This window comes from Malus sylvestris, chromosome 4 (assembly GCF_916048215.2).
Source record: "Malus sylvestris chromosome 4, drMalSylv7.2, whole genome shotgun sequence".
Classification (NCBI taxonomy): Eukaryota; Viridiplantae; Streptophyta; class Magnoliopsida; order Rosales; family Rosaceae; genus Malus; species Malus sylvestris.
The window spans coordinates 16,932,812-17,004,900 of record NC_062263.1 but is presented as its reverse complement, the minus strand read 5'-3'; the positions used below and the strand labels follow the sequence as shown (position 1 = coordinate 17,004,900).

At 36.5% G+C, this 72,089-nt stretch overlaps 3 protein-coding genes across 4 annotated transcripts; 1 reads left to right on the top strand and 2 right to left on the bottom strand.

Annotated features, from left to right (window-relative positions):
* Nucleotides 1–4,971: 4,971 nt before the first annotated feature.
* LOC126618017 (auxin response factor 18-like) lies at nt 4,972–9,040 on the bottom strand. Of its 2 annotated transcripts, none has more exons than XM_050286088.1 (4): nt 8,274–9,040; nt 6,966–8,147; nt 5,503–6,419; nt 4,972–5,387 (listed from the first exon to the last, which is right to left on the bottom strand). In XM_050286088.1, exons 2-4 carry the CDS (start codon nt 8,082–8,084, stop codon nt 5,312–5,314), a joined length of 2,112 nt encoding a protein of 703 aa, XP_050142045.1. In that variant the 5' UTR covers nt 8,085–8,147; nt 8,274–9,040; the 3' UTR covers nt 4,972–5,311. The 2 variants fall into 2 exon arrangements, with proteins under 2 accessions (XP_050142045.1, XP_050142046.1); XM_050286089.1 differs by having other exon boundaries at nt 4,972–5,381; nt 8,274–9,036.
* A 34,891-nt stretch (nt 9,041–43,931) lies between these two features.
* LOC126617871 (BTB/POZ domain-containing protein At5g03250-like) lies at nt 43,932–47,314 on the top strand. Its single transcript, XM_050285959.1, has 4 exons — nt 43,932–44,276; nt 44,720–44,789; nt 45,008–46,231; nt 46,559–47,314. Exons 1-4 carry the CDS (start codon nt 44,218–44,220, stop codon nt 47,078–47,080), a joined length of 1,875 nt encoding a protein of 624 aa, XP_050141916.1. The 5' UTR covers nt 43,932–44,217; the 3' UTR covers nt 47,081–47,314.
* Nucleotides 47,315–49,013: 1,699 nt separating this feature from the next.
* On the bottom strand, nt 49,014–52,669 carry LOC126617869 (cytokinin riboside 5'-monophosphate phosphoribohydrolase LOG3-like). Its single transcript, XM_050285957.1, has 7 exons — nt 52,393–52,669; nt 51,812–51,909; nt 51,662–51,692; nt 50,755–50,854; nt 49,808–49,878; nt 49,538–49,681; nt 49,014–49,403 (listed from the first exon to the last, which is right to left on the bottom strand). Exons 1-7 carry the CDS (start codon nt 52,513–52,515, stop codon nt 49,311–49,313), a joined length of 660 nt encoding a protein of 219 aa, XP_050141914.1. The 5' UTR covers nt 52,516–52,669; the 3' UTR covers nt 49,014–49,310.
* Between the last annotated feature and the right edge of the window lie 19,420 nt (nt 52,670–72,089).

The window sequence follows — 72,089 nt, the reverse complement described above, 5'->3', positions numbered from 1 at the left end:
AAGTCCATCAAATTTAGAATGCGAGGTAACTGGAGTGAATGCATGATATCTCGCTACAATGGTAGCTTCCAGAAGATTTAATCACCAACGGTAAAATTCGTTTAGCAGAGCATTTATTGGTTGATTGAAGCGTTAATGGTCAAAATTAAAATTAGATGTTCGAGCAAATTTCCTAAATGATTTGTCTACTTCAAAAGCAATACAAAGTCCAGTATGGTAGACATGTACTCAAGGTTGACTGGAATGCCTTCTAGCACAAAGAGGGTGAATATAAAATCATAATCAGAGTAGATGACGATCGAAACGTCAGAAAATCTGATAATTTCAAGAATGAGGAATTTTACCTAGTGGTCTAAACGTAGTCCCTCTGGACCAACGAAGGGTGAGTTGACTTGTCAAGTCGATCAGTAATCATCGAACATTATCATATTCTTCACATGTACGAGATGCCTTGTACCAGACGCTTATGGTGATATTTCCCCATCTCCATTTGGATACAAGAAGTGATCATAACCACTCAAACGATTCTTGATCATTTGTAAGTAACATCAAATCGATACTCGTGAATCCCAACTAGAATGGGATAGGACAAGCTAAAGATGTTCATGGGTAGATATGTCTTTTGCTGCTCTAACAGTAATTATGTCATCATAACCGGGGTAATACACAATAGTGAAAGCATAGACATTAATCTGGTTTTTCAATCATCACTGCCAGAAATTTGGCTTATTTCAAATGAAGATGTATTTGAGAAAGTTAAGATTGGTAAAGATTTTTGTACACGTTTCTCCACAGAGGAATGTCATTCGGTTTTTCAAATGAAGGTGACAACTATTGACTCTAGGTCATGAATAAGATGCTCCATTTTGAATGGTTCTAAACATTTGGAAATATAAGCGATACTCCGTCATGCTGCCTCTACATAGTCGAAACATCCAAAGAACACGACATCATGAATTTCAAAATGATCAATGTCATCGAAAGGTGTAAAACATAGGTGTGGTGAGACAATAGTTCAGTTGTCAGAAACTTTATTCATAATCAACATCACAACTAAATTAACTTTCCTTGATCAACAAGTGAGGAGAAACGCTATAGCTGAGAAATCGCTAGCAAACTATCGATAAAATCAACAAGACCAAAGATATCTCAAATTTCACAACACTTTGTCAGAATTCCAATTTTCTTCCGCTATAACCTTTTGAGAAAAAGAAAAGAACATTGTCTTCTGAGATCACGTCTCCCAAGAAGAGTACCAATCTAAACAAAGGTAATATTTGAAAATTTTGGTATAAAGCTGATTGGCGGTGTCTAGAAAATTTGCTCTCGTTGCTAGGGTAAGTGAGTAAATCATCGGTAAGACCACTACGAATTTGACAGGCTACGGAAGAAAACTTGAGTTACAAAAGTTGGTCAGGCAGACCATCAATTCGAAGTATGGGTTAACGGTTTTAATCGTCACTTGATTGAGTTATTAAAATCTAAGCACAATCCTAAGGTTTAGTCTTTTGCCTTCGCAAATAGGTTTGAGGTTCCCTAGATAAGGTGTTTGGTTGAATAAATTCCTAATCGGTAAGCTTTTGTAACTAAGTTCTCTCAATGATGTCGGAGTTGTTCGAAAAGACATAAGGAAAATTGGTGTAGCATGAGAAAGTGGATTGATAGTGTATTTCACTTCACCATTTGGTGATATCCCAAGTAAAATTTGAGAATTGACGCCAAAGGTATACGTCCTCAGAACATACAATACTACTTCCTTTCTCTACGATACGCACTAATAGGTCTTCTTGGCTTTCTCAATACTCAAATTGCTCTTACAACGGAAAATTAAATCGTGCTTCAATTCTAATGTTTGTCAGTGGAAGTGACCACAAGGATGAATGGTCAAGAATGTTCTGGTTACCTAGATGGTAAAATAATTAACACAACTGCGAGTTTATTGTCCTCCTAAAAGGCTTGCTCCTAAGTTTCCACGATTTAAACTTCTTCGACTCAGGTAGTCGCTGTTAATCAGTCTATCAGTCGCGTCACTAATTAATGCATTTATGATACTTTTGATATTTTGATGTTGTTCATTACCCTGAAACTGTGAACCGGCATTCTGGCATAAAGGTATCACTCCCAAATAGTAGTACTTGTGTCCGTTATCAGAAATTATACCGCCTGAATACTGGTTGACAACTTCTGGATATCTGACAATATCATCAATTAGTAGCGCCACCATAGGCTAATTACAGGTTAGAGCCCGCTCGGGTGGATGATTTCGGATGATTGGTAACAATTTGGTCCTACAAGTTGGTTTTGCTGATTCTAAGGAAAATTGGTTACTGCTTCTAGGAGTTTTGCTACCCGAAGGTATAACAACTCGTACTCACATGCCTATACTCATCGAAATGACGAGTACAACATCGAAAAGAATTTTGGGAACTAGTGTTGGTTGAAGTGTTCTAAGGTATGAATGGAAATTGCTAATAATTTACTTCAAAATGAAATTTAATGGAGTAGAATTTTCCTCCCGAAGATTTGGAATTATACTTGTGCTCAAAGGATTAATATAATCGAGAACCAAAGGTGATTGTTCCCCAAATGTTCTTCCATCGAGTGCTACCATTTTAACACCACATTATAACTTGAGACATTTCTGGAAATTTCGACGGAAGTAAAATTTCGTAGGAATTCTAATTGGTGATATACTAATGGGTACTACCAAGGAATCAAAACTAATTGTAGATTCCTATCTCGAAAGGTTTGGTAATGATATGGCGAAAGAATAGTGAAGGATTGATAGGTAAATCTCTGATGGCGCACAATTATCGGTACATTAGCCTTGTGTCAAAGCCAACAACTCATTCCAAATCGGAACTTTCCTTGTCAGGCAATTTCTTCATTCAATGTCTAAAGGCATCCGCCAAAATGATGTTCCAAAATGTCAATAAGTCACCTAAATTACTCAAAAGTTAGAAAAAGTTAACACATTTTTTATGCTTGACGAGGTAGCAAGGTTCGAAAATTAGGTTCAAAAGTACAATAATGATATGTAATTTAAGTAAATATAAAAATGCTGACGAGGCTATTGTTTAAGGCGGCTTAATCAAATTTTAAAATGGAACCAATGTTTGATGTAAAAAGTATTAAAAAGATGCAGGGGATTCTAATTTTCTCTTTGGATATTACAAAAACTCTAGGTAATACAAGTCAAGTGGTAATGGAATGAGGTGAAAATGGTGGATAGATCCCAAATTTGACACTTTCAACAATACTATCAAAAGACAGGTTTTATGTTGGGTTGGGTTTACCAAGGACTCATCTATATACCTGAAATTTTGCTGTGTTTGGTCCTCCTATTAATATATACCAAAACGATTTAGTTGCACGATTGTCTCCATAAATATCGTATATAAAACTAACTCTTCAATTTACACCATTGCCAAATTGAATTAATTTTACCAAAACATTTACTAATATATTTGTAGTGAGTCCAACTCGACAAGTCGGTGCACCGGACGATTACTGATTTGCTGTTAAGTTACTGATATCTCAAACCACTTAAAAATTTTAAATACGATGGTAACTCCATGATTTTATCAATGTTTTAACAACTTGACATGCAAATTGCCAAGATCCCTAATAACATTTGTGTATGTTATCTGATGTTTTAACAATACGTGTCACATGGTGTTACTAATCCGACTTAATAATAATGTATTCAAAGATCCTTGAAAATGTCAACAACAAAAAAAAACTTGTGATTTGTGAAAACAGAGGAAAAAAGCGCGGTCAACGAAACGGCGCAACACAAGCAAATGCATCCCTTTCGGAGCTGACGTTGCGTTATTTAACAGACGCCGTGTGGGCCACCGCCGAGTTGTCACGTGCGGCAGATTAAGTTAACCAGACAGAATGTGTTTTTTGTTTGTTCCTTCTGCTTTCCAGCACCTTTGCTGCTTGTTTTGTTTATCCCCACGTATCACTTATTGACTTTCTCTTTGACTATTATTTTGTTTTACAATCCCCATAAATTAAAAAAAATTGCTCGCCTAATTAGTTGGTAGATAAATACTAATAATAATTACTATGAATAAGTAATACCTCACTTTGATTAGTTAAGTTAAGATTGTCTCTGAACCCTGGCAGTACTGTGGTAAATGAGGCTTCTTCTTGTTTGGTTATTAATATAATTTCTGATAATTTGTTGTCGTGTAAAACATTTGATTTCAATTAACAAATGAGAGGATTATGAGCAGGATTAGGTCTAAATCCACTTGAAAATTGGTGATTAGACCTTTAACCAACTCCTTTCCTTAGTCATGCACGAAACTAATTAAACCCATCTTTTTCTCTTTGATGCCAAGCCGCCTCTTTCAAAATATACTAGTTTGAGACAAAAGTTCAGGATCATTTTCTCATTGGCGAAAATGTGGAATGTGGAATGTACAATCATGCACTCTTTGAAAATCTCGATTTAGTTTATCAAACATCTGTACATCGGTGTATTGTAGAAATTCTCTAGTCGGTAATGACATTTGAGTATTTGGATAGGGAGAGAATTCAATCCCCTCACATGTTTATACACTTTTAACTCTATCTCTCACATATGAGGAGACATATTGTATTTATGAGTATATAACGATGCAAATTCTCCCTTGTAGAGAAGGGGATTCAAAATCAATGCAAGAAAGTACAAAATGCCTAAAAAGTAATGTGACTGCAATTCTACATAACATTCAATACTACGAATGTTTTAGCTGTTAGATTTGATTTCCACAACTGTTTCAACTCAACCAATCATTTTTCATACCACTCAAAGCTCCGGAACATCGAAAATAATATTGTAATAAGTAAGCATCTTATAATCTTGATCCATCAAGTAGGAAGTAAATACTTGCAATTTGTGATGCTTACATTACATCTTCAATGGATTAGGTATTTAACATAAGAAGGGAAAAAAAAACAAAAAAAAACACTTCCAAGTAAGAAAGGCCAAGCAAATGAGCCAAAACAAGAGTTTGCCTTCTACACAAATTTGATGTACATTTTCCACTTAATTTAAAATGTCTTCTTAGAAGACTTCATTCATTTGTAAAGCCTTTTAAACACATATACCAAATCCTACAAACAGGATCTGGCTGCAAAGAAGCAACCTCAGAAAAAAAGAGACAACCAACAAACTGATGATCAAATGATGATACTGAAGGCTCAAAAATTGAATCAGAGCGGCTTCTCCGACAACTTCAAGAGCGGTAAAAGGTCAGCATGGAGAACAAAGGATTTATCACCGGCTGTACAATTGAATCGAGGCTTAATTCTTTCTTTACATTCCTACGTTGTTGCTGCCTGAATCTATTAGAATCGTCAATCTCCTTGCCGTTTTCACGAAGTCACTGCAACTTCAACAATAATTTGATCAATATATTACCTTACCAACCACTCATTTGATAATTAAAAGGACAAGGACCTCTGTCCTTCGGAGCCATTACACGATTCAATGGGAATTGTCCGTACCTGAAAGGTTCTTCTCCAATGTGTTTAACTGCACCAGTACCATCTCGATAGAGCACATGGTTCAGTGTCTCAGAGTTGTCTATGCCAAACATATCTGCCAGTTTTCTGTACAATTCATCATAAGACCCCAGAAGTGAAAGGTCAAGAGTGCGACCTACGTCTTCTGATTCCATGAAGACTTTACAGTGACCAGTTTCCAGACTTAGTTCGGTTTCATTTCGAGTATCCTTGTACCATTGGAAACCTTCACAAGATGAGCGCTCTTGTATGCTTTGTCGGTGAAGTGCAGATCCAGAATTATCAGAATGATTTACCATTCTATCTGCATTCCCATCGGACAAACTATTTCCGGTAAGAACTGGTGAGACTGTATCGCCAGAGCTGCTCAGAGAGATCTGCTGCTCAGTAAGTATTGGCTGACCAAAGAGTATGAGCTGCGGTGGCTTTACATCATCAGGTTTCTTTGACGTCGGGGTAAAATGTGACATAGTCAATAAGCATGAAACATTCTCGCTTATGGTAGGCTTATGAATCACCATGTTATTGGTGAATTTAGTGGGTGCAGCAGCATGATCAAGTGGCGGGAAACCAGCCGGAAATAGATCTGTGTGCAGTTTATTGAGGTGCATATCTGATAAGGATAGACCATAATGAGCATGCCTGGCTCCCTGCATGCCAGCAGGAGTTTTGTCGGGCAGACAACCAAAGGGGCTGCTGGGTCCAAGGAGGTTGCCGGAAAAAGTCGGCATTGGAAGTTGGCCTTCAAAAGGGAAATCTGGGTATTGAGGTAGTCTCATCTTCTTTCTTGGCAGTGAGAAAGGTGTCAGATGGATCGCGGGCATGTTGGATACCAACTCTACCAACCATGGGCTAACACGTTTCACATTTTGAAGTAAATCGGGTTCATCCCAGGTAACCTGCAACACAAGATTTCAGAGAACCATAGGAAATTAAAGAGAAAAACACTCCTACTGTGTGTTCAAAGTAACCAACAGTACCAACCATATTATGGAAATGAACTTCTCGAATGTTTAGCTGCCAAAAACCATGGCTCTTCCCAGATGTAATTGGCCAGGAAAGAGCACAATTGATCAAAATTAGCTAGTGGGTATAGAGTAGGAAAATGAAAACTGAACCTGGAACACCAAAGAAATTGCAACTACGAAAGTATAAACAGGAACCTAAAAACTACCAAGCTCGTATAAAAGCAGATTATACTATAACAGAGTAATCATATGGCGAAGTGAACTGAAAGGAGTTGAAAAAAGAAAGGCAAATGAAGATCAAAGAACCAATGTTTTATGGCACAGTATGCAGATTGCGTTTCGTAATTCTGATCAGAAAATTGTCGATGAAACATAATGTGCTCAGACTAAGAAAATCAGGCCTACTAGAGAAGATTGATAAAGTAAATTAAAAATTATAAATGAAACTAGAGAATGATAATTACAGAGTAGTAGTACCTGGAGAAGCCTCCAAGGTGACTCGGGCCAGCGCAAAGGCTCAGCAACCTGAACAGAGGATATAGTTCCCATGAACCAACTTATCCGGGAAGAATCCTCAGTTTCAAAGGCCATCTTGAATCTCATTCCGGGGCACCACCGGATCTGCAATGCTGCTTTCACCAATGAGGCCTTCACACAGAATTCTGGGGTACTTGCTCTAGGGTAGTAAACAACCTCAAAGGGCTGTCCATTTGCAGCAAGTGTTGCAGCTTCAGAAACAGATTCAGGCCCGACTTTCCCCTTACCCACTAGACTTCCATTCGAATTAGAGATATTACCATTGCCATTTCTCATTAGATTGTTCTCATCCTCCCTCAAAAACGCCGAGAATCCACCATATGGCACAGTACAATTCCCACCCATTGGATTCCACCCTGAAGATGACTCCGGTCCACTTCCACTTCCCCTCTTTGCTCGACGAATCCCGACACAGAGATCACCATTCTCTGCCCTCAAAAACACAATTGAGTCCCCAGAAACAAGCTTCTTGTGGTTCACAAAGGTACTCCACCCCGTGGTTAATAGATGCCGCCTAGGGGTCCCCCTGTAAATGTGCTTAAACTTCCAAGTTTCACCATGAACATCCTTAGCAAGAATTGTCTGAACTGGGGGATTGGCAGAGTAATCCAATCGCGGAAAGATGGTTTCTGCACAATATCTCGGAACAGAGAACCCACCGCCATTGTTTGCATCGGATTGCGTCAATGTTTTTGCAAATGAGGCGGGTTTATCCGGCGTTTCAGACCCATTAAGCCCTCCAATTCCATCATCCTCGTAGCCCGCCTCGCCCCCATTCAAAGGAACCAACCTAATCTTGGCATAAACCTCATCAGTCTCAGGATCAGCCATGAACCTAATGGCGGCAACCCGGCAAAGTATATAGGGAGAAACTCTTGGGCAATTCCTGAAATCAACAGGCCCACAGGCATGCTCAGCATGGCCCTGAGGGAAGTAGAAGACCTTGGCATTCACCGGTGGCATTTGAACCATGCCGCCGGCGCAGGCATGCCATAGCTGAGGATCTAAGCACCTATCCCCCTCCTTCAATTTCTCTTTTGAATCCATAAATGTAATCATATCAACTCTTCAAATAAATAAACAAAATTTGCAAAACCCTTTTCTTCCTGCTCTCAGTAAATGCTGCACAAACCACATTAACCACACAAATTAGGCATCCTACTCACAGAATTCAATCAAACCATACAAACAACAACAATACAGAAACAATCAATCTAATAAATGAACTGCATTTCATAAACTTCTTACCTTATAAAGAAGGCATGAATTCGAACCCGAAAAGCTTCTTTCTTGCCACGTTTTCTCTAAAAAATAGTCACAAAATCAAATTTTCCCAACAACCAAACTTGGACTTCAAAGTTCAAATCCTTTTTTTTTTTTTTGGTTTCTTAAATCAGAAAACTCAGAGGGGTTCAATTGCTCTGGCAAGCCATTAAACCCACCTACAAAACCCTAATCACAAGCATCTTCAATTCAACACTGAATTCCCAATCCCCAAACCCTAACCTCTCTCCTAACTGAATCAGTCTAAACCCACCAGTTTTTTTCAGCCACCAAAAAACAAAAACTCAGACTAAAAAACTGAAGAAACACTCTACTCTTCTGGAAATTCCAATCCCCCGAGCCCTCAGAAGCTCAGCCGTCGGAGAAAAATTGAAGATCTGCGGCGAAGGTCGAGGCACTACTTTCCAAGTCCGGCGAAAATCGAGAGCCCGCAGCTCCTCCCCAGCCGCCGGGAAGTTCACAGAAGAAAAAGCCTCCGACGGAAAAGAGGAAGGAGAATCGTCGGCGTCGAAAATCTTTCAGGAATCTTCGTCGTCTTTGTTGGTTCGAAAGATTTCAATCACCAACGACTGTTTGGCCAACACAGAAGAAGATAAAAAGCCATAGACAGAGAGAGAGAGACAGAAGGAGGAGAGAGAGGGAGAGAGAACAGAGCAACCTTTCGGATTATGCAACAGTCCAAAAGCTCACTCAGCAAATAAAACACCAAAAACAAATAAAATAAATAAATGAAAATATATAAACACAAAAGTTTCAACTGTTACTAAGTTGATGCAAATGTGAAGCAGTTGTTGTCAGTGTCACTGTTCTTGTCAAAAGCATTTACCACGATTGGTAAATTCAATAAAAATTATTTTTCCCTTTTAAACTAACCTACCGTTTTCCGGCTGTACGCCTCACGGATGGCGTGCTGTGTCGAATTTACTCGTAATGTATGAATGAACGTATACTTGGACTGGAATTTACCGCGTAAAATTTGACCTATAGGCATCGTTGTATTAGTGTACTCGGTTTGGTGTTAACTATTTAGAATTTGACATTTAGACATTGGGATTATCATGCGCTATATATGACGTGTTTTATGCATTGTATCATCATGCCACGTTGTATAACTCGCATGTAAGAGTCCACCGTTGGACCTTGCTCGGGGGACAGGCCAGAGGAAAGGGCCCGAGGGTCGGTGGGTTCGGCTCCAACGTTGGGCAGCACGAGTGAGGGTGGAAGCCCGAGGACCAGGCTCGTGGGGGATTGCCAGCCCTTCAGCCCGATGGGTGTGACATCAGGCTAACGCCATGCCTGGCGTCGGTCCTTTTTTTTTTATTTTTTTTTTGTGTCAGGCGTGTGCCCCTCACGCATGCGTGGGGGCACGTCAGCCGACACGTTTTCAAAGTAAATGACCTTTGTGCAATGACCGTTGGAAAACCACGTGACTTCCCAGGGTCCGTTCAATCCCAACGGCTCTTTAATATGAGCCGTCTGATTTCCAACAGTAATAAAAAAATTGATTTAATATCAACCGTTCGATCTGAAATCAAAGGTTGATGTTAATCTGCTTTATAAATTAAAAAAAAAAAGAAAAAATAGTTTTAAAATTAAGAAAAGTTACCGTGTGACACATGACACAATCTGGAGTGTTGGAATTCAATTTTTTTTTTTAAATCCAACGGCAGAGATTAATCATTTGAATAAAAAATTGTAAAATTGTAAAAAATCAGAAAATTAAATATCTGAAAATTAAAAAAACAAAATGTTTCTACTTTTCTATAAATACCTTCTCATTATCATCTACCTTACACCACAATTTCATATGTTCTCAACTACTTTCAATCACATTCCTATCTTTCTCTCAAAGTTTCAATCCAATTTTTTTCAACATAATGACTATTGATGCAGGTACGAATTGGACGTCTCTTGAAGATGTTGCATCGTCTCTTGAAGATGTTGCATTGTGTACTAGCTGGGTTGAAGTTACTCATAGTTCGCGTACGGGTAATGAGATGTAGTTGCGAGAAATGTGGAGTCTTATTCATACCAATTATCTTGAGAAAATGGGTGGGAGTAGAACCAAAGAATCGATGTCTAGTCGTTGGAAATTACTTAGCCAATCATTTACTATTTGGAGAGACGCCTTGGCACAAGCTAGTAATAATCTTCAAAGTAGGGAAAATTACATGGATCAGGTAATAATATATTATTTATTTGTTAGTACTATACCCAAATTTACATTGTAATTATTTGTTTGTATTATTTATTTGTTACCTACTTTAATTATAATTATTTGTTTGTATTATTTATTTGTTACCTACTTTGATTATAATTATTTCTTCTCCCCCATTGTGTAGCTAATTCAAGCACAAGCTTGGTATGGTGCCAAAACCAAAACCAAAAATAAATCATTCAACTGGTGGGAATGTTGGAATATTATCAAACATTGTCCTAAATTCAGAATTGTGCTTGTCGATCCAGAAGTTGTCATGAACAGCACCCCACTATACTCTACACCTGATAATGGCTGGCATGAAGATGACGCAGAAGAAGTGCCCGAAACGCCCATCCCTGAACAAGCGTCGGGTTCGACCCGTTATCCAAGTAGGCCTCAATGTAAGAAGGCTTCAAAGAGAAAAGGAAGTGCTTCCAAGCATGATTATGCAAAGTACATGGAAGAACTTACTCGCCATAGTGAATTGACTTTGGCGCAGGAAATGGCGAAATTTGAGGCTGATAAGGCTAGAGAGGAGGCAAAAGCTGCAACCGTTGAGAGAGAATTTCAAGTTAATCAAAGAGAAAGAGAGTTACTTAGGCAAGAAAGAGAACTGGTTAGAGAAGAAAGAATGGCTTAACGAGATCGTGAGATTATGAACACGCCTTTAGAAGGGAAATCTCCAAATTCTAAATATTTTTGGAAGTCAGAGAAAGAGGATGTGGTGCGTAGGAGGTGTGAGATATAAAAGGATGGATGGTGGATTATATGGAGGATTCTGAAATGATTAGGTTGTAGATAGTGTCACGTGGCATGCCGTCATTCGTTAAAAATCTGATCGAAATCTATCCTAAACGATTCTAAAAAGATAACGACATGTGGCACGACGGCATTGGATAAAAATCTTATCGAAATCCATCACCAATAATTATCTTTTCGGATAATGACATGTGGCGCAACGAGAACGATTTAAAATCCGATCGAAATATATCCTCAAAGATTCTGAAAAGATAACAACACGTGGCACAATGACATTGGATAAAAATCTTATCGAAATCTATGACCAATAATAGTCGTTTTGGGTAAATGACACGTGGCGCAACAAGAACGATTTAAAATATCTTATTCGAAATTACAAATAAATTTATTTAGTATTATTTTGTAAAAAAAAAAAATTAATAATATTTTATTGCCTATTGCAAGGGCTATTCAAGTGTAACGGTGGAGATGCAAAATGCAGTTATTGTTCACAGGGTAGATTGAATAGTGGATTGCCTGGGGGGGAGGGCTCCAAGGGTGGAGTTGCTCTAAGGTTTAACTAAAAAGTAACATATGTTTATGCGGTGGTATGTGAGACTTAATCAGTGACTTTTACTTGTATATCGTATACTTGGTATAATATCTCGCACTTGGAATTTGGCACTATAACATCAACGTTAACACGTGTCTATATATGATGGGTTTCATTCATCCGTACATAATCATGACACGTTATATCGCTCGCGTATTAAATTTATCTAAAAAGTGACATAATGATGTGGTGTGTTGTACGCACTTATTTGGTAACTTTTACACGTAAATTCAATCTAAAATTCACTATTTAAAATTTGAAATTTCAACCATCAGTTATGATATGCACGTGTGTAAGCAGCGTGTTTTACGTGTTGTATCAATACACCATGTTTAAATAAACTAAAATATTACAATATTTCTCGTATGCAAATTCAATCTCGTTTTTATTATTTCTTAAGAATATGTGTCGTTGGATTGATTAAATGGTTTTCGGTCTAAGACTCTACTTAGTTACATGTTTTTGGACAACATAAATTTCTTAAATTATTTAGTTCGACGATGTAGCATCTTTATACCAACAATAACAAGTTAATAGTAAATAATTACCTTATATATTTTTGTTAGAGCAAAGCTAGCAAAATTAAAATCAAAATTTTAATATAATTTAATATTTGTTACCTTTTTCTTCGGATCTGAAGAAACAGTGTGTATCTTGGGACGCCAGCAAACCAACAAAGATCTTTAAGGAAGCCATACTTTTATAATCCTTCCTCTTATTCTATTCCCACCAATTTATTACTATTTTTTTTAATTCCGCTCCGAGCAATCAAACAGTGTGTGATTATTTTAAGCGTTTTAATAATTTTTCGTGATTAGAAGAACATGGATTTCCGTGTCCCGCGAGAAATTCGAATCCAAAGTCTCGCGTGTGTGGGTTAAGTAAAGAAAATTTTCAGTGTGACTGTCATACGGGATGGTACATTACATGTCGTTATGTAAATGATGTGATATGTGTATTAAAAAGTTAATAACTTAAAAAATAAAATTTTCTACCACTTACATAAAAACACGTGATGTAACACACATGTTCCTGTCACAACTAAAAATTGTTCACTTTTCAGTTTGTTTTGCTTTAAAATCAAGGCAGGGCAGTTGTTCACACCTAACCATGGTTAGAATCTAAACTCCATCTATGGTCAAAGGTTGCAATATCAAAATTCGTTTAGTCAATGACACACGTTACTTGTTTATTTTTTAATGAATGAAAATGACCTTGCTTAGTCCCATAAAGGTAAAAAAAAGAAAGAGAGAGACTAGGATCCAACAATTGAGTATCGAACTAGTCATCCATTAGAATTGAGCTAGATTCATTTCACTTACAAATAAATAAAGGAATAATATTAAACTGTACTCAAGGGTGCAAGTTGGAATGGGTTAAAATTTTCAAACCTAAATGTGAAAATTATGGATCTGAATATTTTTTGAAAATTAGGAACAGAATCAAAATGCATTTAGCCATTTCAATAACTCGTTGAAACCTCATTCTCTTGAGATAGGCGTAATGGAACTTACCTCTCGGTATGGGTTGCCCTCTAGTTGAATATCCACGTTGAACGTCCCGAATTTTCCATCTGAATTTTTTAAAATTGTGTCCGAACTTATTCTGATTAAAAATATTCCTCAAAAATTACAATTTGTTATTGTTACGTACTCAAATTTTGTATTTTGTTATCAACTTTTGTATTTTAGTGTTAGTTTTAGATATATTTTGTTCAATGTTTTTTTATTAAACATACTGCTATATGTTAAAATCTATAATCATACTGGTTTAGTAATAAAAAAGGAAGAATATTAAAAAACTTGTAAAATACATGAAGTTTCTGAATTATGTTATAAAATTTCCAAGTCACTCCGATTCTGAAATTTTCAAAATTGAATATGAAATTGGTACCAGGTGGAATACCCTACAATAAAAACTTAGAAGCAACTATACTGACTAGTCAGATGAACTAGTCAACTAAGTACAGGTTGTTAGATAGCCACAAGCATATAAACCAAGTAAACTGATAATGCTAAAGCAAGACAAATGAACTCCAGTTATTATTTTAGCCTTTGTTCTTAAGTTAAGTTTACTTAGTTAACAAAGTGTCAATACTAGCACACCCTATAAAGTTTAACTCTAACAATGATTATTTGGACATAAAGGTAACTTGCAAAGTATTGAACACAAGGAAGTTTTTGGTCGGAAAAACCCACCTCTGGGTTAAAAAGCCGAGGACTCTCCAATGAGTCCAATCCACTAGTGTAAACAAAAGTTCATACAAAGATCCACACAAAACGCAATTGCTAAACCCTATTTAAGGAGCAGCTTTACCTTTGTGCAACCTTACCTTACACGAGACAGACTCCTTCGATCTTCACGAAATGGCAGCTCCTCTTGAGCTCGTCACCTTGTGACATCGAGATCAACATGAGCAATGACATGATGTTATGATGTGATCTTGAAATGAGGATTCAACAACTGGTCAAGTTCTCCTGTCAAACAGTTGAAGAAGTACCTTACATGAATCCAAATGCTTAGTTTAAGAAAGATATGAAACTTTGAAGATTAGACTAAGAACTTAATGCAAAACCATGAATACAATGCAACCCTAATATGCAGTAATTGGGTATTTGTGCATGAGATGGTTTTATGGCTAGAGTTTCGGTTTGGAAGCTTTAAGAGGTAGCTCTAGACTAAATGCACTATTTTCTTGAAAATTTGAAAATCCTAACCAAAACCAAATAAGACCTTGAAAACCCTTATATTGGAAGAGATGGATGTTTCAGACAAGGGAAACAAGGAGACATGTGTCATAAGCCAAAGAGACCTTTCCAGATCAAGGTTGAGAGATCAACGCATAGGAAAAAGGTGACAGATGACCCATGTGGGTTGGCTTATTTTGCATGCCTAGACAGCTGGAAAAACAGATGAAAATTCTGACTAGACAACTACACCAGACAAAAGGATTCTGGAAAAATAAGCTTGACATGCATATGCAAATGTATGATTCAAACCTTTTGTAGTGAAGATGGTTGTGCTTTGACGAATTAATTCCAGCAAAAATCCCATATCAGTATTGTACCATAATTCTAAATTATGAGCATGTGTGGTAACATTTATAATTTTTTGACAAGGGAAGCCAAACAATAAACCTAGTACTTAACAAAATATACAATATGATTTTGAAATTTTGGGTAAGAAATTTAACACGTAATTTTCAATCCAATTCTTCCGAAAAACACCCCTAACCGTACTAGATCGACATACAAACACTGTTGAATTTGGTTAAATCAATAACCAAGACTAGTGAACCTAAACATTGCTAAATTGCATATGTGAGCGTAATCAAGCTGTTAAAGTGCATCTCCACCAAATACTTAGGTTCAAATTATTCTTCTTATATTTAACTATTATTTTATATGCAAGCGATATTGATAAATTATATAGAAAACTTCATTTTAATCCTTGGTAAATTTGACTTTTTGATTAAAACCATGAGTAAGATCAAAATCTAATTTTAGTCCCTTGATACATTAATAACCTCATTTATTAATTATATTTTGATTTTTTAATTATTTATCTTTTTCTTTCTAATTTTTAATGTATTAATTTTATTTCGTTATAATTTTTATTTTCATTTCATTCATCGTAATATATTTTGTTGTGAACATTTAGATAAACTAATTTTTGTTATACAATATATTTTGATGTACTTTATCTTCTTCATTTAGGTATATTAAATTCATTATAATACATTTCGGTGCATACATTTAGGTACACACATTTCGGTACATACATTTCGATACAAACATTTAGGTACATTAATTTAATATAATACATTTTCGGTACTAACATTTCAGTGCATACATTTCGGTACATACATTTAGGTACATTAATTTAATATTAATACATTTCGGTGCATATATTTAGGTACATACATTTTGGTACTAACATTTAAATATATTAGTTCAATAATAATATATTTCGGTACTAACATTTAGGTATATTAATTGAGTCTTTCAAGTTTGAAGAATGTTAAATAAAATTAATAAATTAAAAAACTCTTTTTTGGTTAAAAAATAAATTAAAATTTATGTATTAATAAATTTAAATATTTAATGGGAGACATTAAATAAAATGCACATTAATTATTTTGAATTAAGGGCACATTAGGGACTAAAATCAATATTTAATCTAACACCAGGTTTTTTTTTTAAATTTTAATCTTCTTGAGGGATTAAAGTTCAAAAACCCCCTAAATTATAACACAAGGCCTCGTTTTAAAGTGTAATTTAGATGAAGTTACATTATCGCACGATTGAAAAGAACATTGTTAAATCGTCAAGACACCTATTATTGACACTCTAAAAATCTAATCGTGCACTACTCATAAGATTTTTTTTTTCCAATTATAAAAAAGTTGGGGGTGCACAATTTAATATTTGAAGTGCTAACGTTGCCAAGAGTCCTATTTTTGACACTCCAAAAATCTAATCGTGCACTACTCAAAAGAGAGCTACTAGATCAACCCAATGTCATATTTCTCCACCCACATTATAATCTCACTCACCATAAAAAGTTAAAAAATTAAAATGTTATTTCTTGACCAACTATTATTCCTAAAATAACCTCTAATATGTTGTTTTCCCACCCACTATTATTCCTAAAAAAATGAAAATTCTATTTTCCCAACAATGAAGCCTCCTCCGACGATAATCTACCATGAATGACCCTCTAAATGCTCTGATGTTGTTGTGTGATTATACACTCCAATAATTACCATTAATATTCAACCATCATCAATTGCTAGCTTCGCACCTTTTAATTGGAATAAGCATCCACACTTTTTCCTTTCAGAATTTCTTCTGTCGTCATCCTTCATGACCCAATGTAAGTTAGGGCTCCTGTACCTTTTTGCGCTCAACCTATTATTCTTATATATCTTTTAAGGTCCTTATCGGTAATTTTACAAATTTGTAACTAAAAATTTGATTAAAAGTGAGTGAGAAAATAAGACAATAGATGTGAGAAAACAACACTCAATCTATATACGACATACCACGTCTATATGACTAAATGTGCGTTACTTTTTAAAGCAACTTTAAATGAAAAAGGGTCCTTAATTAATCTTAAAAAGGGCTCTAAATGTGTCATTTATGTTAAGACTTTTTTTTTGGGGCGGTGGATTGAATGGACAAGACAATGCCAGTTCAATTAAACCCAAGAACATCAATACAAGTGCTCCTTAATTGTGATCTTACAACACTTTCCAATATCAAAAGTCTCTCAATTTTTCCAATTAAGTCCATTAATTGGCTTGTGCAAATCAAATTCATATGTCACTAATACAAAGTTAATGTTGAATTAATGAACCCTTTCAGTTGTATTTTCTATGAGGGTTTGAATGAATTGTGAAAACTTAGTGGCATCCTTGTTAATATATAATCTTTGTTTGAACAAAGAAGAAACATATGACTAATAGTTGGTTTGGCGTTGCTGAAATTATTTTAAAAGCAACTCTTTAAAAAAGTTGAGCTAAAATTATGTTTAGTAAATGAAAAAAAGAAATGCTTTTTGTCAAAATCATGGATCCAAAACAACATAAAACAAAAGCAGCTCTACCCCTGCTTTTGAAAACAACGCTTTTTTTTTTCACAGCACAACAACCCCCAACTACCCTAAGATGAATTGCAATCTTTGTCTCACACTAACACATACTTTTCAATTTACGTAGAGAAGATCATGGGTAATTACCTATCTCAAGATCTCGACTTACAAGTCACTTAGTACTACGATCTAGTAGTATTCATCTTTACTTGTAAGTGAGAGGTCTTAGGTTTGATTCTCACCAAAGGCAAATTTGAACTACATTATTACTCGCTCATTGTAAGGCTAAACCTATCTCTCCTCTTTAGTGTAGATAATATCATTTATTAAAAATAAAAATAAAAAAAATAAAAATCTCGACTTACAAACCCTAACCATCCATGTAGATACATGGGTAATTACCTATCTCAAGATCTTGAACTTAAAAACATATGATTAGTTCATTAGAGGCACTTTTGTCTCTACTTAGTTGGATGAGTTCTTAAATTTGATATATAGATTCGAAGATGCCGATATATATTTGTCGTTAGCAAGGATGGAACCGGAAATTTTATTATGAGTGGGGAGAACTTTTTGCTATATAATTCAACAAAACTAAGGCTTCCGAAGAATACATTATTAAAGTAAGTAATCATTTACCACAGTGGTAGAAAAATATTGAGCTCTTGCATGACGGTATGAGTTTAAATCTTGTCGGTGACTAATCTAACATCTAATTTAACAAAATCTTTTGTTTGACCAAAAAAAAAAAATACATTAATTAAATTTGTTAAACATCAAATATGCAATTAATATGCATATTAATTAGGAAAATATGACTATTCTTTAATAGGTAATAACTAGTTAGTTGTACACGTCTCAATGATTTCTTAAATTGCACACCTTTAAAACCCCAACGTATTATAACTGGGCGTAGGTACTTCACGTTATACATGTAATTTCACGTTTACTAAATGTGATTTCGCACAATTTTCAATAACACATATGAAATTTATGTATTTTACATGTATTTTTAACCAATTATTAAAAAATTATATAAATATTAAAATTTTGAATTATGGCCAAATCTTTCATAGTATTATTAGTAAAATTGTCAAATAATACATGTAAGTATTTTACATGTATAAGACCCATCTCGTTTCTTACTAATTTGAGTAATACTAAAAATAGAAGATTATACATGTCACATCCCGACCCAGGGCGGATCACCTCCTGGGCCCACTCTCCACCACCGTAGCATGATATTGTCCGTTTTGAGCTTACCATTCCTTCACGGTTTTGTTTTTGGGAACTCACGAGTAACTTCCCAGTGGGTCACCCATCCTGGGAGTGATATGGCTTCCTTCTCGCTTAACTTTAGAGTTCTTACGGAACTCGAAACCAATGAGCTCCCAAAAGGCCTCGTGCTAGGTAGGGATAGGAATATACATTTAAGGATCACTCTCCTGGACGATGTGAGATGTTACAATCCATCCCCTCTAGGGGTCCGACGTCCCCGTCGGCACACTTCTAGCCAGGGATTGGCTCTGATACCATTTGTCACATCCCGGCCCGGGGCGGATCACTTCCCAGGCCCACTCCACCACCGTAGCACGATATTGTCCACTTTGGGCTTACCATTCCCTCACGGTTTTGTTTTTGGGAACTCACGAGCAACTTCCTAGTGGGTCACCCATCCTGGGAGTGCTCTGGTCTCCTTCTCGCTTAACTTCAGAGTTCCTACGGAACCCGAAGCCAATAAGCTCCCAAAAGGCCTCGTGCTAGGTAGAGATGAGAATATACATTTAAGGATCACTCCCCTGGATGATGTGGGATGTTACAATACATATCTAAGACTAGTTGAACTAAGAAAAATATTAAAAACCTAACATTATATTATATAAAGGGAAATGATTACCGTGCACCCTTTTATCTTTCTGTACTCCCATATTTTTAAAAAAATTTATTATTATTAAGAGGAGGGTGGAATGTACAAAACTATTACGTAATTTGGGGGATGAGGGAGATCGAACCCAGAACACATTGGTAAAAACCAAACTCCCAACACTATGACATTTGACCATGTTTATTTATATCCATTAATTTTCTTTTGATTTGTTCAATCCAAAAACAAGTCACAAAAACAAAAATGTGCATGGAAAGAACAAAGATGCGAGGGATACATATATATATATATATATATGGAACACTTTATATCCGATCCTTAGTTGGTATAGATTTTTGACTAAAACCTTATTGTTTTTTAATTTTTGATCAAAGTCCCTATAATTTGTCCACATCAGCATTTACTGTTAATATATTTCCATGTCTGCTTTCTTTTTATTTTACTAAAATAGTTAATTATTGCATTTTTTATCCCACGCTGTGTTTTTATTTCAGGACTCTTATGCCTTCAACGCCTCTTATGCCTTCAACGCCTCTTATGCTTACCGAATTGAATTAACGCATCCGTTCCACCAAATAATCACACTCATTTGATTTCCTTCAGTTTTCTATTTTTGTAATTGCAAATTCCACAATAATCTCACTCAAATTTTCAAATTCATCATTATTATTTTTTATATGAATCCTCAATTTCAATTTTCGGCAAGATTTGGGTCAACATCATATTTTATTTGCGAGCGTTTGAAGGAGCGCAGTTTTTGGCAGGGGAACTTGTTGAATCAACGACCCTTACAAGCTAAAATTCCAAGTATTGGAACTTCAATGATTTCAGCATGACCCTTATTGTTTTGCAGTGTTTTTTTCTAGTGTATACCAAGTGTTTGTCGAAATGTTTGAATGATAATTTTGAGTACAATTCAATTCAATTGCATTGTATTCGTGTTTTACAGTGGTCCATGATATATGTGGTTTTGAGTGAATATTTGAACAGTAATAGAACTCTAGGAGGGGGTACAAACGAGTTGGCATGGGGTATAATGCAATATTTTGTTGTGTTGGGGTAATAACTAAGTGCGGATACATTCTTAACTGTTGGGAGTGTGAATTCATTTTACTAACATTGACAAGAATGGGTACGAACTAGGTGGCATGGGGTACAATCCAACAGTTGTAGAGTTATTATTTGCTGTTCGTACCCCCACTCCAAATACCGTATATGTCAAACAGAAAAATAGATGGCAAAAACTCTCTGCCTTAGCTAGTCCTCCCTTGATTTATCTGCTCAGTCTTATGTTGTACCCCTGTCTATACTTTTACAACTCTATTAATTTTCAACACAGCAACATATGAACCATTGGTAAAAAATGTACACAATGCGATTGAATTGTACCCATGCACACCATAATAGAGAAAAAGACTTATTCAATAATTTTTATAAACAGTTTCTATGCATACAAAAATTTCATATTCGAAATTCTCTTTCAACATTTTGACAAACACTTGGTATGCACCATAAAAACACTGCAAAAACTACTTGACACATGCTGAAATCATTGAAGTTCCCCAATACATGCCAAAAAAAATGTTAAAGAATCATTTTACATGCAAAACCAATTGTGAAAACAATACTGCACTACCTGTAAATATGGGTACAAAAATTATAAACCCAAGAATCCACCATTACGGCCAAATTGGTATAAACGAACTATGGTGCAAATTCAAAAAATGAAAAAAATACCTCGACTTTTAGCTTGGAATTGTCGTTGATTCTTCAAGTTACTCTGCAAAAAAAAAATGCGCTCATTCGAACGCTCGTGGATAAAGTATGACTTCGACTCAAATCTTGGCGAAACTTGAATTTGAAGAATCATATCAAATATAATAACATTGGATTTGAAAAATTGAGTGAGATTATTATGGAATTTGCAGTTACGAAAATAAAAAACTAAAGAAATCAATAGAGCATGATTATTTGGTGGAATGGATGCGTCAATTCAGTTTGGAAAGCATAGGAGGCGTTGCAGGCATAATAATTGTGGAATAAAAACATAGCCTGGGATAAAAAATTGCAATAATGAACTATTTTAGTAAAAATAAAAAAGCTAACATAGAAATATGCTGGTAATAAAATGCTGATGTGTACAAACTTCAAGGACTTTAATCAAAAAGTTAAAAGTAACAAGGTTTTAATTAGAGAGGATCAATAATTAAGAACCGGATCCTAATTTCTCATATATATATATATATATATGAAATTGTAGCTCCGCCCTTTGTTGTGGGTTAGTTAATGATTTATTGGAAAAATCATTTCGTTTGTATGAAACTATGACATCATATGGTTTATGTGAAACTATGAGCCATCAATCACTTGGTAGGAAGAACTAGTCTTGTTACCTTTGAGTGATCATATATCGAGTGGGAGAAGTCCCTTCGATTTATCACCTCCAAGACGACCCGATTATGACAAGACGTACAACCCCATTACACAATGTTTGTATTTCTTTTTTCTTAACTTTCGTTTTGGTAGTTATTATGTTGTAAACTAGGGCCACGATCACAAAGTTGTGATGGACCAATGTTTCAAACACCATAAGACAGAGACCTCCTAACCAAAAACATGACCTCCTCTATTGGGGACCTACCAACCCAAAGCCAATTAGATAATTGCAAGAAGAAAGTGGTTGGGGGCACCAAATTTACAAAACCAAAGCTTCACAGCTCATTCGATCCTCTCCACTTCCCTACATTTTTAATGTTTTGCATCAATAAAGTTGTAACCCTATAACACCATATATTATATGTCACATGTCCATTTTAGGTGGGTTTTTTTGTCCCTCAATTGCTTGATGATAACACATTTAAATCTAGAGTTTCGATTTCTTAAGCTCTAAGATTTAAGAAAATTGTAGTCATTCATCGTTTGATTTTAATTAAATGGTTAATGAAAAAGTGCAACAACAAAAATTATACGACTGCCTATTGTTGATTTAAGATCGAACGATGGATAACTACAATTTTCTTAAACTATGAGGTCTAAGTGAACGAGACTGTTCAAATTAACCCATATGCATCTAACACACCAACATAACAATTAAAATCATTGTAAAAATGCAAATGGGTTGTTTTTTTTATCTGAAGAACATTGCTCGACTCTTAAATTAAGAAGTCGTTCTTTTTATTTGTAAATTACAAGATGACACATTTATATAAGCGGACTTATCAAATTATAATAAAATGCACACATATCAAACCACGTTTTTATTTGTAAAAAGGAAATAATGCACGCATACTAAACATAGATAGCATTTTCCTTTTTCTTCTTTAGAGGTCGGTTGCCTTGAATTGTCTCATAATTGTTACATGTACCACCCTATAGGCAAGTCCTACACCACAATCCCAATACAACTCCAACAAATTATGCGACATTTAAGAGGGTTGTAACGTAAAGTTTCTGGACACCAGAATATTGTTGTTGCCTTGTCAGCCAAGTACAAAAAAACATGGATAAATTTAAGAATTGACATCAACTTCTTGAATATGTCAGAGAAAATAGTCCTACGTTCATCTCCCCATACCAAATTCTGGGTTAAATGCTAGTTTTTAGATTTAGCCCAACCCAACCTAACCCATACTAAATGTGTGGGCTAAAAGCTAAAAGCCAAACAAAAACCAAATTCCCCCCAGGATTTAGCCCAGAAAATGGTGTGGGCACCACCAGCAGGACCCCACCCACATGGGCATGTCTCGTATGATTTATTGAATCAAACGGCTAAGATCGAATATAATCAAATTTAACGGTAAAAAAAACAAGATCTAACAACCCAAATTTAAATCTAACGGCTAAAATAATTAAAAAAATTATTTAACTCAAAATTCACCCAAATTTAGTGATTTTTCAATATTTATCGGAATTTAAATATTTTTAGGTTAAAATGTTCATAAAATTAAATTATGATAGTGTACATAATTTTTTTTAAATTACTCTAAAAGAAAAAATTAGCCTAAATTTATTTTTTAATAATCTCGTGCTAAAAAATTTAGACCAGAAGAGTTGGAGCATATAAGCTGTTTTTGGGCTACAACCTAAATTTTCTAGGCTAAAAATTTTAGATTTTAGCCCAATGGTTAGAGATTGACTAAGTGTACAACTACAATTACAATTACAAAATTGAATCACCTATCGTTTCCATAAAAAAAGTGTACAACTACAATTTATTCATCAAGATTTCAAACTTTCTCCTAAGCACATGCATAGCAAATTGGTAGTATTTCTTAAATAATTAGATTTTGTAATGATTTAAAATGGATCACATTAGCTAACAATGTAAAATATATAATAGATTGACTATATTGAAAACACGAAAACTAAATTGATTAAAGGATAAATTACTTGCACCATTTGAAATCAGTTTCTTGTATCAATCGTGGAGAAATATTTCATTAATATTATTTCCACATATCTTCATGGGTAGTACTATTTACACAACTTACCTTCAACATAACTCTGAATTTTTTGCCAATAAATCAAATAAATTGAAAAATATTAAAGAATAAAAATTAACATAGAATGGATAAGAGACAAAAAAAAAAAAAAAAGTGTACAGATATAACCACTCTATCCCACTATCACTATGCAATTTTTAGGAAAACGATTATAGGAATTCTGTGATCGTGATCGTTAATCATACATCGTGCGGTCAATTTTTATTAGGTACTATTTATATTTAATTTTAAATTTCAAATTTTAAAATGATTTATGACCACACGATATACAATAAACGGTCACGATCACAGAATCCCTAAGATTTTCAGAAAAAGGATCCTCATCGGATCCTTTTCCCAATTTTTTAATGTCATATCACTGTTGGCTCCATTCTTAACCCAAATGTTGACGTGGCATACCCCAGAACGGGATTTACCGGAGGCTAAAAAGGGTATGAGGAGGGAGGAGGGAGGAGGGAGATTTGCAACTGGTGTACGCTAACTTGACAGCTACAAGACAACAAGAGCAGGCAATTGCCTCGGACGTTGACTATATTTTTTACCCGTCAATGTGACGTCGTTTTTGGCTCGGATGAGGAGGATAGTTAGATCGGCGACGTTGGTTTGGTCCCACCGGTTGTGTTTTTTTTTATGGTGTTGTGACCCCCACAGCCTTTGGGTATGGACCAACATTCGCGCAATGCCAAAAGCAAAAGGAAACAAATTTAAGGGGGGTTAGGGGAAAAGGTGAAAGAGGAGGGAAAAAGTGAGTCTATCCATGCACAGAAAGCCTATGTGAAGGTTGGTCCACGTCGAAACTAAATTAAAGGCTAGAAAACCATGCAGGTGATTTTGGGACCAAAATTTGTGGAGTGTTCCGGTGGCTAAAGTTTTCTTCTTCAATTCATGCATCTTGTTTTCAAACATTTTTTTCTTCTTTTTAGAGTAAATTAACGTAAAATATCACTTGTAATAAAAAAATCACGTAATGTATGACATACATTTAATGGTAAAAGACATTATATATTGTGTGTTTGTTTATATTTACAAAAGGTTTCTTTTCCAAATACTATTTTATGAATTAGTTTAAATTTCTTTAAAAATGATAGAAATATTTTTAATTTTTAATTTTTTAATTTTTTTTTGTCAAGGAGTAGAATATTATTAGATATGAATTGAAATGTTTACATCATAAACCAGAGCATTAAACAACCACTTCGGTTCAAAGCAATACCACATATGATATTCCACTACACGCGTGACATGACTTGCGATCGAGGGGTGAAAAGAAACTCAACTAAATTCAATTGTTGCTTAATATGATGAATGTCCCAAAGGACGCCTTCCATAGCAGCCTCCGGTTGTAGTGCACCCGTTATCATGTCCACCAAAACTTTAGAGTCAGTTTCAAGTTGAACTGTCCCAAATCCTTTCTCCACACAAGCCAACAAACCCACTCGCAGTGCTTCCGCTTCCGCCATCAAACTAGATTCACAAAATACATTCCCCACTCCTCTAGCTCCTTTAAAAATCCTCGCAAAATCTCGAGCAACCTACCCAAATCCACCCTTACTAGTTTGCTTTTGCCAAGCTCCATCACAATTAACTTTAATTATCTAAAAATGAGAATTCACCCATCTCTCATGAACCTCCTCTTCCCCTACCTGGTGTGGTCGGTAGGCAGGTTGTATGTACTCATGGCCACTTCCCTCAAGCTCACACCATTGGCACTGCAATAACTCCAAGGCAACACTAGGCTCCACCATGGTCTTCTCGAAAACCACGATGTTCCGACACTTCCAGATCCGCCACAAACCACATACAACCCATCGCATAAGCTTATTCTCCTCTACCGCCTCGCCATATTTCCTACACAACCATTTCCAACATTCCAAGAAATCTCCCTCCTCCACTGATACCACATCCAATTGTAATGGAGAGCCAAACCAAAACACTCGGGCAAACGGACATTTAAAAAATAGGTGTACATGTGTCTCCATATCGTCCCCACACCGTGGACAACTTGTCTCTTAACAAACGCCCCGTCGTTGTAAATTGGTTCGAACAACAAGAATATTTTTACAGCCCATCCAAATAAAATGCCGAAGCTTAGGAGGAACCTTCAACTGCCATAAAGCCGCCCAAATATGATCCCTAATATGATCCCCACTTAACTGTCCCACACCCTTCCTCCCAAGCTCTCTATTCCAGTCCATCTCCTGAACAACCATATAACCAAATTTAATGGAATACATCCCATTCCGTGTATAATGCCAAATAATTCGATTAGGACGCCCAAATTTACTAAGCGGCATACTTAAAATAATACGGGCTTCCTCCTCATTAAAATACCGTTCAATAATATTCTTCTTCCAATGACCTCCAGCGGCCACGAACTCCCCAACCATTTGTGGCATGTCCACGGACTGTAGATAGGAAGAAAAGTTCGTGGAGTTGGCATCCAGGGATCCTTCACAATCCGAATACTCTGACCATCCCCAACTCACCATCAAAGCCCCCCTTTCAATATTTTCCGTCCCTGTAAGATACATTTCCACCCCCACGAGGTGCCTCTTCCCGTTGGTGCATCTAAGAAAGACTAAGAAGGATGGTATTTCACTTGGAGAACTTTAGCAAGGATAGAGTTTGGATTACAAATAATACGCCACCCAACCTTCACTAGCATGGTTAAGTTAAAAGAAATAATTTCCTTAAACCCAAGCCCTCCAATTGCCTTCCCTTTCAACATTTTACTCCACACCATCCAATGAACCCCCTTTTGCTGCTGATCCCTCCACCAAAATTGGTAGGAGCATATTTACGTGACTTTGTTATCTTATTTCTTTGCATTTATCCAGTTGGTAAAGAGGACAATAAATAGTCAAATGGATCAATTTGGAGCAGTTTTGGACTTGGATTGGATAACAGGCGTGAATAGCATATGGGCTGGACATTTTGGTGTTTAAAAGGTGTTAAACATGTGCTAAAATCTGGAGAAATTAAAGTTGAGGCTTGGAAGGCAAGGAATTACACAAGAAAGAGGAATCCTAATTGGAGAGAAGTTGTTACTTGTTTTGAAGTCTAAATAAAGATTCAAAGATGAATCTGGCTGTTAGATGACCAGGAACAAAATGGGAAAGGAATTGGGATATCTAGCCTGATTTGGAGATGCCAAGTAAGGCAAAAACGTGCAAAATAAAGGCTACATTGCTGGGATTACTTTGGAATATCTTGCAGCCTCTTTTACCCCATAAAAACTTTCTTTTTGCCACTTTTACATGCCCTTTTTATTCTAGGTGAATTACCCAATTCTGATTACCAATTTTTCCTCTCTTTTCATTCACTTTAAAGAAAACCCTAGCTGTGCCCTATATATATGAAGTGTTCTGCAATGTTAAGAGGTGTGCCGCGTCTACCGTTCATTCATTGAAGTTGCTGAAATTTTCAGAGTTCTTTCTATCTTTGTTAAGTTTCAATTTTTTATTTTAGATTGTTTTTCAGTTATGATGAACAAGTGTAACTAAGTTTGTTTTTAGCTAGAGGTGAATTCGAAGCCATGATCATATGTTTTATATAAATTGATTACATCTAGTTATTGTTTCATAAAACATGGATACGATTTACTTATCTGCTTTATAGAAAATTTATTCTGGTATGTTTATTAAGGATGCATACTTAGTTTGCATGCAGAGATTTGATGCTAGAATAAAAATTTCCCTTAATCGTTATGAATTTATATTTGCAAGTAGCAAAAGTCACTAGTCATGATTGGGTTAAGTAAATCCTTGGCAGGAGTATCCATGATCATATGTTTTATATAAATTGATTACATCTAGTTATTGTTTCATAAAACATGGATACGATTTACTTATCTGCTTTATAGAAAATTTATTCTTGTATGTTTATTAAGGATGCATACTTAGTTTGCATGCAGAGATTTGATGCTAGAATAAAAATTTCCCTTAATCGTTATGAATTTATATTTGCAAGTAGCAAAAGTTACTAGTCATGATTGTGTTAAGTAAATCCTTGGCAAGAGTATCATGCTTTTCATAGTTACAAATGCTTTGTCAATGCTTATGATTTTCATAGAACTTAATGATCTTCGAGATGTATCTCTATCATGCATTTCATAGTTAGGGAACTTGAGAAGAATAATTTGGTTGTGTTGCTGAGTCCAATTCAATGAACTTAGGAAAATTTGAGAGTTAATTAGTGCTGTTCATAGTTAATTTGGGGTATTGTCATTCATGATTTATAGGAAGAATAATTGGAAATCGATTTGTATGCATATGATTAATGTGTGGAGAAGAATCCTTTAACTATCATTTCATCCATATTTTATTCACAGCTTAATTTACTTGCTGCCATTTATTTTTGTTTTTATTAAATCCGTCCAAAATCCCCCCAGTCATTGTTTTGTTGTTAGTTTAACTTGTTTTGTTGCTAGTTTAACTTAGTTTTCAGTTTTATAAGTTTAATTTGTGTTGATTAGCATCCCTTCTAATCCCCGGAATAGAACGATCCCTACTTACTCGTACTACGATTGCATAATTTATAGGGTTTAATTTGTGTGTTAGTTTCTATCACATCAAAAATCGAGCAATAACTTGCTTAATTATCTTTTCCAATTGAATGGGAAGCTGGAAACAAGATATGGTGTAATTAGGTAAAGCAGTAGCAACACTTTTGAGGAGCACCTCTTTCCTAGCAATCGATAAAAATTGTTCCGCCCATCCATTAATTCTCTCATCCAGCTTATTCCATATATCTTCAAACCCCCAAAATCCGCTTGGATACCCAAATACTTCCCAAAGCTCTCCTGATAGGTAATCCCCAACACCTCAGATAACCGAACTCTCAATGCTTGCGGACAACTAGAGCTAAAAAATGTCAAGCTCTTCTCCAAATTAACTGTGAAATCCCGTTCCTGGATTTCACTGTTATAATCTACATATTTGTATTATTGAGATTTTATATTATTTCTCGAGAATTTATTTTAATTTATTTGAATTTAGATTTTAATTAAACTAGTTATGAAGTTTGACGTTTAGAAATTAATTATTTAAAATCTGTAGACCTTTTGAGGTCACAATTTATAGTTTCGAATAGATCTTGAAACCACAAACGTATAGGCGAAAGCCATTTGCGAGTCCGGATTATAACGGTATAGTTATGGACATTTGAAGTTGTTTTACTAAACTATAGATTTTAAATCATTTAAATTTCCACAAGGAAGAAGCCTAATCAGATTTAAGGAAAAATAAGGGACCAATCAATTAGAAGGAGAAGGACCAATCAAATTAAAGGGGGAAGGTTTCCAAAAAAAAAAAAAAAAAGTGGGAGGAGTCTGATTCTAACCCGTTTTGGGGGGAAATTGGACCCGTTAACCCACCCACTTGACCCGCTTGTATCTCCTTTGTCTGAGCTCTGTTTTGGGTGATCTTGGTGTCCATGGAAAGCTCTTGACGAGCCCTACATCTCTGTAGTGTTAGATTTCCCATTTTCTTTTCCATCTTTGCAGTTCGAAGCCACAAAGCCACGGCTTTTATCATTTTTTCGGTGATTCCGGCAACCGTTTCCTTCGAGTGAGGTATGAAACTTCATCTACTCTTCATAATCTTCAAGTTGGTATGCTTGGTTCGTGCTTGTTAGGGAGTTACAATAGTTAATGACACTAATTATAGAATATTGGCCAATTGTCCATTATATTATAACTCCATATTTATGTGTATGTTTATGGTCTTTAAGATGTAACCGTAGAGTATTATCTACTCACTTGTATATATATATACACTATATATTGATGGTGTAATAATCAAGGAAAATCAGTTTCTACATGGTATCAAATTTCTAGCAAGCCTCGTTCGATCCTCATTCTTTGTGTTCTCTCTCTTATGGCTTCCTCCCTCCACGTTTCCTCCTCTCTCCATTCCCAAGATTTCTCATCTTGCTTATGTGAAACTCGCTGACACCAATTATCTAATATGGGAAAGCCAAGTCAAACCTTTCCTTATTGGTCAAATTTTTTGGCATTTTGTTGATCGTTCTTTCCCATGTCCACCTGCCACTCTTGCTCCCAATACCTCTTCTGACAAGTCCTCTGACCCTCCAGCTACATCACAAGATTCCCAACCTAATCCGGATTACTTTTCTTGGTTTCAAACCGATCAAAGTCTGATCAGCATTCTCCGTGCCACGTTGTCTGAAACTATTCTTCCTCAAGTAGTTGGTCTCTCTACCTCCAAAGATCTTTGGGATTGTCTTCAACATAACTTTTCACAACAATCTCTTACTAATGGGGCTCAACTGAAGTTTCATCTTTTCTCCATCACAAAAGGTACCAAGTCGATCTCCGACTACCTTGCTCATGCTAAGAATCTAACGGATCACTGACTGCCATCAATGACCCTATATCCTATTTGGTCACTTTTGTTCTTCGTGGTTTGGGTCCTGAATATGGCATGCATGTTACGACCATTCTCCATTTGCCGTCCCTGCCTAGTTTTTCTGATCTTCGTGCTCGTCTTTTATCCTTTGAGGCTCAGCAAGAGTTGGTCGTGCATATTGAAGGAAATTTTTTGTCTTAGCTAAGAACATGTGAGAACATTCGAATACATATGCAAACTAATAACACATTAAAGTAGGCATGCATTAAAAAACAATTATAAAACCCATGACTTTCAAAGCCTAGTGAATGGTGAACCACAAGACTCTTTAACAATATTAAAGAGAAGGAAGGATTTAGAGATTCATTACCCTTGAAGCTCATCCTTGTTTACACAAGGGATTCACCCAAGTGGAGGGCCTTCAAGTCACCTCCTAGCTCCTTGGATCTTCCTTGTGTTTTTCTTCCTTTTTGATGCTCCTTTGCTCCTTGAGGATGTGAGGAAATGATCTCCAAGAACACCAAAGATTTGGTGTCTCTAAGTCTCCACACCAAGGATGAGGTGTGAAGATGAAATGGATGACTTAGAGAAGAAAAGATTGCTAGCTAATTCTTCCCTAAGTGGCCGGCCTCCTTTTAGAGAAAAAGAGAGAAAGTGTTTCTCTTCTTTGCCTCAAGAAAACCCAAATTAGAAAAAGCTATAAAGTTGACTTTATACTACATCACATGTGAGTGGCAAACTTGTAATTAATTCAAGTTTGCATCCACTCACCCTTATGGCCAGCCTTGTCTTTGTTATTGGGCTAATTGCCCATTTTGTTTTAGTTGTCATACAACTTAAACATAATGGGCCTTGTGGACCAAAACACTTTTGGGCCCCGAAACCCAAAACCAACTTAAAAGCCCAATACGAACCTTTCATAAAATTAATTAACTAATTAATTAATCTTGACCATTCTCAATTAAACCATTTAATCGCTTATCCATCTCATTTATATTTCTTCACTTTCATCCTTACTCGGTGTACGATCCATTAGGTTCCAATTAGAGAGGCAGTGGGCGATTGTTACTCTTAACGATCGATTGTGAATTGAAACAACATTTCAATTCTCCCTTTGATGAAGATTAGTGTTTGCTAATCTTCAGGGCTTCCACAAACCATGAGTGACACCTAGCAGTATGTCATGGCTACCCAAGCTAAGTAGAAGTGGTTGGAGAACCTATCTAGTTACAATTACAATGCAATACGGTCATTCTCTAATACAATACTCTTAATCATATTGTTTGAGTGATAGTTTGTTTCATGTCTACTATCCAATGTGATACTTCTTTATATGATTCAATTGAATATGATTTAGAACAAACTTCCTAAGTCATATTCATATGCTTTGGCCAAAGACTCCTGAATCATATCTTAGAGTATTCTCCCACCAGCATGGAAGGTTAGAGATCCCTTGTTGTGCATTCATATGCCTACATGACTAGATATCTTAACCCCAACAATGCCATGGACACTTTCAATGGAATGCCTTTGACATGATCAAAGATCAAAGACCTAACCATTAGACATCTATGATGCCTCAGGTTAAAGGACTACTTTGCATATTGCAACTAATGAGTTCTTACATGACATGCATATTCGAACTCTCTTTTGATCGTTGTTCAGTGTACTCGATTACCCTTTCGAGCATCTACGTGTTTGTCTCAGTGTCTAATACTAAATGACTTGAGACTAGTTATACTCACGCTTGAGTTTACATAACACATACTAACATTAGCGGATTGTCAATGCCCAATTGGCAATCCTATGGCTAGGAACGTTTTAGGAATGAACATAAGAGAAAGGTCTCGTTAATCTAACTTACTTAGATCACTTCTCTCTCATATTAAATACTTTCATTGGATTCCCTTATTGCTTAAACACATGATACAATAAATAGTGATTAACAATAAGCTTTGCCCTTCATGAAACATAAAATAGTTTAATACAATAAGTATTCCAAAAGCTATTACATCAAATGAGTGGCTTTATGGGCATACTTCCAACACAGATGACTCCCAATGCTCAACCAAGTGCTTTTCTCTTTGCTCGTAATCCGCGTGGACCCCGCACCCCTCGAACCTGTGGTCAACCCACTTGCTTTCCTGTTGTTGCCTCTGCACAGGGATATGGTATTGTTCGCCCGCCACTCAACCCAACTCCTTCTCAAGGCCTTTTAGGCCCTCATCCTCCTCTTCGGCAATGTTGGAATTGACGACAGTATGGTCATCTTGCTGCTCGATGTCCTTATCCTCATGCTTTTGCTAGTATGCATATTGCCTCTTCAACCGACCCCAATTGGTACTTTGATTCTGGCGCTACCAATCATATGACTCATGATGCACGCTCGGCTTCTACCTAAATTCCACAGTCTTATTCTGACCAAATTGTTATTGGTAACGACACTTCCCTCCCCATCACTCATTCTGGTAATGTCTCTTTCACTTTTGGTACTTATGTTTTTCGTCATTCCGATGTTCTTCGTGTTCCTTCCTTACATAAAAATCTGTTATCCTTGCTCAATATACTAAGGATTATCATGTTAGCATTACATTCTTTCCATAAGGCTATATAATTCATGATTTAACCACTTGCGTTCTTCTTTTTCAGGGCCAATGTAAAGATGGTCTTTATCCTGTTCTTCCAATGCTCTTGTCTACCTCACCAGTTGCACTTGCTTCTGTAGCCATGTCATCTTCCGCTTGGCATCATCGACTCGGCCATCCATCCAATAAAGTGCTTCACACACTTGTTTCTTAGTCCTTCTTAGATTCTAAATGTTTGGTAAGTCAATTTTGTAACCATTGTGCCTTGGCCAAATCTGTTAGGCTTCATTTTTCTTCTAATGAACATTATTCTGTTACTCCTTTTGAATTAATACATTCTGATGTTTGGATGTCTCCAGTTATTTCTACTTCTGGGTTCCGTTATTATGTTTTATTTACGGATGATTATACTCGCTTCTCCTGGATTTTTCCAATGTGTCTCAAATATGAAGTCTTTGGTCATTTTTCTAATTTTGTCATGTATGTCAAAAATCAATTCTCTTTGTCCATTAAACAAATCCAAAGTGATAGGGGGTAAGGAATATGATAACTTCCAATTTAAGCAAATTTGTGCTACTAATGGAATTATGCATCGTTTTTCTTGTCCACACACCTCAACAAAATGGTTTGGCTGAACAAAAGCATTGTCATATCGCTAACATGGGTCGTACTCTTCTTCTTACTGCTTAAATGCCTTATCATTTGTGGGCTGAAGCCCTTTGTACAACTGTTTACTTGATCAATCGACTTCCGACTCCGGTACTTGAATGGGCTTCTCAATATCAAAAATTGTTCTCTCACAATCCCGATTACTCACTCATTCGGACATTTGGGTGTGTATGTTACCCATTTCTTGGTGATTATATTTCTAATAAATTACAACCCCGCTCTCTTGAGTGTGTCTCTGTCGGTTACATCAATCGTCATAAAGGCTACCGCTGTCTACATCCTCCTACGGGTCGACTTTACACTTCTCGTCATGTGAATTTTCATGAAGCCAAATTTTATTTTGGTGCTTCTAACCTTTCCACACCTGTCGTGAACACCGACTTTGTCCTTCTACCTGTTGACTTTTGCTTAGACCAAAATTCTTTTACAAGGCCCACCACTATCACACAAGACTCAAGGCCTATTTTTGTCGCGACTCCAATTCATCAACCAGACCAAACTCCCATCCACATTAACCAGACTTCTCAACCCGTGCCTAGCACACAATCTGTTCTATCTGCAACTTCTTTAGAACCCATCTTGCATCTACTGCTTTCCAGCACCCTTATTCCTGATACATCACCGTTCCCACTAATCTCCGGTTGTCCATCTTCTATTCTAACTCGTTCTAAATTAGGAATCTTTAAACCAAATCCCAAATATGCCAATTTCTCCACCCGTTACCCTCTCTCTCACGCCCTGACCGCACTACTCACCTCTGATGTTGAACCCACATGTTGCACTCAAGCTGCTCAATCTCCAACATGGAAGCAAGTCATGCATGATGATTTCAATGCTCTTCTCAAACAAGGTACATGGTCATTGGTTCCTCCATTCTCCACACAGAACCCAGTTGGCTGTAAATGGGTTTTCAAAGTCAAACGGCGATCCGATGGCACTGTTAAGCGCTACAAAGCACGTCTTGTGGCCAAGGGATTTCACCAACAATATGGGGTTGATTATTTTGATACATTCAGCCTGGTTGTTAAACTAACTACAATTCAAATCGTGCTCAGTCTTGCAGTTAGTTTTGGGTGGTCTATTCGACAACTCGACGTCAAGAATGTTTTTCTCTATGGCACCTTATCTGAGGAAGTTTATATGCAACGACCTCCTGGGTTTGTTGATCCAGTCGACCAAATCATGTCTGCAAATTTCATAAGGCTATATATGGTCTTAAACAAGCACCTCGTGCTTGGTTTCAATGTTTTAGTTCATTCTTGATTCGTGTTGGTTTTACTCAAAGCCACTCTGATGATTCCATGTTTGTATATCAGGATCAGTTTCATAAGATGATTTTGCTTCTTTATGTTGACGACATCGTGCTCACATGTAGTAGTCAATCCTATTTACAAGCTTTATCAATACCTTGGGCACTGAATTTGACATCAAAGACCTTGGCTAACTTCATTACTTTCTTGGTATTGAGGTTACATATGAGAAAGGTTATGTTCATCTTAATCAGGCTAAATATGCTCTTGATGTCCTTCAACACAGTAACATGTTGGCATGGAAACCGGTTTCTACACCCATGTCGTCTAAAGGCAGCATTTCCCGCACCCATGATACTCCCCTATCAGACCCCACCCCATATCGACAGATTGTCGGTGCTATCTAATATCTCACAATGACTCGTCCCGACATTTCGTATGTTGTACAACATGTTTCTCAGTTCATTGGATCTCCCACTGATGTTCACTATGAAGCAATCAAATGCATCCTACATTATCTCAAAGGTACCCTTGGACATGGCTTCCCTATTCGCTATTCTACTGATTCCTTATTTGTTGTTGCCTATTCAGATGCGGATTGGGCAGGTTGTCCTGATACCCGCCGGTCCACTACTGGGTATTGTGTCTTTTTTGGACCTAATTTAATATCCTGGAGTGCAAAGAAGCAACAGACTGTTTCACGTTTGAGTGTTGAAGCTGAGTACTGAGCCTTAGCCTATGCATGTGCAGATACTATATGGATTCAAGGTCTTCTCCATGAACTTCAGCATTATCTCGCACATCAAATTATTCTTATTTATGACAATTTAGCTGCCACGTATCTTGTTGCCAATCTCGTTTTTCATGCTCGAACCAAACACATTGCTATTGATTATCATTTTGTTTGCGAACGTGTCACTTTGAGCAGTCACCGGGTTCACTTCATCCCTTCTACTCATCAACTAGCATATGTTTTTACCAAGCGCTTGTCTGCTGATCGTTTTAGGCTTCTTATTTCCAAACTTGTCTATTTGCCAATGTCAAGTTTGTGGGGGGATGTTAGGGAGTTACAATAGTTAATGACACTAATTATAGAATATTGGCCAATTGTTCGTTATATTGTAACTCCATATTTATGTGTATGTTTATGGTCTTTAAGATGTAACCATAGAGTATTATCTACTCACTTCTGTGTGTGTATATATATATATTGTATATTGAGGAAAATAAGTTTCTACAGTGCTTTCGTATTCATTTTAGAGTTGGGTGTTTAGAACCCTAGAAATCCAGTTTTCTTCGGTGAATTTGGACGGTTTTCGGTTAGAATTTATCACTGGCCTAGTTTTGAAAAGTGTTTCCCTTGTTGAGCTCTAGCTACCACGTAAATTTGAGCTCATTTAGTTAATGTTGAAAATTCAAGTTTTCTAAACGCTCCACCTTGGCTACCACGACGTGTGGCGGTGCGTGGGACCGTCCACAAGTGTTGTCTAAGTACCAAATACTTTCTAGTGACCCTATGAACCTATGTCCAGCTTGGTTTCCTGAAATTCAATTGTTTGGTGTGGTGATCAAATTGGACCACCACTTGTTTGTGTGATTGACGACAATTCGATCGTTGGATCGTCGTACAATTTTGTGAGCACCCTAGTTATCAGTTATTGGACCTTTGAGAACTTATAGATCGGAAATCCGATGTGCGGATCTTCCGGATTGAATAACCTTAGATTATTGACCTTAATGGACCTACCTTATCGACGATTGACGTTCTAGTCAACGTGCTCTACTCTAGAGTGTCGTTTATCTCTAGTTTGTTGTTGAGGCTTGATGGAGCTTACTTGGCTCATTACGATGACATGTCGTTTCCAGTTGACATGTGTCTTGATATATGTACTAGTGGCACCATATTGAGTTATACTTGTTTATTAAATGTGCTTTCTATTAAATTGTTATTTTTATTTTTAGCGTCGATCTATGTTTATTAATTGTGATTCAACTGTAGCTTGGAAACATTTATGAAATGTGGTTAGATATGTATAATTAGTATGATGTGTATGATTGTTTTTATGACGATGTGAACCCATAATATTATGAGAAGTATTATGTAGAACTTTTATGCTTGTATGATAAGATAGTTAGTGGTCATAAGAAGTTGATAGTGCAAGTGATTACGATGTAAATCATAACGAATGAGATAAGGGTAAGTGGTTTTTGTGTTGATCTAACTGCATCATGTAGCAGTGGTGTATGGATGGTCTTGCTTGGTGAATCTGCATTGGGGGACCATACTATTTATGGATTGCGCTTGGTTAATCCGTGTTGGGTGATCCTTATAGCCATTTATATTTAGGGGTGATCATGCTTGGTTAATCCGAATTGGGTGATCATTGCCTAATAGTTATGTAAGTGTGACCCTGCTTGATTAATCCGTATTGAGGGTCACTACCTACTTGGTTATCTTGACCTTGTTTGGTTAATCTGTGTTGGGGGGTCACTAGTGGTCCTGCTTGGTTAATCCGTGTTGGGGGACCATATTATATATGGATCGTTCTTGGTTAATCCGTGTTGGGCTATCCTTATGGCCATGTATGCTTATGAGTGATCATGCTTGGTTAATCTACGTTGGGTGATCACTTCCTAACAGTTGTAGGAGTGACTCTACTTGGTTAATCCGCGTTAGGGGGGTCACTGCCTACTTGGTTACTTTATCAGGGGTGGCTTTGCTTGGTTAATCTGCTTTGGAGGGCCACTTCCTTTTTGGTTACTTATGTAGGGTTCGGCCGAACTGCTTCCTTCTAGCCCTAGTTTTTTTTATACATATATGAATGATGGTTTTGAGAATCTTGAGGTTTGAATTAGAAAAGCCGTTGGATGTCTGGGTAACTCCTTCGGAGTTTACAGCGACTTGATTATGATTTCATAAAGCATCATTCTATACTCGATGTTTATAGATTGTTATCGATGGTCTATTTTTACTAAATATCACATACTTGTATAATTGTCACTCACCCGAGCCTCGTAGTTTATCTCAGTGTCTGATTGGCCCAATGTACCATTTCCATGATGTAGGCATTGATTTTACATGTGACATATCTGGGTAGATTATGAGAAGCCGCTTGATATTTTGGATTCCGTTGAGTGGTCCGGAATCCTTGCTCTTGCTCATTTCCATAAGGTTAGTCTAGAACCCTAGATTCGAACGAATGAGAATTACCCGCACAAGACCTTGTGAATACAAATTAGATTTACCATGTTTATTACTTATAATCCAATTAGGGAATTATATAGAGTTCTTTAATTAGATTCATAAAATGATATGTTATCGCATTGTTTGATTAATGTAGTTAAATGCTAAGATCATTCATCTTTTATTCATGAATTGTTTAATTGATGGGATTGTGGAATGACGTTGAATATGATTGTTATTATTATGATTATTTTAGTTGATCAAGTTACCTTGAGATTAAAATTGTGCTTCGTTGGTTATTTGATATGTTACATGCTATGGATGTATCATGCTGAAGATCAAGTGAATGATGTGATAATTGTTCGAGTGTAATGTATAACGAACTATGAATGGCTTGATCCCTATTGAGGGTACGTAGGCAATCTAACGAGAGATTAGATACAACCATAAGATATACGAAAAATCATTACGAAATTTGATTATGGAGTTGTAATTTGCCATATTCCGGAGGCGGAATAAGTTTGAGATACGAGTTTTGGTGACGTCACGTGTCGATCCTGGGCACATGTTGGGATCGGGGTGTGACATTAACAAACTGCCCAGACCTTTCGACATATTTTTGGAGTACTCTATTAACATGTATCGCCTCAATTTTCGTGGCTTGACAAAATAGAACCAAATCATCTGCAAAGAACACATGAGAGAGAGGCTTGGCTAAATGGTTGAATGTCATCCCCCTGATGTGCCTAACCCTCTCCTCATTTTGAATTAAGGCAGATAAACCTTCAGCACAAATTAAAAACAGAAATGGTGTTAAGGGATCCCCCTGACGGAGTCCCCTACATGGTACTATGTGACCCGTGACCTCCCCATTAATAATCACATTGTATGAGACTGTTTGCACACACTCCATTACCCAATGACCGAAAATATCATCAAATCCCAATTTATGCAACATAGCATTCAAAAACGGCCATTCAACACGGTCATAAGATTTTGCCATATCCAATTTTAACGCCATAAAATTAATACCTTCATCATTCCCTTGCTTCATGTAGTATAGCAATTCATGAACCACCAAGATGTTATCTGAGATTTGTCTTCTAGCTACAAACGCTAACTAGTTCTGCCTAATTACTTTAGAGTTAACTTTCTTCAGCTAATTACTTTAGAGACAACTTTCTTCAGCCGGTTCGTTAGAACCTTGGAAATAATCTTATACACTACATTACATAATGATATTGGCCGAAATTGGGTAATATTTTGTGGGTTGTCCACTTTTGGAATAAGTACAATATTGGTATGGTTTAACTCATTTAACAACCGCCTAGTCTGGAAAATAGGATTTGACCATACCTAGAACCACACCACCCACCATTTCCCAATGGTGTTGAAAGAAACCAGCATTAAACCCATCCGGACCTGGTGATTTAGTTGGGTGCATTTGGTAGATAGCAATCTCAATCTCCGCATCAGTCACCAGAGCAATCAATAAATTATTATCCAAACTCCCCACCTTACTCGGCACACATGAGATAATCTCATGAAAGCTAGTGGCCCTAGCCAAAGAGAATAAGGAGTGGAAATACTGAACTGCAACCTCCTGAATACACTACCTGTTCGTGGACCAAGATTCGTCTTCCTCCTCTAACCCTCGGATGGCATTCCATCATCTCCGTTTCATAGTCTAAGCATGAAAAAATCTTGTATTTTTGTCTCTTTCCTACAACCATTGCACTCTAGACTTCGTCCACCAATAGATTTCTTCATTTTTAATTGCCCGTGTGAGCTCCGCTTCCATCTCCCAAATCATAAAAAGTCGATTGCTAATATGCATTTCGAAGGGCTTCCTTCAATCGGCAAATTTCTTGTTGTTCATTTCACCTAGCCCTTTTCCGTCACCCTAGTAAACCATGTTTGACATTTTTCAAGTTATTCACCAATCTATGGGCATGAGACCCACCTTGAACACTAGTCCACCCATGCCACACCACCTCAGCACACTACTCATCTTGATTCCACCGTGGGTCATACATAAATCACTTCTTCCATCGAGGTTGGCCCACCTCCAACGAAAGTACCAACATGATTAGTATGTAATTTGATAAAATAATAGGTTGCTTATAAGATTGAAACTAAAAGAAAACATGACCCCAAATAGGCGTAATTTTTTTTTAGTGACTAGTGTAACATAACCTTTGAGGCGAGCCAAATTACATATTTGAAATGACCGGTGAAGCAAACGAAATATGAAATCTCATATTCAGCCACCAAACAAATTGACCAAAAATTATATATAGCGAGACTACAAAATACAACAAACTCATATTAAATTTCTAAAATTATTGCAAAGAATAGACAAACTAAAAAAAATATAAGCACATCAAAAGAGTGTCCCACACCAAAATTACACGTTTAAACTGTTGTGTTCCTTCTGAGTGCAAATACGAGGATAGTATAGCGGCACAAGTAAGGGTGTCGAACCACAAGGACGGAATAGACCTCTACGGATTATTAGCTTTAAGTGAACCCTAATTAAACAATAAAAATAACAAGTGTGATTTGGATTTTTGTTTTGAAAACTAAAGTAGCTTAAAAATCTAAACAAAGTTAAAATGAAATTTGTCCAGAATAAAAAGGGTATGTAGAAGTGGCTAAAAGACAAGTTTTTATGGGGTAAAAGAGGCTACAAGATATTCCAAAGAGATCCCAACAACTTAGCTTTTATTTTGCACGTTTTTGCATTATTTGATATGTCCAAATCGGGCTAGCAATCCCAATTCATTTACCATTCTGCTCTAGGTTTTCTAACAAGCCACATTTGCCTTAAATTCTTTATTTGGACTGTAAAACAAGCAACAACTTTATTTGGACTTTTAAATAGGCAACAACTTTACTTGGACTTCAAAACAGGCCACAAAGCTTTTTTACACATTATATTTTCACTTCTTTTGCCTCAAATGAATCTTAAAATACATGTAACTACATACTAACACAAAATAGGGTATAACGCAACCAATTTAACTGGAAAACATCACAAAGAGACTAAAAATTAATGATATAAATATACGAAATATATGAGTTATCATAAACTTGACTATGAAAAAAGATTGTCAATCCCTAAAACTTAGGTCCCAAATTCAAGAGAAAATAGTTAGAACTTGGCTTGACATTGGAGTAGGAATTAATCATTTCCTTCTACCTACTCAAACTCAAACTAGGATTAGTTAAACTCTCATTAATCTTTTAAGTGGAGACGTGTGACTTAGTTCACTACAAAATTAATTATGATTCTAAATCCATGAAACTAGCTTGTTAGATGTGTAACATACAAAGATTATATATCGAAGATCATTATTGTTTATATATTTACGTTGTTTCTAACTTTGTATTGTAATTTGTAGACAGTATCAGTAATTAATCTAACAAATTTAGACTTAAGTCTAATTAGTGCAGCCCAATTAGTAATGAGTGGGTCAACTATCTAAACTGTCTTAGTGGATGAATAGAGTGGCCACTGAGTCGTGAGTGGAGGGCTCATATCTTTCATGCATTTTATCTTACGACTTTAGAGTTTAGAGTCGCATCCTCTCCATGCAATGCAGGTGGCCCTCAAATTCAAAGGCAGGCAGGCTGCTCAAACATACTAATAAAGACTATAGATTTAGATATACTTTAATAATATACACTATACATACATATATAAATACTTTAATAATATAAACTTTACATACATATATGATATACATATATATATGGATTAATTGGGGACAACATTAAAATCACACACATGTAGAACAGGTTGGCGGAGGCGGATGCCGAGCCGGCTGGGCTGCCGATGCCGGCGCAGAGACTTGATTACATGATGTGATTTGTAACATTCGTAAAAGCTTCACAAGTAATTAAATTTAAAAACAAAACAATGGGCTAGCCATAAGACTCATATATATGGTCCATGAAACGAATATTTATGGAAAATTCTTGAGCGGCCTGACTGCTGGGTTATGGGGGGTTTAAAACCAACACCACCCCATGGTCAAATCAAACTTCCATTTTTTTAATCGTTTCAAGGAACTTTGGTCTTGTTGCTGTCTTTCACTCTTTCAGTAGAAGAGAAAATCCTGCAACCCGTTTCATCATACGTATCATATATCTGTCTGTCTTTCTTCTTAATATAACTTATTTTTCGATATGCATCTCTAGTGTGAATGTTTTTGGAAATTATTATCAGCAAAATTCATTATATACTTCTTATCACAAGTGTATTTTTCTTTCTGATTATAAAAAGTTCAGAATACAAAATGAAAATTTTGAAGTATCAATAACAATTCATTTTTTTTAGTTATAGCAGAGGATCCTGAAAGCTGAACATATCCTACTAGGATCTTATTGAAGTATAAATGTATTTGCTGTGGTAGTTTCATTATAAACAAAGTGTAGGATCTAATGTAAACCTTTGGATCATATTCCAATTGGTATTTAGATTAGATTGGATTAGAATGAGTCATAGCTCATGACATGTGCAAGCATCTTATATGATGACTTTGAAATGAATGGTTGTGATGGATTTGTAATGTTGTGAGAGGGTGAAATTGTTTCTCACTCCTCCAACGTTAAAACATGCTCTTTGAGCTCTTTGTTTTGTGAACAAGTCGAATACACTGAAACCTTTTGAAGAAAGCTCTGCTCTCTGTGTGTGCATTTTACTGTTCCATTGAATCTACCCGAAATCAAACTCTAATATGGTATCAGAGCCCACGGTTGCGGGCCCGTGCAAGCCAACGAGCTTGTCACCACCCGGAAGGAAACAAGTCTGAGCTCTTAATATAGAGACGACCGCTGAGTTCCAATTGAAAACAAGTGGGCCCAACGTCAGCCGACCTCTGAGTTTCAATCACCGATGTGGATCTCCACGTGTGAACCACTAAATGAGGTTACACGTGAGGGGGAGTGTTAAACTGTCCCACATCGGTGGGGTGAAGAAAACCAAAGGGGTTTAAATAGTATTACCCCACTCTAACTAATACCGAGGCCTTTTGTGGTAAAACCCCACACCTGAGGATTGTTCAGGTGGTTAAGTGGGGACAATATCGGTGTCGTTAGAGTGGGGCGGGCCCAGCGATCCAAAAATTCAAACAGATCTATCATCCTATCCAACATTATTTTCAGTGCTTATGTACGTCTTTTCTTGATGATATTGGGGATATAGAGGAATCAAACACGCGACTTTGATACAAACTTATGTTTTAGTGTACATACATAATCTAATAGCTAGAAAGATGTCCTTATATTATGCATTAGCCAAATATTAGACGTAACACTGTTTTAAGGAAACAGTTTCTTTAGTGCTAATCACATTTTACACATTTTGGTTCGGAGTGATTGTTTAAAGTGAGTTTCAATATTTGCACATTGCCTTATGAGATTTTTAAAATATATACATATAACATATTTACTTTTCCGTACATACATTTGATTGTTTGGTTTTTCGTTACGATGACAATGTGAGAAGCTTGAGACTAATTTTTGAGTTAATGTGAAAATTACACTTGTACCATATATACGATAAAATAGATGAATAATATAAATTGATATGATTCCAAAATCTCAGGATTTAATGTAAGAAAATTAATATTTCGTGATCCATTTTGGAAAATCACCTAAATCGATTAAGAATGTAAAATGCAGTTGAGCCATTTCTTTATTAATCAACGGATGAACAACAGTGGACATGTAAGATTTCAAATCCTTGCGATGAGTGGACAATTTATATGTTGAAAAAATTCCATACTGTGTGATTTTATTTGAGGTTGACAGAGTACGGGCAGACATAGCATCAACCGAACCCTAACAGCAAAATTTAACAAGTTCAAAAAATTCCAACCCAAGCCCAACTCACACTTTTCCAAGACGTCCAAACAGGTACAATTTAGGTTCAAGAGGATTCAGTGTTTTTGGAGCCCAAGCCATAACTTATGGCCGTTTCTGAGAACATTTGTAGACGTGGCAAAAAGCCGAGTCCGAGTGGAAAGGAAGGCGACAGCAAAACACAAGGGAATCAAGAGTTGAGTCTAAATCGCTACTCCAGATGGAGCCACTGTAACTGTTTGAACCGCTTCCTTCTCCCCTTCACTTCTTGCTTTAGACTCGCTACCTCTCTCTCTCTCTAAACTCTGAAAGTATTTTCCACAAATGATAAGCATGCCACGTTCACTCTCACTCACATTTTCACCAAAGTCTTTATCTGATCGGCATTTCTTGCTTCACTTATTAATTTCATGATTCCAAGCCTGCCCATTTTACAAAACCACCACCAGAACTCATGGCTTGCATGAAGCTTGGAGCTAAGTCTGAAGCATTCCATCGCGAAGGCCAAACTTGGTAACCCCTTTTTTCATATGCTCTGATGCACTATTACAAACCAATATATAGAATCGATGAACTAGAAATTGCCCATCTGGTGTTTGCTTGTTGTACTCGGTAATATATAAGAAGCAAGAAAGTTTAGTACTTTGATTATATATGCATGTGTTAATTACGTATAATTTGTAAACCCATTTGATAGAGAATTCATTAGCAACAGAAAGTAGCTACGGGTTTTGTTTATATGAACGTGAAGTGAACCCATTTATTGGATTAGAGTCCTGCTAGCTACCCACCACATGGGGTTTGTATAACGACTAGCAAAGATGGATTCTTTTGAGGAATATTATGAGGTCTCCTGCAATGTATTTGATTCTGTGATAATTAATGCTATTGAGTTGTGACTATATTAGGTGATTTAAGCTATGTTTATATGGATCTGATTTGTGTTTCTCATTCAGGCTTTGCACAACCGGGCTTCCGAGCGATGTTGTGATTCAAGTTGGGGAAATGTCTTTTCACCTCCACAAGGTGCATTTTGTTTGATATATCTTGCCAGTTGAAAACAATAACATTGTGTGTGTGTGCGTGTGAGTGTGCGTGTGCGTGTGTGAATGACTGGGTGCATCATTGTATTGATTTCCATTTGCTCTGTCTACACTTGTTTTGTAATTTTCTTATTTAGTCGAACTTTAATTGGTGTGCGAGCTATGCTCTCGTTTTAGTACTCATTTTGGCCATTACTGCAGTTTCCGTTGCTTTCTAAAAGTGGGCTACTAGAGAGGCTTATCGAAGAGTGTTCTAGTGAGGAAGGATCTTCTTGTGCCTTGCAACTTCATGGTGTGCCCGGGGGAGCTAAAGCATTTGAGCTTGTAACCAAATTCTGCTATGGCGTCAAAATAGAACTGACCGCTATGAACGTAGTCATCCTTAGATGTGCAGCAGAATACCTCCAAATGACTGAAGATTACGAACAAGGAAATCTCATTGCGCAAACGGAGGTTTTCCTTACTGAAGTCTTCAGCAATTGGAGAGACTCCATAGTAGCTATTGAAACATGTGAAGAAGTTCAACAATATGCTGAAGAGCTCCACATTGCTTCACGATGCATTGATTCCTTGGCTATCAAAGCTTGTGCAGATCCAAAGTTATTCAGTTGGCCTATATTATCAGGAGAAAATGACATGAAGAACCCAACAGCCTCATGGAATGGAATAACTTCTGATGACGCTAAGCCCCAACCTCTCGCTGATGATTGGTGGTATGAAGATGCATCCTTACTTAGCTTACCTCTCTATAAGCGATTGATTCAAGCCGTTGAATTGAAAGGAATGAGGCCTGAGAGTATTGCCGCTTCTCTCATATTCTATGTTAGAAAGTATCTCCCCTTGATGAATAGACAGTCGAGCTTTCATGACACAAATTATGTAAACTCAGGCACCACCATTTCTAACATTTCTGAGGCAGACCAGAGGGCTCTACTTGAAGATATCATGGGGTTACTTCCTCATAAGAAAGGAGTCACATCCTCCAAGATTCTCCTTAGGCTGCTACGAACGGCTATGATCTTACATGCAAGTCCGTCATGCAGAGAAAATTTGGAGAAAAGGGTAGGTGCCCAGTTGGACCAAGCTGTGCTCATAGATCTTCTCATACCAAATATGGGCTATTCTGTGGAGACTCTTTACGACATAGACTGCATTCAGAGGATTCTTGATCATTTCATGTCAGTAAACCAGGCTTCACTTGCATCATCTTCCCCATGCATAATCGAAGAGGGGCAACTAATGACTGGCACTGATCCACTGACACCTATTACTATGGTAGCCAGTCTGGTGGATGGATACCTTGCCGAGGTAGCACCAGATGTTAATTTGAAGTTACCAAAATTTCAGGCACTTGCTGCTGTCATCCCTGAATATGCCCGGCCGGTGGATGATGGCATATATCATGCAATCGATGTTTTCTTGAAGGTAAATCAAACTTAAGTGCATGGCGTATGAACTTATCTTCATGACATAATGATATTTAGTTTCACCTTAGATATAGTCTGGCGAAAATGTCGATGGATTTCTATTGAGACTAGAATTCTGTGAATAGCATTGCACTGTAAATTTTACATCAGCCGGTCCATATGTTACCGTCACAGTACTCGAAAACTTCCCAATTTTTAAACTAGGGCATTACTAATATGTTACTATAATCGGGAGTACCACACATTGTTGGGGTAATATTTTTCTACGACTTTGGTGTCTTTCTGATCATGCATGCTAACAACATTGCATTTTTCACAACCTTAGGCACATCCTTGGCTTACAGATGCTGAAAGGGAGCAACTCTGCAGACTCATGAACTGCCAGAAGCTTTCTCTGGAAGCCAGTACGCATGCAGCTCAGAACGAAAGATTACCTCTTCGAGTAATTGTTCAAGTCCTTTTCTTTGAACAGCTTCGACTCCGCACATCAATTTCTGGCTGGTTCTTTGTTGACAATCTTGAGAACTCACAAAATCCCAGCGGAAACCTTGGGCTCCCCGCCAAAAATGATGTGTCCGGTCAAGTGGACGCTGCACAAGACCAAGCTGTGGGTTTCGATCATCATGACATGAGGGAACGTGTTTTAGAGCTTCAAAAGGAGTGTTCAAGCATGAAGAAGGAGCTCCAGAAGCTGGTCAAGGCCAAGAGAAGTTGGAGCATCCTTCCCATAAGGTTAGGTTTTAGAAAAAAGTTGGAGCCTTGCAATCCGAAAGAATCGAAGCCCACTGATCGGATTCCGGTACCAACATCATGCTGCAATGGACAACAAACTCATGAAAACAGCTAGTGAGTGGCTCTTTCAACCTCAAGCCCTAATTTTTATTTTAAATTTTTTATTCAATATATTCCATTATCTCTTGAATGGTAGAAGTTGCTTATTCTCTTGCATCTGTAAATTGGATTAAGTGGTGCATTGTTTAGAAGAAGTTAGGTTGTTATTCAATTCAATCAAATTATTTACCTTGTTGAACATAGGTGGCTGAAATTAAAAAGAATTTAATTTCATAAGATCTTTTATTTAGACCTTGAGTCTTATTATTCACACTTCTACTCAAAATGTTAGAAATTCTCTACCTCATATAAGTTGAGTTTGCTTGAGTTGGGCCGATACTAGCATGGTAAACCGCAAACATTGCGCGGTCTAATCTGCTATTATAACCTATGAGGCCCGAAATAGAAGATTGTACAAACTATATGGTTCAAAATCATAATTCTCCGTCTTCAAAAGGAAAAGAAATAATGAAGAATTGGTCAATGCACCATGTCACGACAACCCAACATAAGCGTCACGTCTCACAGCTTGACACGATTTACATCTATTAGTCCTTGCTACAACTGTAGAAATGGAATCCGATAATGTCCTATTCGAACTGGTGTCATAGATTGAATTTCCTGGAGATTTTCTCGTACATTTTCAGCCTAACTTGCTCAGAGAAACTTTCTGAAAAAATGAACACTTGTTTCCCTCTTTTTTAATAAAGCTTTGGGCCTATTGGCAAAAATCATAACAGATAGGACTGCACTGTAGGAGTTTTGTCCTCTTACTCTTACTCCAAATGTTTCCACTGTCGTTTGATAACACCATCTCTCTATGTCCCATCTTTGTATTTTTCACACTGGAAGTTTGAAAAAGAACCTCTACCAAGAAACTCCAAAAATTGACTCCTCAAAGGCTCAAACCAACAAGAGCTTTGGATGTGATCGGACATATACCTCTCTCTCTTCTTCATGTAACGAGTGAGATAGAGAAAAAGAGATGTATTCATGTTACGTGTATGGTGTGATTTAGTAAGTGAGATAAAGAGCGGAAAATATAGTTACGTGATAATTGAGATAGAAAGAGAGGTAGTATGGTCACATTAGTTATTGAGAATGATCCGTTTCCGTTAGATGCATGGTGCCACATGATGAGTGTCCACTGAGAGATAGGATTATATTTCCAGTTACATGTATGGTGTCTCATGATGAGTGAGAAAGACAAAGATATAGGGTCATGTGATGAGTGAGATAAACGAAAGAGCATAGTCACATAACGAGTGAGAGAGAAAAAAGAGAGATATCTTCAATTACTAGTTAAATTACTCAATCAGTGAGAGAGTGACACGAGAATATATCCCCTTTTCACAAGTACACAGTTAGTGGAATCAACCACAGGCACCTAGAAGAAACTGGGTCCTAACTGTCCCAGAAAATTGGCCTTTTACTTTTCTATGTACATAACAAGTGGCCCTCCATAGGCCACAAGTCACATGTCATTGTCTCATTCCTCCGACAGCAAAGGGCACCCCTTTCGTTTTTCTCAAGATTGGCCCCCGTTCCTCCAAATTCCAATCAAACATTTACTTGACAAATGACTCGCACCTCTGGTTTGCTGGCTTGAAGCCCCACTCTTGGTGTTGGCCTTAGCTTCCCAACCTTAACAGAAAAGCATTACTGGAAAAGATGGGACTCTATCTGCGTCCGCAAACAACAATTGGCAACCTCTTTCTTTCCTTCTTTCTTTGTTAGTGACACTTCTGTCCTTCTAAATGGGACCATTGGTTCTGTTTTTCCAACCACGTGTCAATGCATTGTCAACCCATTTGCTCAATTCGTTGATACAAGCAATGTTGTGGGAGGAGAATGGAACACGGTACACCGCATGCAGAGACACATGGTATTAATCGTTTGAGTTACAGACTGCTTGCGGTAAGACACAACAAAGTGAAAACAAAAGCATATGTGCTGAACAATAAATGTATAAATTAGTTACTATAGGGGAAGGTTCACAAAAGCCTAAAGTGCTGCTCAGTTACTTACAAGTTAAGAAATGGGAAGGAAATTTCCACAAACATAGAATATTGAAGCTTCACATAGTGAGGTCAATTCCAAGAATTTACATTGGAAAAACAAAAGCAAAAAAAGAAAGATCCCCCGATCAGAAATTTGGAGTTCTACAAGTTAGCCTCTTCAACTTCCAAAATTCCAACAAGCTTTAGTGCTTTAGTGGTTGAATGCTGCCTTACAAGCCCACAATATCACCTAGAGATGTCATATTCTTGTGTGTAGCCAAGCTGCTCTATCTCCCAATTCAACTTTGGAGCAACTCTTTCATGACATGGGACGTAATCCTGCACCACCAAAAGTAACCAAACATCAAAACAAATTTTCAAACCAAGCGATGTGCTCCCATCCCCTTGCATAAGAGTTCGAATCCCTCTCTATCCCGTAGATTAGAGTATTTTAAACAATGTTTTGAAATTACCTCCAGTTTCTTCACCAGCTCCTTGGCTGTTGGCGCCGATATAATTATGTGGCGGGCGCTCGGGCTAACAAATCCCTCTTCCACAGCCTTGTCGATGAACGATAGCAAGGAGTTGTAGTATCCATCGACATTCAGCAATCCCACCTGCACACAGACAAGAACAATAGGTGGATAAGCCTAAAAAGTTGATGAGTTTTACGTTCAACTAGTAATAAAAGATGAGTTTTACGTTCAACTAGTAATAAAAATGCAGAAAAAACAGGGAATTACTGGCTTGTCATGAATTCCAAGCTGAGCCCATGTTATGACTTCGAGTAACTCTTCCAGAGTTCCGTAACCACCTGCAGTGAAAAACTAAATCAGCTTTTGCAGTCCCAGAAGCTGCACAGTTCACGTCTTACATTGGTAATAGTTAAGTTAACACGTATGTAATGAAAGAGATAAGCGCAATAAAAGATACACTCGGGATAGGTAAGATTCTCTCCCACAGAATAGAGGGGCAAAACAAGACAACGAGTACTAGGATAAGGACAAGGACTTTGTTGGGGTGGAAGGGTAAAAAGAGATTTGAAATACCGACTTGTTCCATCTGGACTTTTTAACCTTGGTGTAATGTTTTGACTGACCATGGAATATGAATACTTACACTTTTACTGTCAAAAACATATGCTTGTAGAGGGATTTTTTTATTATTTATTTTGACGATGGATATCCTAAATTAAAAATTTACACGGAGAAAAACTCAAACTCAAATGCAAGGGAAACTCCGGATGTCGGGTATATGTATGAAGGTGGTGAGCATCATATTCCCTGCAGGTGCAGGTGCTCGTTGGCAAACCCAATTGGTGCAAGTCCATATATACAGCAAACGACTATATTTAGCTAAACAGGATATTAACCGGCACAAGCAGAAGCGGATTTCCTCAGAAAACCTATAATTTTGAGTGTAAGATGTTGACGTGTCATGCTCTGGGGACTCTTAACCAGGGTGTTTCTTGGGTTTTGTGTTAGAGCAATTTTTCATAATTTACAAATTTGTACAATCACAATCTGAATCAACATTGTCAAATATCAGTGCTATCATACCACAAAAACAGATTGTTTCAACAATAAATTATCAAGATTCTCTTGCCAAATCTTTGTGCTTCAATGTTTAAGAATTCTGGTGTATGAGAGAGAGAGGGAGAGAGAGAGATTGGTTGAGGACTTATACTAACCGGGCAAGGCAATAAAAGCATCCGAGTGCTTAGCCATCTCTGCCTTTCTTTGATGCATGCCTGCAACTGCCTTCACTTCCCCCACAGTCTCACCAGTTAACTGCAAAATGACATCCATGCACACGACAAAACAAACAAATTAAACAATTAGAAGGGAGAGGGAGATTTGTAGGTTTGTGCAGCAACGCAATGATGAGTTGCAGAAACGATGAACTCAATGCAAAAATTTGAACCCCAGCCAGTAGTTTTGAGACGTAAGAATAAACAAAGTTCGATAGATAGAAAATGCCAAGACAGAAAAGCCCAAGAAGCAAAATTACTTTATAGCTCAAGTGAGCACGGCATGACGAATATTTTTTAGTACTTCGGAGTATCTGATACTTCAACTGATTTGGCCGTTAGGTCTTGGTAATTATATCTTTTAACCAATGATCTAACTGTAACCCGCCCGGAGTCTAAGATACCTGAAGTACACTAGAACTCAAAAGAATCAGAGATGTGGGATATTATTATTAGGGTTATTGGGCTAGTGCCAAGTACTCAAGTGTGTAATGGATAAGCCTCCCCAACCAAAGCATCCATTGAAGAAGAAACAGAATTCTAGGGCACCAAACAGAGAATAACACAACCCAAAAGCAAGAAAACAAAACCCAAAAGGGAGAAAAACAAAATGAACCCGAAAACAGTAGCTAAAAGTGCTCACATCATCCCCACTCAGAAGAAAAAAGAAAAGCAAGTGACTAAAAAGAAAGAACAGAGCAAAGCAAGTGATTAAAAAGAAAGAACAGAGCATTAATCGTAATCCCTATAAATATACACACATATAATAATGTGTTTATATATATATATATTGTATTCTTTGCAACCGGAGAGTTGAAAGACTTTTATGTGGCTGGAGGAAACATACCTCTCGAGGCATGAGCGTCTTGGGAATAACTCTGCAGGGGGAGACAATAACATGACAAAATCAGTGTGCAATGCAGAACTAAACCAACCATAATTCTTTCTTAATCTCTTTTTTCTTTTAATAATCTGAGATTTGATAGAATAAAAGTACCCAATGACATGGCGACCACCATCATGAACAGCTTGTGAAACCAAACCCATCAGTCCTATGCTGCCCCCTCCATACACCAGATCAATGTTCCTTGAAACCTTCAACAAAAATGTTCAAGTTATGAGTTTAGAGAGAGAGAGAGAGAGAGAGAGAGAGAGAGAGCAACATTTTTTTGGCATGCATTCTGCTAAAATTTCTCTAAAACTCTCATGACCCAAGTGGCAGACAAGTTAAAATCATAATGTGGTTGTCCCAATAAAAACAGAACAAGTTAATATGAAAACATAACAAAACACAAAGATGATCAGCTAATTCCAAGCAAAACCCATCTCACAAAACAAGAAACAAACACAAAAACATGCTCACAAATCACATTCAAATCCAAATGAGAGAAAAATTCAAAAAACTTTTCCAAGAACCCATGTGTCAAGAAACCGCCACAAAACTATATTTGAACCTATCTGCTCTCCCCTCTAAACCCATGTTCGAATCACTCTCTGCGTAGTTTAGATGAATTTAAATGTATAATATTCTATTGCTTTTCAAAAGAAAAAGGAGAAGAAGAAGCCATGGTTATATACCAGTTCTTTGCCAAGCTCAATGGCAGCATCCTGGTAACTGCTCTTCTTCCCTTGGCTGCTCCCACAAAACACACAAATCCTCCTAAACCTGGATTGCTGCTGCATTTCACTCTCAATCTCCATTTCTCTCAACTTTTTCAGTTACTTTACAAAATCTAATGAATAATTTAAGACAACTTTTTCTTTTTCCTTTTGCCAGTTCCTCTGTCTCTGTTTTGCTTCTGACCTCTGTGTTACAGAAAAAAAGAAAATTCAACTCAGAAAAACCTCCCAACTTTGTGTTGGTGGTGCCGTTTCTCTACATGCGTATTTATAAGCCCCCCTCGCACGTGAGTGCCTCTCGCTTGAAGCTCACACGCTTTGCAAACACACACACACACACACACACAAGTGCACAACTACAAAGCATTGGCACGCGTGGACCACTCTGTTTTTATTTGTGTTTTTCTTGATTTTCTTACATTTTTTAATGTCACCCCTTTGTTGATTTCGTGATCATAAAACTTAGGGCATAAATAAAGTTGTCCCAATTTTTTATTTACGAAATATCTGTTTTGTTTTATTTTTCTCCGGAATAATGTTTGAAAATTGAAAGTAAAATAGAAAGAATGAGAGTGCTATTAGATTGTCAATGAACTGAACTATCAACTATACAGGAGAAGTCCTTCTTTATACAAAAGGATCGAAGGGTTTGACTTGTTACAACTTGGAAGCTTACAACGTGTAGAGGACTCACACATATGCAACTGAAGTTCGATTCTTGCGTTTCTCTTTTCTTATGTTATGATAAAAATACAACTACATAACTAATGCAACGCCCCTTGTGAAGTGTAAAACCCATTTTTAGATTAATGACAATAATGCTCGGTTCATTAAGCTACGAAACTAATTAGAGAAGAACCATTATCCCTAAAATCATTATCAAGGGAAATTAATTCTTAAGGCCTTGTTTGGTCTTTAGGATTACAAACTTCTTCTTTTTTCATGAGTCATCCAATATATCTAAATTGGACACAATTTTTTCATTTCTTCCTTCTACGAACATTGAAAATAATGATTTATCCGTTCCAGTCCAATCATATGTACCAAACTAAGATTAAGTCTCAATAATGTATGTCGTGCATGAGGATTATGGAAGAGCTTAATATGATTGAGAGAGGGAGTGAGTTTTGTATTAAAACTTTTCCTTGCAAGTATTTATTGACTTTTTTTAATTAGAGGAATTTTATCCGACACCACATCATGCTTTACGTCATATAAATTCTTGTTTTAATTTCCAAGATCATGTGAATTATATGAATATGGTCCAACATTTGGCATGAAGAGAAATGCTAAGGAGACTCTCACAAAGTGAGACTCGTCATGGACTCTTTGCCACATCATCCTTTTGACACATTATTTTATAATATTGGCACGGGAATTGTGTCACAAAGATGAGGTGACGGAAAGTCAGCGGAGAGTCCATGAACAATCCCACTATTTTTTTTTTTTGAGAAATGGTACGATATTCATTAAACGGCAAAGAATACGTACAACCTAAGGATAGTGTGCATACTGGGCCTCGATAAAAACCTTGTCGGGGATTTCAACCTAGTTGAAGTGAAAAAAAGTGTCCCGTACAACAATGTAACCTATCCTCAGCTGAATAATAAAAAAAATTGCATTCCCTCTTCAACTAAAACATCTTGGAGTAAATCTGGAGGCTCCTCAAACCACATAAACATTGAGAACTCCCAATGCCCATACGAGCAAGACGATGAGGTGCAGAATTACCCTCCCACTGCACATGGCAAACCTCGAGTGAGCCATCCCTATGAGGAAGAATCTAACATCGTTTATTACAGGGACCAAGGATGAGCAATCTTCCCATTGATCCTTCATTGCCGCAAGCACCAAGCTAGAGTCTCCTTAAAAAATAATCTTCCAGCTTATAGGACAATCATTTTTAACCAATAAAACTGCATTTCGAAGAGTAATCAATTCCGCATGAAATGTAAATTGTGTCATCTTAATAGGACCTACAGAAGCAGCCAAAAACTCCCCTAAATGATCACGAATTACCACCCCAAAGCCCCCTCGAATCCCATTTCGGCTCCATGCCCCATCAAAATTACCAACTTCAGGTTTCTGACACTGCTGCACCTCTTGGCTAGCCTTCTTAGCAGCCCCTTTATGCCACTTATGAAACTCAATCAACCATCGCTCAGCTCTTAGCATGACCTCCTGTGGCGGGAGTGAAATACCATTCCAAACCATATCATTCTCTTGCTTCCATAGAGCCCAAATCAACATCAAACAAAATTCAAAACAAGATGACTGAAGCTATAGAGATAACTGAGAGATCCAGTGCACTAGAGGCAGCCCATGATCCATCTCCACCCTCAGTCCCAAACTTTGAAACCAGACCATCCTCGCCAAGGTACAATCTCGTAAGGCATGCTCGACAGACAAACAAATAGATTAAAGCATCCACTAGCATTTCTCTTGGTAGGAATACTTTTTTTTTTTTGAAGAGAAGACGATATCATTAACTTAAAAAGATTACAAAGTTTCTTGGATGAAGAGATCCAGAATAACACTAGGAGGCTCCTCAACCCAAATTACTCTTGTCCTAATTGACAATGCTACATTTGCCAAACAATGAGCAATACCGTAATTATTCCTATAAACAGAAATAAACTTAGAAGCAGTAAAAGAATCTGCAATATATAAGACATCCCCTGCTAACAAATCCATAGCCGAAGCATGATCCACACAAGTATTAATGATGGAAATTGCTTGGGAGGAGTCACTTTCAACTTGAACCTTCTGATAGCCAAGCCTTTGAGCTAGTGCAACTCTATACTTAACCGCTAGTAATTCAGCTTAAAGGGCCGACGACACTATGGGAAGAAAACATGTCTATGCTACCACAAAAGATCCATGCGCATCCCGGAGTACCACACCAGCCCCCCTTCGCATGTTCCTGGAATTTAGTCGCTTCATCCACATTTAATCGCACCTAATCCTCTGCCACCCCCTCATGCCTCACACAACTACCTTCCCCATGCCCAACCTGAGGGCGCGGTTGCTAAGCAGCATGTGTGAGATCTACTGCAACATGGAATTCCTGCAATCAGGCCAGGGCCTGCTGAGCAAAACCTCCAGGAAACCTTAGTTTTCCCTTCAAAATTCGATCATTCCTCTTCTGCCACAGGTGCCAGACAACAATACACATAAAGTCGAACGTCAAATGGTGATTTTGTAGCAACAATAAAAATCATTCCTTAACAGATCCGCTATGAACATAATCAACTAGAAAACTGCATGGGGTTGCAAACCATGTAGCTTTTGCAAAATGACAATCTTTAATAACATGCACCGCCATCTTCAGTTCTTTATTACATAAAAAGCACATCGAATCCGAAGGAACTCATTTCTTAGTCAAATTTTCTTTTGTTGAAAGAATGTTTTGACACGTCCTCCATACCATATTCCACACTTTTAGCAGGACTTTGGCCTTCCATATAGCTTTCCGTAGCGGAGTAAATAGATTACCACCATAAGCTGAAGAAGAAGCACTCACGAACGATGGTTTTACGTAGTCCTAAGCAACCTAATATGCACTCGACTGTGAAATGTCCCATGTCGATATAGTGCCATATTAGCTTATCAAAAGGAAGGCGATAACTAATAGGCAAAGCACGAATATGTTCCCTGTCCTCCTTGTCAAAAACCTTACTCAATGTGGCGTCACACCACGTTTTCCTTTCCACATCAATAAGCTCATGCACCCTCATATCTTCTTGAGAGGGAGGCAGACGAGTTATGGGTCGAAAGGACGAGGGTCTAGGCACCCACCTATCCTTCCATATCCTTACCAAAGCCCTATCTCCAATCAACCATCTCGAACCTTTCTCCAAAACTACTCTAGCCTTGAGAATGCTAGACCAACAATAAGACGAAGATGAGGGAACCAGAGCGTCCCAAAACGAAGTATGGGGAAAGTATTTAGCTTTGAACAACCTTGCAATTAACAACTCCGGATATTGAATAATGCGCCAACCCTGTTTCGCCAATACTACCAAATTAAACGCATAAAGATTCCGCAACCCCATGCCACCTTCCGGCTTAGCAAGACACAACTTATTCCATGACTTCCAATGAATTTTCCTCGAATTTGGATCACTACCCCACCAAAACCGAGCCATTAGTTGATGTCTCATAAAAAGTCTTTGGAAGAAGGAAACAATTCATAGCATATGTAGGCAATGCCTAAGCCACCACCTTCACAAGTAGCTCATTTCCCACCCCATTTAAACACTTCCGTTTCCACCCACTCAGCCTCTTATGACCCCATATAAGAAAATGTTTGCCGTTTATTCTTACCCACAAAAGTAGGCAGACTCAAATAGCGCTCATGCCATTCTACCAATTGGACTCCCAAAAAATTGGCAAGTCCTTGCTGCTCCCGACCGTGCACATTAGCACTGAACACAATGCTACTCTTCCCCAAAATTTATTTCCTGCCCTGACACTTAGGAGAACACATCCAAAATATGTTGGACCTCTGCACACTTCTCCAACTTGGCTTTTCCAAACAAGAAACTATCATCGGGAAACAACAAATGATGGATACTAGGAGTGCCATCACAAATCCGAATTTCGCTAATGACTCCCCTCTGCTCCTTGTGTGCAATAAGCGCCGACAAACCTTCAATGCAAAGGAGAAATAAATGGGAAGATAAATGATCGCCTTGACGAAGACTGCAAGACGGCACCACATACCCACATGTCACTCCATTGACCAAACAAGAGTACAAAACCGATTTCACACACATCATCAACACTGCCACCCATCTACTATCAAACCCCAACTTCAACATCATAGCTTCTAAAAATTTCCATTCCACCTTATCATACGCCTTACTGAGATGCAACTTGAGTGCAAAAGATTCCTCTCGGCCCCACCTTTTATTATGAAGAAAATGGCCAATTTCCGACGCCACCAAAGTGTTGTCAGAAATCAACCTCCTTGGGATGAAAGCATTCTGATGTGGAGAAATTATTGTATCCAAAAATTTCTTCAAGCGGTTCGCATCGCCTTTGCCCCAATCTTGTACATTACATTACATAAACTAATCGGGCGCAATTGTGACATCTCTTGCGGCTGATTCACCTTAGGAATTAAGACAACATGAGTGAAACAAGCCTACCGTAGCAGCCTTTCGGAGGTGAGAAAAGAACGAATAGCAATCACCACATCATTCTTTACGGCATGCCAGAACTTTTGAAAAAATACTTTTAACTACTCTATTCCTTAAGACAAACAAATAGATTAAGACATCCATAAATAGTAATGCCAATAATGTCGCATACGCTAGATTAGGCAAAAAAATGCAAAGATGTTAAAACAATAAACCCAACCTAATTTAAAAACCATCCACTAGTGTTCATTTAATTAACAACAATCTAGCGAGCGGCCATTCTCTTTTATTTTACTCAAGATAATAAACTTTAAGAACACAGACAAACATCCATTTTTTAACCTAGGAAAAGGCCAAAAAAGGGACAATCCCACAGGGGGGTATATATTAATTTAAACCATTCAAGGTAGGCATCACCGACTAATTTAATTGTATTTTTATGACATTTTAACATTTACGTATATTTATGTGAGGTAACTAGAAAAGTATGGGTAATTTCTGAAGCAAATGGTGGTGGTGGATAAATATATGGAGCATTGTGCATATATGATTGAATAAAAAACATTAGTGGGTTATGACCTACCAGCTTGTGCCCCCATCAACCCTCCTTCACTCGACACACTTGTTGTGAGCATAGGAAACATTTCCAATTTTCTTTTCACGCGCTCCTTCACCTCCCTATATTCACCACCCTCCGCCACCCTCTCCACCTCCACCTCCCTCTTCACTTCTCCAAGCATGCTGTCCCCAATACGCATCGATCTACACTAGTATCACTATTTGCATTGCCTCTTCTCCCATAGAATATCTTCTCCATAAACCCACATTTTTACATTAATGGAAGGAAAATGATTTCTCTTACGAGACTATGCGACAACATAAGATGCTTCTGTATCGTGAATCTAATTAAACTATTGACCGTATTATAATAAAGAAGTGTTCTCTTATTAACTATTTAGAAGCATAACATGCTTATGTTATTTAGACCAAACCTGAATCATCACAAGTATTTATCTAACTTTATACTTGTGGCAATAGAACATTACTGATTTGCTAAATAGGAAAATGTTATTTCTTACTAGACTATATAACAATATAAGGTCAAACTATAAATCTGAATCATTAATTGTATTTTTTTATTTATTAAAATTTACAATCTATATTCACAACTCATCAAGATAAGCATTCATTTGCAACGTATACGAATTAAAGAAATAATTATTACTAACAATACAAAATTCTAAATATACACAACAATTCCCTAAAGAAAAACAGTTTCCTCTATAATGTTACCCCATTTGCTAATGGGGTGTAATATCCACACACCCCATTTTACTTCTCACACACCTTTTTAATTTTCGGCTGTCGAATCGGATGAATTGAAGAAGATCAACGGACAGAAATTATCAAAGAGTGTGTGAGAAGTAAAATAGGGTTTGTGGATAACACACCCCTTGCTAATTTGTTACTAATCATATTTTGTGGGCTGCTTGTAATTTTTGCTGCATAAAATTATTATTAGGTTAAGCTTATATTTTAAGTTTTGTTCATTGTCTGGATTGCAGGAACTGAACCCATGCCCTTAAAATAATATGCTGTACCATGTTTCATTTTAATATTTGCCCTAATCCCCAAAATTGGCCTTTCTGGCTGTTTCTGTTCACCTCTCTCCTTTGTCTGTCTACTTAATTCTTTGTCCACCTCCCTATATAAGTCCCTATGTTTGGAGATTATAAACTCATAATTACTATTCGTAGTAGGGGATTGAGCTTATACTAATATAGTATGTATAACCCTTGTGCATGCTTGCATGCGCGTTTAAGGCATGTTTTTATGTGTTTGTTAGTTAAAAAAAATTGATTATAATATAACACACCCACATACAAACATACACTAAAGTCATTAGTACTAATTATGGCATTTTATTAAGACTATATATCTTTGTGTTCTCCAACTGTTACTTATATCCCATTGCTATTAGTTGAAGTAATATTCTTATGTAGACATCTTTGCTAACACTACACAATAAACACAGCATAATTTGGCTCTGCCGCAATTACTTTTGATTTTTTTCAAAAATGGATCAGTTGGTAGCTTTATCTTGGCAGTACCATTTTTCGAGGACTTTAATTATTTAAATAACATCTTATTGAAAAAGATTCTAAATTCAAATCTAATAACGGATAAATGTTGACTAATTACGATCATGTATAAAAATCAAGTAACATCACACATGGAGGCCAAGACTTGAATGCCACTTAAACTCATAAACAAAAGGGAAAAACGCATCATATTCTTTTGTAATGCAAGATACATGTAGTACATATTATTGTAGCTAGCAAGTTATAAATCCACGACAAAACTTCTTTATTTATTTGTTATTTTATAGATGAAGATAGGTCTTAGCCCTCTACATCAATTATTTAATCAAGTAATGTTTAGTTTATACATAAATTTCTAGTATTATGACTATTATCCCAGAGCATAGTACAATAATACGTCTGCTATACTGTGTGGTCACATACATACTAAAAAATAGTTCTTACCTTACAATCTACTTGAACATTCACTAACTTGAGCCTCATATGTCTGCAATATATACCCGCTCTTCCGTTACTATAGTGACAAGGAAAGATGATGATGTTTTACTTCCCAACGTATTACAATTTTATTTGTTGTTGAACTGGAATTGTTTGCTCGAACAATAGATAAAAATTTTTGCATCCAATGTGAGATAATAATTAGGTTAGAGGTTGTTTGATAATCAATTCGTTTTAAATTTAAAAATTTTGTTTTCATCTTTTTTAAAATGAAATCTTGTTTGGTAATTTTATTTTTAAAAAGTGATATTATATACACTAAGGGGGTGAAAGAATGGGCTAAGCTTTACAATGGATTAGCAATAATATAGTTCAAATTCGCATTTGACAAGAATCGAACATAAGACCTCTCACCTACCGATGAAGAAAAATATCATTAGAAAATAAATTAAAAACCACTCTCTATTTGACCTTGAGCTTTCACTTTTTGGTATTCAGTTTTTTTTTTAATTAAAAGTATACCAAAAAATAAAAATTAAAAATAAAAAATGAAATGGTTATCAAAAGATTCCTCAACATTTCATCCATACACATGATTTGTGGCAAATGGTAATGCCACCTCTGCAGAATGTGAGGGGGACAAACAACACTGAGATAAAACCTGTCTATGACTCTGTCTCGCCAGACCTCATCTGGTTTTCTGAATTACATTTCTGCTGAGGCTTCAATTTCAGTAGACAGCCAATACAAACCAAATAATGGTAATAAGAAAAAACAGCTGATCTAGCTAGAAGATGTCCAATAGCTAGAAAGATGGGATACCATTTGGTGCAACAGCAAATGCCTGCACAGCTTAAATTGCACAATGTGAGGCCATCTCCAACTGAAGGGTTCAGAGGGTCAGAGGGCAAAAAATAGTCCGAAAACCATCTCCAATCGAGGGCTAGGCCAGAGGGCTCGTGGAATTTGAGAGGGCCCCATGGAATCTGAAAGGGCTGGCCAAAAAACTGATTAATATAACTGATAGGAATTCTTAAAAAGAATTTTGAATCCAACGGCTAGCTGGCGCTAGTTAAAAAAAAAATCTCAAAAATTCTATTTTTTTTTCCTATAAATACCTAAACCATTCATTCACCATTCCTCACAAAATTTTCACCATTCCTACACCATTTCAATTCTCATATTTTGATAAGAAAAAAAAAAGAAATTATGAGCCGATGACAGTTGTTTACCTCTGACTATACTCCTACGATGGCGGATGATGAAGATGATGTTGATTATGGATATTAAATTTAAGTTGTTGTAGTTTTTAAATTTAAGTTAATGTCGTTTTCAAATTTAATTTGTAGTTTTTAAATTTAATTTGTAGTTTTTAAATTTTAGCTGTAGTTTTTAAATATAAGTTGTAGTTTTTAAATTTAAGTTGTTGTAGTTTTTAAATTTAAATTAATAAATTATGTTTGGCCCTATGACCTTCGGTTGGAGACGGTTTTTTGTGACAGGACTAAAATGAGCCCTTTGGCCCTTTGGCCTTCGGTTGGAGACGGAGACAAATATGGCCATGTGTTGTTCATTAAAATATTAATATATTGGAGGACCAGAGGGCTAAAACGAGCCCTCTGACTAGCCTTCGGTGAAGATAGCCTGAGGGAGTACCAGCTGGAAAACAATTGCAAAACTTTCTGAACCTTTCAATGCTTTGAATTTCTTTGACCGCATGCCCTCTCCCTTTATTACCTTCATTTCCCAATACTAACTTAAGTCTTATTTATTGTGAAAATCCCATATCTTGCTACATGTAGATTTCAGACAGTGTTATAGCAGTTGTTGGTAGCTTCACAATGTCCCTATTTATATTGTGTACATTTCACCATCTACCCTTCCTCTAAATCAGGAATAAAATATCTTTAAATCCAATATAGATCTATAGTCTATATTTCTGATCATTAGATTAAATAAATCAAAACAAATATTATTAACTATGTGTGTATACAAAGAGAAAAAGAGTGTGTAAACAATTAACAAAGAAATACTATGTGCATGTGCCAACAAGTCTCATTTGGACTTGCTTATTCAACTTAGTATTTATTTATACAAGCAATAATGAGTGAAGGAAAATCGAACTCGAAATTTTGAATGAAAAAGTGAGTGCTCAACTATCTAACAAACCCTTTACAAATTCATTATAATATTCCAGTACTTCTGATTGAAATAAAATGATAGAAAAACTTGTGTATTCTCCAATGGCATCTGGACTTTGCAGCTGCCATATCGCTCTGCATCAAAAGACCTTACCGCAATGCATAATCAGAAGCACTCGTGTTTTGTGGTATAGCCTGCTTAGCTACCCCATTCTCCTGTGCTATAAGTAAGGAATTTCCCTTGCTCGACACGTGGCCTGATGGCATTGGATGCCTGCATCAATTTTAGCCTTTGTTCATTGATTATAGGAAAAAGATCCTCGCCGAATCATTTGCCAAAGGGTTCTAGAGATCCCGTGATCATGACCGTTCATCGTACATCGTACGATCATAAATCATTTCAAAATTTAAATTTTCAAATTAAATATAAATAATACAAACTGATCACACAATATACGATGAACGATCATTATCACGAAATCCCTAAAATTCTCAAAAAAAAGATTCGGCGAGGTTCCTTTTCCCTGATTATATGCTGAAGAATCACGTAAAAGTTGCATAGTTATGGCCTACAGTTTCATTGGTGGTCACTTTTGGCTGTTGCTCCAACCAGCAAGTGACATTTGTAGTACCTATTATATGACGCCTACCCCATCCACCAAAAATATTTTTGTTTTCTTTTAAAAATTTTGGAAAAAAAAACCCTAACTTTAGTTTCTTGCATGGTCTTTTAAAAATATTTTTGTTTTCACTTTGTCTGCGAAAAAAAAAACAAAAAAACAAAAAAAAACAAAAAAACAAAAAAACAAAAAAACAAAAGCTAAAACCTTTCTCATGGCGGTTGATAGAAAATTATGTCATTTTTGACTTGTTCCAGAGACCAATTAGCTCAACTTTTGTAAGTTCTTAACCACCAATTAATCGAGTTTAATCAAATGGGATTATTGGTTAGATATAGTTTTGGTAATGGTAATTGGCCTTATAGACTTTTACCAAAAGCCAAAAGTTGTTGACTACAAAAAGGTTTTCTTGTGACTGGTAGTTTAGTAGGTTTTGTGAAATTTTAAATGGCTCACTAGACTGCACTTGATCCATTTTATTTTTCTTTTACCTTCTTTTTAACTTTTGGCTCTTAATCTGCTCCTGCAACAGTTAGAAATGGTCACATATTTCTTGGAGGGAAAAATTTGGATCGATAATTGATAATGATTAAGAGCATCATGCTTAATTAGACTACTGCTTGTATATAGAGTGTTAGTTCAGGTCACCCTTTTCACCCTAAGTTTGATTACATTTATTTAAAAAGCCCCTTTATAAATGATTCCATTTGAACCCACCCAAAAGAGAGGGAATTTTTTTTTTTTAATTTGTTGTTGTTATTTCAAATAAAAAAAATCCTAATCAATTAAAGGTGCAAACCCCAAAAATGGAAGGCTTTACCTTTGCTATAAAGAGTCATGCTTGCTCAGCTCACACTCAGATGTTGACTTAGACCACACTTTTCTTTATTATTTATTTGAGAAGATGTCATGACTGATACACAGTAGTAAAGTTCTTCCTCACTACTCAAGTTTTGCACCAATACAATGTGGAGAGAACAAACGTTCTGCGGCTGCTCGTATATGAGCTCCGAATATCTTACATTTTCGCCATAACTTTAACCAACAGGATATATGTTCACAGAAAATAACACAACCCCTAGATTAATTATGTTAATCCTTCAATATTCATCAAAATAATCGATGTAAGAGGGTGCGTATCGTTTATTTAAATCATGTATACTTGCTCTTTGTTATTTTTTTTTCAATGGAAGTATAAGAAAACTAACCAAATCATTCAGTATCTTACCTTTTTACTCAGGATGAGATTTGATCCAATATATGGAACAAGGATATCAGGTCACGTCTGTATCCTATATATGTTACAGCATAGCTAGGCTAGGGCTGATTCATTATTCGTGTTTGGAAAACACATTATATATTTCCAACCTGTTTGGAAAACCTTTGTTTTCATTTTTTTTTTCTATCTAGTTTGCTTCTAGACTGTTTCTGAAATTTCGACTTGATTTTCAAATTCAATCAGCATAATAATCTGTCAAATATAAGCTTATCATACACATTAAGTGTTTCCTTTTTCCTAACTGCCCAAAACGAGTTTTAAGACGATACACTAATTCAAAAACTATTGCTACAATTCCTTTTTTTTTTTTTTTTTTGCGAATCTAATTCGACACAACCCTTTGTTCACGATAATACTAAAAAAACATGATAGGCGACAATATAATACAACAAAAGAATGGTATTGTCACGAATCCCCAATACATCGTGCAAGATATATGGAGCAAGATAAGGATGTTCCAAGTTGTTTGTCCATGAGTGTTTGGCTTCTTGTACAAGAAACAAAATGCTTTCAATTTGAAAGTCGACTGAGATGAAAAGAGACAAACCCTTGGGCCAATCGCAGACTCGGAGCCATATATTATGCCCTTTTTCTTTTTCTTATCTCACTACTGTTGCGTGTGAGGAGAAATTTGTAGTTGTGATGGGAACACAGATAGTACATCACATGTTTTTATGTAAATGGTGAAAAAAATTTAATTTTTAAGTTATTAACCTTTTAACACACATATCTCACCATTTATATAGGGACACGTGGTGTACCACCTTGTATGACAATTACACTGAAAAATCTCTCGTGTGTGAGCAAAGGCAAACACACTTTGACCTTGCATGGTACATTATTTTTAATACCCCCTTCCAAGACGTGGCAGTCCCACTGAGACATATAAGCCTGCAGTGGCGTGGCCTCATGTTTTGTACCATGTAGTATATAGCTAGCTAATAGTGCATGCATGCCTTGCAAATCAAAATTTTAGGGTTTAGGTTTTCTGGCCAGTCAGGGGTTTTGGGGTTCCGCACACTTTCATATAATGCCGTTTACAAGTAGCAACGAGTGATTACCTTTCAGTAGGATAATTACAACTTACAAGTTGCAATATTCTTTGAGAAATATGCGCCCGTCAGCATGTGGTGCGGACATTTGTCACTGTATCCAAACCCTAATGTTACATCATCTGCTCGATGCCAGCTTATAGTTCGCTTGGAATATATTATTAACTCATTCTCTAGTAACTTAAGTTTTTGGGTTCAACGATTGTCTAGTTTGGTACCAGAGATGTTTCTTAATATATATTGATTCCATATATTTGGTAACGAACAAAATTTGCTTTGTTCTATTTGTTATTTGTCTATTTCTACGCATGTAGGATAAGGATAAATATGACATGAGAGTGTGTTCGTATTATATATTTGTTGACTTAATCATGAAACTTTAACTTTTATGGTGAGGGAAGTGTCTAATTTTCTGCATGCCTACTTAATCATGTTTGAGGTTTCAAATTCACATCAGCTGGGGACATTCATTTCAGTTGGTCGATCATGACTTTACTTGAGATTTAAGACCTAATAAGGGCGGTGCTGCAAGATCTTAAAAGCCTAATTGCATGGTGTTTGACTAACATAGGCTAATAAATTGACTGGGCAATCTTCTTTTAGTTTTTGTTTCCTTTAGAGACTCAATTCAACAACTCAACCTCACTAGCTAGCTCATCAAAATAAATAAACAATTTAGAAAAGAAGATTTGTTTTCTTTCACACTTTGTATATAGTGAAAGAAAAGTAGGATTATTCAAGACAATTAAACAGAACTTTATGCATGCATGCAACCAAAAAGATTGATCTTCGAAACCCTAAAGTGTTTTTGTAAGCTGCTTTTTCTGGTTTAATCTGAATAGTCTAGCTCTCTGTGGAAGACTCGAATCGTAACATAGCAATAACATATTGGTAAGCTGCTTTTTGACTCCATTTGTTTACTAATATTATGTTCCCATGCCGACAGAAATTAAAAAAGAAAAGGAGCTTGAGATGGCATTTTTCAAGTCTTTGAATTTATGCCTTTAACTTTAGATATATACTGGACTGCAAAAAATTTGAAGAGATTGTATTGACCCCACCTTATTGATATATAGGAATTATTGGATTTGTTTGTCAGTTAATACAGTTAATGTAAGTCCAACTAGCCAGAGGCGAAAAATCTATAACGCTACGTAGTGTCAGGAACTACGACCAACACATGGCTAGGATTGATTCCTCCTCAATCGAACGGCCACAAAACAAATTGCAACTATGAAGCACAAAAAACGAGTTGACCCGTTAAGGATAATACTTAGATACTCGCTAAAAGCGATCCACCGTTTTTACAATTTCTCTCTCGTCTGCAATTTCTTTCTCGTCTCCACTCTCTCTATCATCTCTATTTTTATGATTAAGTGAAACAAAATCCAGATAGTGTTATTGGCAAATTTTTAGTTTCTAGACCTCAAAGTTTCACAAAGAGATAGGAACCCATACTCGAAAGCGGTGAGAGAAATAAGAAGTTGGAATTTTTTTTTAGGAAATTTCGACTCAAACTATTTATTAAATTGGAATTTACTAATTATTTGGTCCTGCGGAAGAGAGAGTTTCTAGTTTATGTGCTAGTAGAATTGGGAAGATGGAGAAAGAACCAGAAGAGCATGAGGAAAGAGAACGGCAAAAGAGAAAAATAGTTCTTCAATAAATTGCAACCGGTTACTTTCTAGGATTTTTTTTTACCCTGCAATTTTAATTGAAAAAAAAAAAAAAAAACTAGCAGCATCATATGGCACTTAAGAAAAATTCAGCTAGATGATCATACTTTCTTTTAATTAAATTAATTAAAAGTTTCTATATCAGTAACTATTTAGCAAAATCCACAGCAATGTTTGGATAATTTCGCACACGCTGTTTGAATTAAATTATAGAAAAAGCATTGAGAATGGTAAGTAGTTAGAGGTGAAATGTAATTATTGATCCTAGAAATTACAAAACTTATATGGCGCGCATGCTGAGTAATTATTGTGCCAATTATGTCCTTCTGTTGATGTGGGCGTTCAAATTCGCAATTGAGCCTAGTTGGGCAAATGAGATAAATGTGGTGGTGTGGTGATTTGCAAGCTTTTGCACCAAGTGACTTCGGCTAAAACTCTCGGCCTAGGGTTCTAGAACCTAAAGATAAGGCTATGCCTTTTGATGTGAAGTTCAACAATGGTTTGTCTTTTAATGTGTTGAATACTAAGTGACCTAGGCAACATCTCACTTTGCCAATAAAGCTAATTAAGTGACCTCGTTTAGTGAGAGAATCAAAGATTCCTCACTGGCAGAGAATTGGATAGGTAACAAACCGAATTACAAGTAGTGTTGTTAATTTAACCAAATGGAAGGTACTCCTAGACCAATTGATTCTATGAACCCATTGATGTTTAACCAAACTAAATATGGCGCAGGTTTGTTAACTCAGTGATGTTTAACCAAACTGAATATGTGGTGACGAAAGGGTTAGTGAAGCAATTAGTACTTTTCTTAGGGTGTGAGAGGGTTTCACGTAGAGCATTTGTCGTCATTTGAGTTGAAGGTTTTCTCTACGTTGCAAAAGCACTTCTATTTATAGGGGTGAACTTCGTGATGACCAAGTCTACCAAGTGGCAGGATTTTGATAATATTCCAATTCCTTGGCATATTCTCTAAATATACTCAGAATTAATATTCTTAGCAGAAGCTCAATCGTCGTTGAGTCTTACTCGAACTAAATTTCAAACATGGTCGCATTGAGTGATGAATTCAACCTTTATCCAAAAACCAATCATGATCTTTGGGTAAGTAAATATCAATAAAATATCAGGATAATTCCAATCATTTGAAAGATAATTATTATAGTTATCAAAACCATAACAATATAAAATAATTGAAAATCACCTTAATATTTCTCTCATCAAACAACATATATGGGCCAAGTGCATGCAAAATCAAGTAGCAATATTAACTCGGCCAAAAATGTGAATTTCAAGACCAAAAATCAATGACTAAGATTGTGGATAGAAATTAAAATCAAGAAGGAGAGGTGCGTCAACACATAAATATATTATTATGTCATGTAGTGTTCTCTTATTATGATTATGTTCCTAGCTAGATTTATATTGTTAAACTGTGAATTTTGACAACATATTCTCACAAAAATTAATCAACGTCAATATCGTCTAGGTTATATATATGTGGTTATGATCAAGGGACACCTTGATAGGAGCATATTTATGCAACTTAGTTAGCTTGTTTTCTTGCACTTTTATAGTTAGTTTGTGGTTATTATAGTGTTTTAAGCTATTTTCGTGTGTTTGTAGGTCCAAATGACAAAGTTGGAGAGAAAGTGCAATTTGGAGCCTTTTGAAGCAGTTTTGAGCATAAAATGGATATCACATGCTTGGAGTCAAATGGATGGACGAAATTGAAGATCAAAGGAGGCAAGAAATGAAGAAATGAACATGAAGAATAAAGAGTTCAGAATTGGAAACCAAAGTTTGTAAAGTTGGAAGTTGCTATTCTTGGAGGTTTCCATTCTTGAAAGTTTCTACTCTTGAATTGGAAGTTTCCTAATCCTTTTTCAGCTTTGTTCTAAGCCCATGCTACACCCTAGGGCCCTAATCCTTTATTTTCTACTAAGTTTAAACCCTAATCCATGCACCCTAGGGTTGTGCCGCACCTAGCGTTCTAGAAGCCTAAAAATCTGCATAAAACCCTAGTTCTTTTCTCCCTTGGATGGGCCAAGCCTTTTATCTTCAAAACCCTAACCCTTTCCCATCAAATTTTGTGGAAACCCTAGCCTATAAATAGATGTTTTAAAGCCTAAATTCGGAACCACCCTTCACACCATTCAGAAACACCTTTCCGCAACCCTAATCACCATTCTACATCACGAAACACCATCCTACATCCTTATACATCTCTGCCGCACCTTTTGGAGAAGAAGGAGAGCCTTGTCGTGCATTCCATTGATGAAGGAGGGCCTTGTGTGCAAGCCATCTGCATCTTTGGGAGTTTTAAGAGTTCTTTCTTCCTTCGTTTCAGTTTCGATGTCTATTTCAATTTGCTTTTCAATTGATATGAACATGTGGAACTAAATTCTTATTAGTTAGTGGTGAATTTGAAGCCATGGACATATGTTAATATGAATTGATTCATTTCAGTTATTGTTTCGTAAAATATGAATGCGATTTACTTATCTATTTGATTGATAACGTATTCTTGTGTGTTGATTAAGGAGGCCTACTTAGTTTGCATGCTTGAATCTGGTGCTAAATTATAAGGGACTTTCACCTAATCGTTAGGAACTTATAATTACAAGTAGTGGAGATTGTTAGTCACAATCATGTTAAGTAGATTCTTGGCAAAAGTATCATGCAATTCATAGTTATAATTGCCTTGTCAATGCTTATGATTTCCATGGAATTTAATGATCTTTGAATGTATCTCTATCATGCTGTTCATATAGGGAACTTGAGAAGAATAATTTGGGTTGTTGCATGCATTCATCAAATTCAATGAATTTAGGGAAATCTGATAGTTAATTTGTGCATTCACGATTAATTTGGGGCATTGTCGTTCATGGTTTAAAGAAACAATACTGGAAATTGATTTATGTTGCATATGTTCATGTGTGGAGAAGGATCCTCTAACTAGTTTTTCACCCTTGAATTCATCTCAATTTCGTTTTAGTTTACTTTGATTTGCAATTTGTTTAGTTTTAATTCAATTTCGTCAGAAATCAAACACCCTTTTCTGTTTTATGTTATTAGGTCAGAATCTGTCCTAATTAGGTTCTTTAGAGTGTTTTGAGTCAATATAGGTTAGGTTTTGTCCATAACCATTGTTTGGGTCTTAGTTTAGTCTTAAATTCGTCCAATTTCATCTCTAGAATCTGTTTTGAGTCTAATTGTTAGTATTGTGCTGTTTTGAGTCTTTTAAGTGTTTTCTGAGTTAGTGAAGTTACAATATGTTTTCTTTTAATCTTTTGAGTCAAAGTAAGTTTTAATTTCGTCCAATTCACTTGTTAGGTTTAGAATTGAGTCAATTTCACTTAGTTTTGCAGATTTGAGTGTCTTAGGTCAGTTTAGAGTCTATAGAGTCTATTCTTGTGTTTTTAAGTCTAGTTTAGTGTTTTAGAGTTTAATTTGAGTAGATTAGCAGCCCTAGTTAATCTCCGGTTTAGAACGATCCCTACTTACATCTTTGCTACAATTGTCATCAATAGGGTTTAATTTGTGTGTCAAGTAATTTTCACATCACACCTATTGAAACACTTTCTTGTGGTTCTCATTTCGTAATTTTTTCCAAGTATTTGAAATATTTCAATATCATCTAGGTTACTTATGTGGTTACAATCGGAGGACACTTATTTTGACACACACTTTCTTGTGGTTCTCATTTCATATTTTTTTTCAAGGATTCAAAATATTTCAACTCATCATTCGTAGATCATCATTGCAAAAAATTAGACAAATCCAAAACCATTAAGACATTCATTTGTAGTGAAGATAATGGATGAATATGGTTCTATAAAGAAACACTTAAAATGACTACCATCAAATCCAATAGTCATATGATTTCAAATTTGGGTGATTTTTTGTAGAGATAATATTTGAGGGAAGACCTAAAATATAGACAATTGGATCATTGAACTACATTATGAAATGGGCTAACGAAATCATATCATGTATAACTTAAATTTTGGTGGTGGTGTGGTGGATGCAAAAGTTAGATTCATCAAATGCATGTGCCTACATCGATGAGATCTATTGTCTTGTGGTGTAGACATAAAGATTACAAGAGCCACTACCAAAAACTATGGCTGGTCCTACAAAACTTTGCGCAACAGAAGGAATTTTGCCGATTAAAAAGGCTTTACCCGACGGATATTTTAGTTGGTAATGCGAAGAAGGTCAACATATTGGGTTGACTGATAACATTTACGCAACGGAAAAGGTCCGTAGGGCAGGAACAAAGTCATCAAGAAAACTTTTGGCGTAGATAGGAGACATTTATTCGACGAAAAAGATGATCGTTGTTTAGGAAATATTTTTCCAATGGAGTTTTGTATGCTAAGTGTTATATCAGCGGTCAAAAGTCCATTAATGACATGTAATAAATGTTTACCGCCACAAACTTTGCTCGACGTTTGCTTAACACTTTCTTGATGGATGATTTTGTCAGGCAAGTCCTTGTCATTACTTTATAAGTTTGTGCCTTCCTTTTTCTTTTTCCTCTTCATACCTTCATTTTTCTCTTTCTACTCTATGCTTTCCTATTCATCTTTCTCCCTTCTCCCATTCTTCTTTTGTTCAAGACCCATTGTTCCCACTGCCCAAACCTTACCATTTCACCACTTTGGACAAGGTCATGAAAAACGCCAATTGCAAAGGCATGGCTATTATGGCCAAAGGTCTAGGGAGTAAATTGGAGATGATACTATCTTAATGTGCAAGAACATGGTGAAGATACCACCATAAGGTAAAAAAAGATGGTGAACAAAAGTTTCTCGGATTTCTTGCACGTGGAAGAACATGGAGAGGATACCACCATAATGGGTGAAAAGCCCTAAATTCTAAGGCTTAGCCGTTCAAGAAAAAAGACTCAGCCTTGTTTGTAAAGCTTAAGCAAGATTGGATTTAAAAGTGTTTCCTTGTGAGTTCACGACCCGACTTTTTTTTTTTATAAATTTTTGTTATCCCTAACAAATACATTAGGCATTGCAAAATCAAATTTGTCTTATATCATAACATTTGATGGTATCATGTAAATTTGTCTTTTATTCTCAATATTTTCTAATGGATTCTAAAGCTGCAAACCCTATAGCTAAGTCTTTGTTCACAAAAGTTTACATTGTACTTAATGAAAGTATAAAAAAAAAAGACTAAGTTTCAA

Excerpts from the sequence above, each read along its gene's own strand:
- LOC126618017 (XM_050286088.1), bottom strand. The coding sequence starts at position 8,084 with ATGATTACATTTATGGATTCAAAAGAGAAATTGAAGGAGGGGGATAGG. Across the intron at positions 6,420-6,965 it reads CACCTTGGAGGCTTCTCCAG|GTTACCTGGGATGAACCCGA; the intron begins GTACTACTACTC and ends CTTGTGTTGCAG. Across the intron at positions 5,388-5,502 it reads ATTGGAGAAGAACCTTTCAG|TTGCAGTGACTTCGTGAAAA; the intron begins GTACGGACAATT and ends TTATTGTTGAAG.
- LOC126617871 (XM_050285959.1), top strand. The coding sequence starts at position 44,218 with ATGGCTTGCATGAAGCTTGGAGCTAAGTCTGAAGCATTCCATCGCGAA. Across the intron at positions 44,790-45,007 it reads TGTCTTTTCACCTCCACAAG|TTTCCGTTGCTTTCTAAAAG; the intron begins GTGCATTTTGTT and ends CCATTACTGCAG. Across the intron at positions 46,232-46,558 it reads CAATCGATGTTTTCTTGAAG|GCACATCCTTGGCTTACAGA; the intron begins GTAAATCAAACT and ends TCACAACCTTAG.
- LOC126617869 (XM_050285957.1), bottom strand. The coding sequence starts at position 52,515 with ATGGAGATTGAGAGTGAAATGCAGCAGCAATCCAGGTTTAGGAGGATT. Across the intron at positions 51,910-52,392 it reads TTGAGCTTGGCAAAGAACTG|GTTTCAAGGAACATTGATCT; the intron begins GTATATAACCAT and ends TTTTTGTTGAAG. Across the intron at positions 49,404-49,537 it reads AGCTGGTGAAGAAACTGGAG|GATTACGTCCCATGTCATGA; the intron begins GTAATTTCAAAA and ends TTGGTGGTGCAG.